The 70,038-nt window shown below is 43.9% G+C and overlaps 1 protein-coding gene across 2 annotated transcripts; it reads left to right on the top strand.

The window, feature by feature from the left end:
• The first annotated feature begins 20,008 nt into the window (after positions 1 to 20,008).
• Positions 20,009 to 66,787, top strand: TP53BP2 (tumor protein p53 binding protein 2). 2 transcript variants are annotated; one of them, XM_069484500.1, is made up of 18 exons: positions 20,009 to 20,261; positions 33,833 to 33,980; positions 39,350 to 39,463; positions 43,042 to 43,124; positions 45,406 to 45,507; positions 47,990 to 48,164; positions 48,872 to 49,053; positions 49,406 to 49,570; positions 49,959 to 50,187; positions 51,443 to 51,553; positions 52,227 to 52,375; positions 53,132 to 53,594; positions 54,763 to 55,538; positions 57,370 to 57,507; positions 58,221 to 58,354; positions 59,938 to 60,104; positions 62,872 to 63,071; positions 65,830 to 66,787. In XM_069484500.1, the coding sequence occupies exons 1-18, from the start codon at positions 20,235 to 20,237 to the stop codon at positions 65,869 to 65,871; spliced, it is 3,405 nt and encodes a 1,134-aa protein (XP_069340601.1). In that variant the 5' UTR covers positions 20,009 to 20,234; the 3' UTR covers positions 65,872 to 66,787. The 2 variants fall into 2 exon arrangements, with proteins under 2 accessions (XP_069340601.1, XP_069340602.1); XM_069484501.1 differs by having other exon boundaries at positions 20,043 to 20,142; positions 65,830 to 66,580.
• Positions 66,788 to 70,038: the final 3,251 nt, after the last annotated feature.

Genomic DNA, 70,038 nt, shown 5'->3' with positions numbered 1-70,038 from the left:
TAATCATAATTTTACCAAAAATAGATCTGAAATTAAATGCTGCTATTTTAATTACTGAAACTATCCCAAAGGATAATCATGAATTGACTGAATGATGGGAATAGTGTTCTGTAGTGAATGAACCACTAAGAAAAGGATAATGAAACATCATGTATATTTGTCTTTGTGAATCAGTTATTTATCATTGTTATTGTTTAATAATAAAATACATAAATTGCTGTGTTTCTGAGGAAGAATTAGAGAATATGCTGGAGCCACAGTATGGTTTTGTCTATCTTGTGCTGAATCTTCTTGTTTTTTTTTTTTTTTGTTTGTTTGTTTTTTTGGCCTGGACTGGAGAGCAGTGGCATCATCACAGTCCACTGCAACCTCAAACTCCTGGGCTCACGCTATCCTCTTGCCTCAGTTGGGACTACAGGCGTGCACCACCTCACCTGACTAATTTTTCCATTTTTTGTAGAGATAGGGTCTTGCTGTTTTGGTCAGGCTGGTCTCCAATTCCTGGCCTCAAGCAGTCCTCCTGCCTTGGCCTCCCAGAGTGCTGGGATTACAGCGTGAGCCACCATACCTGCCCCTGCTGAATCTCAATCATTCCCATGCAGTACTAGTACTAATGTATTCCGCACGAGGCATTTTCAGAGGAAAGAAGATAAAGAGAGCTACAGGTTGAGTATCCCTTATCTGAAATGCTTGAGACCAGAGTGTTTCAGATTTTGGATTTTCTCAGATTTTAGAATATTTGCATAATACATATCTTACACATAATAGGATATTTTGGGGATGGGACCCAAGCTTAAGCATGAAATTCATTTATATTTTATATGTACCTTATGTGCATAAATTTAAGGTAATTTTGCACAATATTTTAAATAATTTTGTGCATAAAACAAAGTTTTGACTGCATTTTGACCGTGTCCCTTTACCTGAAATTTTTCACTTGGGGCATCATGATGATGCTCAAAAAGTTTCAGAGTTCAGAGCATTTTGAATTTCGGATTTTCAGATTAGGAATGTTCAACCTGTATTATGCTGATTGAGGGCGAGAGAAGGAGGGACAAAGACGAAGAGGTAGTAACAGAATTTATAGAAAATAATCATGATTGGCTGGGATGGGAGCCAGTTAAGACACTTTGGTGTGCATGTGAAGCCGATTGATAAATTGTGGTCCGTCTGAATCATTTGAGCTGTAATTTTCTGATATAGCCACCAGGTGGCCTTTAGCTCCCTTGGGTACGCGCGGGACAAGTCTAGCTGGCCAGTTGGCCGGCCCTGGGTGCCAAGGGGGGGGGGGGGCACCAGTAATTAATCCTATCCTGGGTATTCTTTGCTCTGCCCGTACTGACCCAGTACCGTGCCCATCTGGTCCTCCTTGCTCTGTTGTAATGCCTGCCAGATGGGTAGGCTCTCTTCTGGGGATTTGAACACCCATTCACGCAAAACCTAAGGAACGCTTCGTTATAAACTATTTCCGCTTCTCCACACTTACTTTCTACCTTTGACATTGTCTCTGCATAGACTGAATACAATCGTTAACAAGTGTTTATCTAGTATGTGGTGTTCTGCCTATAATTCAATGTTACTTCACATGTTAGTAGAGCCTGCATAGTTGTCGTTTAGAAAGTAAAATAATGTTTTATTGTGCTTCCTATTTTTTCATTAGTATAAGTAGCGTTGATAGGAGCATGGGAGTTTTAGACCCAAAGTAGAATTAGAAGATCAAAGAATGATTTTGCAATTCTTGCTGTATATTCCCGAGTTGCTTTCCAGAAAGAAAATTCTTTTCAACTGCCTCTTTTCCCTAAAGCCTCTATCCCCCAGTAAACAAATACGTTGCCGGTGCTGGTGTCTGGATAAGTCGTAAAACGCCTCCCTCACCCTCTCCTCTTGTTGCATCACTTGTCTCCTTTTCTATTCATCTGGCATGTGGACCTGCTCCTTCTAAGAGAGCAGATAGGATGGGAGTGTTAACGCAGCCATGCAGATGTGTGGAGCACTGTTTGGGAAAAGTTCTGGTTTTATGGGTCTGAGAAAGGGCTGCCTGGGCTCTGCCGGGGGAGCAGCGAGTGGTAGCTCGGCTTGGGTGGCAGAGCTGCAAAGGGGAGCCAGGACACACAGCACGTGGGTGATAATTTGAGGTGAGACCGTGCAGGACTTGATATTAGGCAAAATGCTTTGGACATTTTTTTTTTTTTTTCCTGGTGGCAATAAGATTCCTTTACAGACACATCTGGTCTGTGCCGGGAAGACCATTCTGGCAGTTGTGTGATAAGGAATCTGATCTTCATGCCTTGGGCTGCTTTAGAAGGTCCCTGAGGCCAGAGATACTCACTGTAGCCACTGTGTATTACCGTCACCCTCGTAAGGACAGAACTCATGTTTGGTAGTTTCTCAATGTCTGCCAGGCTGAGAAAGAGGAAGGGGTGGGAGATTTTCTGGGAGCAGGGAAGGGGGCTTGAGCCAGTAGGGTACAGGCTACGTTATGGGATGAGCAGGCAGCCTCGTAGAGGAAGCAGAGCACACCTGGGAAGCTGACGGGTGTGTAACAGCTTCAGAGGGTGAGCTGGGGGTGGGCCTGGAGGCCCCAGATGCCAGAGGCCTGCGGTGTTCAGACTGAGGTGCACCTGGACCAGGGCTCACTTGGGCAGTCTGAGCCTTCATCGTCTGCAACCGTTTGCTCACACCGTGTGCGTAAGTTGTGGCAGAGACTGCGGTTGATATCCCGAGCACTCAAATTTGGGTCCTGACGCAGAGATACGTAAAAATGGTAAAGCAGGGGGAAGAGAGAAAATGTATGTGTGTACGTGCGTGTGTTATGTACTAAGTCCATCGTGGGTGAAAGGAAAAAATCAGATATTTTTGTGGGCAACGAAATACCTAAAAATTATTCCCAGGCAAGGCCTTTTCAAACAGTATCGTTATAACAGGTGGGACTTCTAAGCATCCTGATGTGTATGTAAGGGCTTCTTTTTATTGGGGGGGGGGTTGTCACTGATGGGAATCCAGTGGGTCACACACAGGACCCCAAGTAGTCTCTCTAAAGGGTCCTTGAGCTACGGGCTCAGCTCAGTCCTTGGGTTTTTAGGTCCAGGAGCTGGATGTTCTTCATCCAACCGGTGATAGACTCTGGCCTCCTAAGCTGACAGCAGACCGATGTGTTCATTAGAATTCCCGCCAGGCCAGGTGCAGGGAGTTCCCGTCCAGCGACCAGAATGCCTGGGTTGCCAATCTCTGCCCTTAGGAGGAGCACTGACGTCATTTCCAGTGGAAGGGCTCTCGGGTGACTGCACTGTTCATCAGAAAGCTCTTTCCTAAGCATAAAACCCAGGCAAGGCAAGCGTCACAGCTGTGGGATTTGCCTCACCCATGTTTCCATAAAGCCTGATGGAAAATCTCTCCTTCTCGGCCGAGGACACTTCTCCAGTGACAGGGCTGTTTGTCCAGTGACCCCAGATGCAGGGTCTTGGTCCGGGCTAGATGCTGTTGGTGACTTTTGTCTCCCTGCACCCGTTTTTTTCTTCCTAGCTCAGCTCCTCTCTGACGCTTTCTTTCTTAGATGGCTTCAGTGTCACTGATTAATGCTACAATCAAGAGCTATTTCTGTTGGCCTGGCAGAGGATGCAGAGTCAAATTTTTCCAGAATTTGAAGGGTGGATTCCTGTCTCTGCTAATACTGCTTATTACGTCAGCAGTGTGGGAAAGATTTCAGCTTCTCTGAATGTTTTCCAACTTGGCTAGTCTGCTGTTTGTGTTGGTAAATCAGCATGACCCCCTTTCTCGGCAGCCCTGACGACTGTCTTCTCTGCAGCTACAGGAAAGGAGGGCAAGTCACATCCATGAAACATTCCAGAGTCTACACAGACTCCTACAGCGCACCTTGTATTCCCCTCTTCTGATTTCTAATCGCTTCCATTCACAAAAGGTGTAGGTAGCTTTGCCACAAAGAGTGGGCCACGTTGCCCTTGACCATTGGTTCCATTGTGGATCTTTAGCTCACATCTTTCTGGTCCTTCTCAGGGCTCCTCATTAACTCCTAACTCTGATGCCACTTCCAAGCACTACAGTATGTTGCAAATGTGTGCATGTGTGTGTGTGTGTATGTGTGTGTTTTCCTTAAGAAAATCACACAGTGCAGGACCCCTGTCAGTCCCACTGCAAACCCCTCCCAGGCACCGGGGAGTGAACCTGCCCTGCTGCAATATTTGGACGCTGAGGATCTTCCAGGTGGAAATCCCGGAGGGCGGAAGTAGACACAGCTCAGAGTGAATGAATCCTTCAGGTTGTCGGCAGGGTGACACATGGTGAGGACCAGGTAGGGTGAGTCATGTCAGGAAACGTAACACATGGGTGGAGGTGGGAGGGAACGCCACACTGTGAGCACTCGTTGGAGAATGAGCATGTTAGTATCGATCCACAGTGATGGAAGCAAACCATCTGACTCTGCTCTTCTGGAAAATAAACACGGAAAACCCCACGGAATCATCACGCTGGGGTAAGAGGTTAAGGGCTGTTGACCCAAAGGAAACAGTGCTGACCTGTCTCCTCTGTGGCATGTCACTCTCCAGCCACCAAGCCCTCAGGTGGGTCAGGGTGACGTAGCAGAAAGGGTGGGATTTGCAGTCCGGCAAACCTCGGTTTTAATTACTGCTCCTCCACTTACTCGGCTCAGATTACTGTTTGAGCATTGGTTTTTTTATTTTTCCTCTGTAAAATGAAGATATAATAAACTACAGAGTTGTGAGAATTTAATAAAATGATATTTTAGATGTGTTCAATAAATTATAAGCACTTGATAAATGAAGCCCTTGTTATTTGGAAGACAGGACAATCACTTCTGGGGTTTTAGTCAGCTACGAGAAAAGGCATTTGACAAACCTTAGGGCTTCATCTTTGGTTCTGGCCATTAGAATCTTGGCTCCTAGATTTTGTTTTTATTTCCACATTACTGAGGCTAAATTATAACACTGTAATTTTGCTGGAGGCTCAGAAAATACACACGTTTTGTTTATGTTGTTTGTTTACAGGTAAGTATAAAATGAAACCTTACGTCTTTCTACGCAGAAAGTGAGCTCTGCGTGGGTCCTGGTAGGGTGTGAACTGGCGGGCGCTGGATGCATTGGCGCTGCAGGATCCCGCTGGCCACACTGCGGTGGGCGACTCTGGGCAAAGCCCTGTGCCATGATGTGACCACCAGGGGCAGCGCCACCAGCGGGGCCCATGCGGTAGCTGATATTTTAAGAGCTATTGATTACCACCTGGGACTTTTTTGTGTGTGTTCCTCACCCCTTTATATAACACAAATAACAATTGGCATCTATAACTTAGTATTTTATGACAAAGGACATCTATAACTTAATATTTTATGACAAAGGACGATGGCATATAGGACAAAGAATACGAGTGAATGATTATGGTCCATGGCTCTATGATTAGTCTGTCTAAGTCCTGCTGATATTGTAATAGTATAAATGTTGGTTCAAGGACCACACGAGTGACACGTGTGCCCTCCACACTGGTCTTTTCCTGCGAATGACCCTTGGGTTTGAAACCTTGGTGTCCTCTCGGGCTCTTCCCTCCTTGACTCCTTCACATCCAAAAGGCGCTGTCTACTGCCAAGTCTGTGTGTGCAGTTTCTGTCTCCTTCTCGCCTACACGACATGTGGTTTCCCCCAAAGCAGAGCCTGGTACGAGGACTTGGGGGCAGGGCACTACAGGACCAGCCCGGGTTGGGCCCTCTTGCCTGAATGTCGTCGCGTGGTTGTTATAAACAACAGAGATTTATTTCCCACAGTTCCGGAGTCTAGGAAGTCCAAGGTCAAGGCAGCGGCAGGGCCTGGTCTTTCTGCTTCCAAGGTGGTGCCTCATGGCTGCGTCCTCTGGGCGGGACGGACGCCGCGTCCCCACATGGCGCCAGGTGGGAGGGCGAAAGGGGCCGACGCTAGTCCCCTCAGCCTCTTTATAAGGTCACGAATCCTGTTCATGAAGGCTCTGTCTTCATGACTCAGTCACATCCTAAAGACCCCGTCTCTTCATACTGTCACATCGGTGACTAAGTTTCTTTGCTCGGAGAATGAAGGATCAGAAGAAGGTCGTGGGGATCTGGGCCTCTGAGCCAGGGGAGAGACTAGGACCCAGGACACAGAGAGCCGGACTTTCCCAGAGCGTTTGCTTTATCTAATCAACACCAGCGGTTCTGGGTGTGGGAAGGGCCTGGCTTTGGTGCTGTGTAAGAGTAACTGCAGCTACCCCTTCTGGAGGGCCGGGTTCTGGGCTACATGTTTCACACACACTGTCTCCCTTAATTCTCATGGTAACCTGACAGCTAAGTATTGATTTCCCATTTTACAGATGAGGAAACCGAGGCTTGCAGAGATTAAATACATTATCCAGTGCCGCACAGCTTTTAAGTGGCAGAACTGGCTTTCTGCATGGTTCTGTATGATTTTAGCCATTAGACTATACCTCTTTTCAGGGACTGCAGTTCTTGAACACCAAGTGGGCTTTATTTCAGGGGCATAGTTAGGTGAATTCAGTCTGTTCCTAAACAAACCAATTTTCCCCTGCTTGTGTTTGAGAAGCGTTATTAACAGAGATTCAGCAGGTCTTCGACCTCTTGACAGACCAACCCATTGCCGTCCTGCAGTTCTTGGTCCCCAGGGACTAACATTCTTGATAAAGGTTTTATTCCGGCCTGTTGAACAATCCTTCTGTTTTTAGCTCTGTACCTGCTTTGTCTTTGGAAACTTATTCTCAGACTCACTTAAAATCTATGATGTAGGTGGTAGAATAATCTGAAAGAGGCCACTTACTTTATCCACCAAGATCTACAAACACCTCCCACCATCTTTAGGTTCAGCCAGTTTGGAGCTCCCAGGCCCAACTTCACAGCTGGCTTCATGTTTAGCTTCAGCACCTCCTCAGCTCCCCGCTCCCAGGCTACGGTCAATAATGTCCTCTCCAAACCCACACACGCATCTCCGGAGATGATCGTACCAGCTTGCCTGCTGCTTCTGGATGTAGCTGTGGGGCCCCAGCTCATCTCAGCCTTGCCCTCTGGGAGCAGCCAGGCTGCCACCTGGTTCAGCAGGTTCTGTCAGTTAACATGAAGCTCAAGAAGATGCTACCTATTGGTTGCATGTGTGTCCTTGCTGGGGCGTTTGGATCCCCATGATGTATTTGGGGCCCTACCTCAGGATGTTGTGATTCATGACCCTCTTTAGGGTCACCTAAAACCGTTGGTAGCCTTGAATTTGGGGAAGAAATCTGCCAATTAGTGGAAACCTATCCATTTGTGTCCATAGAAAGAGCCAGATAAGCTGACCGAAAGAAACCTCTCCCAGTCCTCATGGAATTCTCAGAGATGTTGACATCTTTCTTGAGAATTTTTAAAGCACACTCCATCCCACTTCAATTTTGGCAGCCTGGGACATCCTGACAAAAGCCACACACTTCAGCACCTGCCGGGGAACCTGCAGAGTTGTAGCGGCTGCTCGGGAGTTTCCCCGAGGTTTCCTTCGGCCTTGGGAGGCGCCGTAACTTATGGTTAGGGGCTGAAGCTCTCACTTCTAATTCCGGTCAAGATGTAATGATTGGCACTAGACTGGCCTTCTTGCCATAAACAAGTATTAATATAAAGCTAGACAAAATACACGAGGCAACTGTTTTCAGGCATTTAACAACGGGCAGCACAGGACTGTGATCCTCGAGGAAAAGGAAACTTATGGGGTGAGCCCCATTTGTCCTGTGCTCTTTGCCTGGGAACAATTTCTAGAGGGTGGTATCGCTAGGCAGAGCCAAAGCAGCGCATGGGGGGAGTCCTTCTGAACTGAGAAGTCAGAGATCAGAGTTCGGGGCTGGTGATGAGTGTCTAATCTGTGGGGCAGGGCCCTGGAGAAGAAGGAGTGTTGTGCGGGGGTGGGTGCGTGGGCACTGTGAGATACAGAAATCAGAGAGGATGGGTTGGAGAGCCGAGGAATAAACCTGCGTCTGTATGGCCAGCTGATTTTTGACAAAGGTGCTAAGATAATTAAACAGAGGAAGGATAGTCTATTCTACAAATTGTCCTGTGAACACTGGATATCCACATAGAAAAAAGAAGAACTTTGACTCTTATTTTATAACGTATACATAAAGTAACTTAAAATGGATCATGGACCTAAAATTGTAAAAGTTCTAGAGGAAAACATGGGAGGAAATCTTTGAAACCCTGGGTTTAAGCAAGATTTCTTAGGACGCAAAAAGCACAAAACATAAAAGAAAAAATGATGACTTTAACTCCATCAGTATTAAAATTCCTCCTCTTTGAAAAACACTATTAAGAAAATGAAAAGACAGGGCACCCAAGGGAGGGAATATTCTCAGTATTCATGTCTGTCAAAGGACATTTTCCCAGAATCTATAAAAGATTCTTACAACTCAGTCATAAGATAAATAACCCAGTTAAAGATGGGATAAAGACTTGGACAGATACTTCATAAAAGGAAATATACAGGTAGCCCACTAACACATGAAATGATGCTTATCATGCGTCCTCAAACGACACCAACTGTTCTCAGATATGTGGAGCAACTGGAACTCTTTCAAACATTGCTGGTGGGAGTGTAAAGTGGTACAACCATTTTGGAAAACAGTCTGGCAATTTTGTATAAAAGTAAATATACAGTAACCAAATGACCCAGCAGCTGTATCACTATGTATTTATCAAAGATAAATGAAAACATGTGTTCACTAAAAGACATGTACATAAATGTTCAGAGCAGTTTTATTCATAATAGCCAGAAATAGGAAACAACCCAAATGTCTATCTGCAAGTGAATGGACAGAAAAATTGTGGTACGTGTAAACAGTGAAATGCTCCTTAGCAATAATAAGGGACGTGTTACTGATGTCTGCAATAACACGGATGGATCTCAAAAAATTATGCTGATTGTTGAAAATAATGAAATAGTGAAATTTGCTAAGAGAGTAATCTTAAATGTTCTTACCACACAGGTAAAAAGGGTAACTATATGAGGTAACTTGATTGTGGTAATCATTTCACCATATATGTATATCAAAGCATGCTGTACACCTTAAATACATACACTTTATTTATCAGTTATACTTCAATAAAGCTGGGGAAAACCCTCACTCATTTAAGAAGAAAAGATAACAACATAAGATGTAAACAGATGGAACTTCTTTGCATAATACAAGCGAGATTTCATCTTATTTGTATTACTTTGGAAAATTTTATATAAAAATGAGACTGAAAACTGAAATCTCTCTTTGAGAAAAGGACGCTTGATTTTGTATTCATTTAGGTTATCTGTGCAGGGTGCAAGTATTTCAAATTATAATCCCCCTAGAATGCAACAATAACACCATCAACAAGCTGAGCAAGAGAAATCAGACAGGAAAGAGTACATACTCTTTGATTTTATTCATGTGATATTCTGGAACAGGCAAAACTACAGAAATAAGACCACTGGTTGCCAGTGTGGGGAAGATTAATACAAAAGGGTATGAGGGTGAAGGCAATGTTAAATCGCTTGATTTGTTGGCATTCGCAAAAGTTTATACATTTGTCAAAACTCAAATAACTATCCACTTAAGATATGTGGCATTACCTTGTGCGTAAATTATACCTCAATGAAGTTGATTTAAAAAAGAAAGAATGCAGGCTCTTGCATTAGAGTGACCTGTTACTGCTTCTCACTAATAGGTGACCTTGTTCAAGCTACTTATCTAAGTTCCAATTTCTATACCTGTAAACTGGGACGATTAATACTGTCAAGTTCATAAGGTTGTTGTGAGGATTTAATAAGATACTATATAGGGTACATTTTCAGGATCTGCCATGGAACTTAAAACCAAAGGTAGTTTCTATTACTGCTGTTCATGGATTTTTCCTAACCACATCATGCAAGAATGTGGTTCATATTCAGCTCATTTTTTTAGAGGCGCTATCTCTACAGAACTCAGAGTAGACATGCACCTTTGCCCACCACCCACAGCTCATGCAGGCAGAGCACACAAATCACACTCTCGAAAATCATCTTCTTTTATGCCAACTCTCAGCAGGGCAATTGGGCTAAACTTCCTTCCCAGCTGAGCTGGAGTACAATCCCGTGTGTGCCCGGACACAGGGAGAGGCCCAGCCTTTTAAGACGAAATGAAATTTCTCTGGAGCAGGCTATCCAGTTAAATCCAGGTTGATTTTACTGGAAATGAGCTCATATGACCCAGCTAGGTGTCAGAACGACATGTTTGTCTTAGATTCATCTGCGGTGTTACATTTCGCGAAGGTTTCCTGCCCTACTTGTCCACGACAGCTTGCCTGGCAACGTGAGCCCGCCCCGCCCACAGTTGGATTCTCTGCCACTCAACTTATGATTACCATCTCGGTGACATCTGCTGTCTGAACTTACCACTCTCTCCCATACTCACACCAGTTTAATCACGGCCTGATAGCGGACTCTGCCCTGCCTCCTTTAGAACTTCTTGCCCAGCTGCGGCCGGCTGATGGCTTTTCCCTTGGAGCCACCTGAAATAATGGACCCTTCAGATTGAATAGTTGGCACCTGTGAGAAACTGGAAGAATGTTTGACATTAAGCTTATCCGAGCTTGTAATCTGAAGTATCAGGACTGCATTCCCTCAGCCCTCCCAGGGATTCCAACCTAAGATAAGAATGGAGGGTGCACAATGGAGTGAGGGTAAGACCAGGCTCAGACAAGGTTCCCGCAGTACAATGCTGTATTGTCTTTGTATCTCCTGTCTTAGAGGAAGCCCTTCTGCTTGCAAGACTTTTCTTTGCTTTGGCTTAAAAAAAAAAAAAAAAGACTTAGCGGGGTACAAGTGTGGATTTGTTAGGTGGCTGTACTGCGTAGTGATGAAGTCTGGGCTTTTTGTGTAACCAGCACCCAGTTAGTGTACGTGGTACTCATTAGGTAATTTCTCTTCCCACTCCATCCTCTCTTTTGACTTTTGATTCCGTATGTTCCCTAGTCTTTGGACGTTGCTCAAGTTAACTTAAAAACACACTCAGTGATAGCGTGCAGAACATTCTATTTGTTCCTTAAGGCTATATTGCATAGTAGTAGAATATGGGTTTTCACTGTGGGCTGATGTGGATTTGAATATCATCTCTGCTATTTGTTAGTTGTGTGGTTTGGGGCAGGGCCCTCTGCTCTAGCACACCAAGCTCACTTCTTTCAGGGTTTTTGCATTTGCTGTTCGCTCTGCCTAGGACCCTGTTCATCCAGGTCTTCTGAGGATAGCTGCTGCTTGTCATTCAGATCTCAGTTCAAACGTCGTCTCTTTGGATAGAGCTTTCCTGACCACTATTTCTAAAACACCCGACTCCGGTCACTATTGCACCGTCTTATTTTCAGTCTTCATAGCATTTGTCTTATTTACTTACCACGTGTCATCCTCAATTAGAATAAAAACTTCTGGAGAGCAGAGCAGGACCGTATCTGTCTTTTTCACCATGGTATCCCTGGAGCTTAGAATTGTACCCAGCACATACATAGTAAGTTTTCAGAAAGTGTTTATTGAGTGAATCGGTGAGCTAGCATTTCTAAGCTTTAGTTGCTCTATCTATAAAATAGGATAATATTATCTTCCTACCGGGTAAAGGAAGATTGTATGAGAAAGTGTTTGTAAAGGACTTAGAAGGTGAGTGGCATATAGTGATGACACTAAAAGTGGTAGATTATTTCTAGTTTCTAGTTACCTCTACCTGCATTTTCTCCCCCTGAGTATATAAGCTCTTCTGGGGCACAAATGGTATCTTATTTGTATATTTCATATTACTATACGTATGGTAGATGTTCAATAAAACTTACTTTAAGTGAAATAAAATTTCCTTCTAGTAAATCAAGGCTTCAAGTAAGTGAAACAGAAAACACACTGACTTCACGGTAAGCTCGTCTTTGAGACTCAGCTTGTAAGCCCTCCTCGCTGCGACTGTCGCATCCTGGGAGGCTCGGGGACAGGGTGACCATTCCCTGTGCCAACCTCAACCAGAGCACCTGAGCATTTGATTTCACTCGTGTGCCCCTAGGCAGGTTCTCTTCTACTAGACTGCATGTGCTTTGAATTGCTTATCTCTGTGTCCGCACTGGCTGGCCCGCACCTTCTGGCACTCGGTATGGATGTGTTGAAGAACAGAATAGTGGTACAAAGACAATGGCATCCTGGTTAAGTATGCACACATCTGGGTTCCAGTCCTAGCTTCTGCCACTCACCAACTGTGAGGCTTCAAACAAGTTACTTAATCTCTCTGTGCCTCGAGTTCCTCATTCATAAAATAAGGAGAACAAAAATACCAAACTCACAATTATTACAGCAATTAAAATGTTGCCTACACATAGAATTCTTAAAATAGTGCCTTCAATTTTATGTGCACTTCACTTCACATGGATGTGCGCCAGGCAGCGATTGAATCATAGTTGACATTCAGTAGCGAGTATTAAATTAAACTGAAAAGTTGTGTGTAAGTAGAAATTTTTTGGTAAATAAAATCATATTTAAATGGACAGGGAAAGCTTCTATAGTTAGTCCTTTGTAATATGTGTAAGCATGCTTTGATTTTTTTTTCAATTTCATATTTATTCTATTAAATATGGTAAATGTGAAGTATATTTAAGGATAGATTTATACTTTCCCCCAAATCAATTTATAAACACCTTCAGAAAACAAATTACTTTAAGAAAAAAAAAATCTTCAAGTGAAAGTTCTCTCCAGACAAAAACTATTTCCCTTTTTCAGTTCTGTAGTCTTGTAAGTTTACCTTCTCTGTAGATCTTTTTTTAAGTTCCCTCCGGGCCTTAACTGGAGCAATACAAACTGAGTTCAGCCCAGACATTTAGAAATGTTGCTCCTCCCCAATTAATCTACACTGGGCAACAATAGGGGGTGGGGTAGTCTATTCTCAACTGTCGATTAATAACTAACTTAAATATTACGCACAACATTTATTGGAAGTTATGGATTCCACATACATGAGGTTTAAATGATGATACAGAAAAGCATTTGATTAGTTTTTTCTTTTTTATTTGTTCATCTTTAGCAACAGAGAAAAACTTTTATAGCAACAACATGATTACATTCATTTAATAATTAATTGATAGTGAAACATTGTGTGCTAGGCTATAGGGAATACCAAGAGCTCTAAGAATTGTTCCTTTCCCCAAAAGGACTTTGGCCTGTATCTGTATTGGCATCTGCAAAACCAATGTGTTTTCATTGGTATTCTTGAAAAATGCTTGAATAAACCCCAAGCTGAATAATGATTTAAAAAATACCAGAACACAGTTCATTCTGATCTAACATAGTGTGTTTAAATAGAGACCAGGAAGAAATATATATACATTCCTCATAGTAGAATAAAAACCACTTTGCCCTGGGGAGAATAGAAGCTGTGGCAGACTCTGTTGGTAGCCAACGGGCCTTTGTGAGGACTTGGAACTTCAAAGTGTCTATTTTCAGCATTTTAGGCTAGACTTCTCCTGCTTGTCCATAGCAAAGCCTCAGTTTAACTTCTCTCTGTAATCTTATCAAATAGATTTTCTTTCTTTTCAAATGCTGCATAGCAATTATACATACAGTCCTTTATGAATGATGACACTGTTGGCCAGCCATCAGAAGGACAAGCACTTTAGTTTGTATTCCAGCGAGGGGTCCATAAATCCTTTCACCTTTGTTCACGGAGGACTTGCTGTAGGCATTTATGAGATGGCCATTTGGGGGTGACAAGTCTAATCTACAGCCATAGGATTGGGAAGCATACAAAACGCTGACCTGAGCCACATGAGCTACAGACAAATGAATAACTCATTCATTTATCCACTCTTTTGTTCATTAAGTATTCTATGCGTGGAGTCCTGTTTTAGGTACTGAAGAATCAATGCTAAACAGGGATGAGTAGAAGTCCCTACTCTGCGGTTTACAGTATGGTGGGAAAGACCAACGTTAATTAGGTAGCACTAGTAATACAAACCAGTGTAAAGATTCCATGGTGACACTTGGTGTGAAGGTGAGGTCCTTGGAGCGATGCTGCAGCATGTGCTAGAGGAAGCACGGAGGGCAAAAGGGACTGAAAAAAGATGGTGTGGCCGAGTCTCAGGGAGGGAGAGGATGGTGTCACCTGGTAAGGCTGAAGGATGGGCAGGGACAGACATTCAAGGGCTTGGAGGCAGAGTTAAGGAAGGCCGTTAAGCCGGCTATCATATGATCAGATGGGTGACAGATGATGGTGGCTTGAATGGCACGGTTGTGATGGAAGAAAGGGAGTTTGGAGAGATATTTAGGAGACAGAATGGACAGAGCTTGGCGATTGAATGGATCTTAGAGATGAGGGAGAAATAAGGTCAAATATGATTTCCAGATTTGTGGCTTGCAACAATGGCGGATCAGTTATGCCATCCACTGAGACAGGAAATACTGGAAGAGGACCAGGATTGGGAAGGAAGACTATCATCTGGTTTTAGACATGCTGAATCGAGACATGTTGACATGTCTCAAGAAGACATGGTCAAGCGGGCAGTTGGATGAGACTGGATATGGATATCCAGCAGTATTCAGTAGAGCTCTCTCATGAGGGAAGTATTCTATATCTACACTGTCTAATATTTTAACCATTACCCACATGTGGCCATTTATTTTTTATTTTATTTTATTTTTTGAGACAGAGTCTCACTTTGTTGCCCGGGCTAGAGTGAGTGCCGTGGCGTCAGCCTAGCTCACAGCAACCTCAAACTCCTGGGCTTAAGCTATCCTACTGCCTCAGCCTCCCGGGTAGCTGGGACTACAGGCATGCACCACCATGCCTGGCTAATTTTTTCTGTATATATTTTAGTTGGCCAGATAATTTCTTTCTATTTTTAGTAGAGATGGGGGTCTCGCTCTTGCTCAGGCTGGTCTCGATCTCCTGACCATGAGCGATCCACCTGCCTCGGCCTCCCAGAGTGTTAGGATTACAGGCGTGAGCCACCTAGCCCAGCCCACGTGTGGCCATTTAAATGTAAACTAATTAAAATTAAAACATTTAGGTTCTCAGTTGCTCTACCCCCATTTCAAGTGCTCGGTAGCTGTACGTGACTAGTGACTTTTGCATCGGACAGTGCAGTTGTAGAGCCCAGAGGAGCAGTCTGGGTTGGAAACATAAAAGGTTGAGACATGCGTACATGAGATTTAAGATGGTAGATAACACCGTCTAGGGAATTAAGAAGGAACAGGATTGAGGTTCAAAACAAAACAACAACAACAACAACAAAAAGACTGTCCAGAGAAGAGAGGAGTCCGTGAAAAGAGGAAAATGGCAAGGACTGAGACTCAAGGACGTTCAACTTGTAAAGGCTGGTGAAGAAGAACGAGCCTTCAAAGGACACAGAGAAGAAGCAATATGAGAGGTAGGAGGAAAACCATAAAACCGTAAGAGCTTTGTCATAAAAGTCAAGGGAAAAGAGTGTTTTGAGAGGGAGGAATGAGCAACCGCTAAGTGCCGCTTGAAGGCCAAGGGAGACGAAGGCTGAAAATGCTTATTACGTCAGCGAAACAGAGGTCACCGGTGACTTTGGCAAGAGCTGTTTCGGAGGAGGGATGAGGCCGCCAGGCAGATGAGGTGAGTGCGAGGGAGGCGAGGTAACGGAGAGAGGACTGACAACACAAGATAAATCATGAGCTCCTTGTTCCAGGAGTTACCAATACAGCAGAGAATTGCTTAAACCAAATCAAGGTGGAGTCAGTATCATAGATACCTTCAAGGCACGAGTTTACCCTACGAAGTTACCAATTTTGAATGTTTTGTCATAAATACGAAGGAGTACACGTCTACTGAGCTCGCTTCCTACCCTAACTACCTTGGAGAGTGGGTATGAGCTAGACCAAGCAAGGGCCAGGAGGCCATGTCAATGAGTATTTTTTTATTCTAACAATAAAAAGCAATAGAAGGCTTTTCTTTTATTCTGTGTTTTAAAAAAGCGTTTTATTGTCTCAAATTAGAGCCTAGCATACACAAGAAGAGAGAAAAGTATACCTCATCACTTCCATATGTACTGTTCATCACCTGGCTCCAATCCCATTCGGCTTCTAGTCCTGCCCCTTCTATACCCTCATCCACTTACAATGAAAAGTTTTACTCATGGGAGCGACATGATTACACTTGTGTTAAAAAGATCATTTTTTGCTGCTGGGTAGAGCAAGAGACAGCAAACTTCCAGATAGTAAATATTTTAGGGTCTGCCAGCCAGCCAGGCTCTATGGCAACGACTCAGCTCTGCTGTCGCAGCTGAAAGCAGCCCTAGACAACATGTAAGTAAACAAGTAAGTGTGGCTGTGTCCCAATAAGACCTTATTTATGGACACTGAAATTTGAATTTCATACAATTTTCACGTGTCACAAAATATTCTTCTTTTGGTTTTTTTTTCCCCCCCTTATGATTTATAAATGTACTCTTTTTGCTCCTAGGCAATCCAGACACAGGCGGGAGAGCCAAATTTGGCCTGCAGTTTGCCAACCCCTGGGGTCAAGAATGAATTCATGGAGCAAGAGGAGAAGCAGGAAGACCTGCCTGAGGCCAGTGCAGGAGTCAGGAGCAAAACCTCATATTCCTATACCTAGCAACAAGGAAACAGAGCATGGTAAGCAGTTCCCAAGTTCTGTACCATCCATTCCGCATTTGTCGAGCAGCTACCGTGCCCTGGGCACAACGTTAGGGCTGAGGATGCACAAATCAATGAATGAGAAATAGTTTTTGCCGTTGAAACTAGTTGGGGAGACAGATGTGTTTTTTTTTTCTGTGTGATGTATCACAACATGGTATTATAGAATATAGATGAGGTATCGATTAGTTCTGCTTGAGAAACATCAAACATGACTTTAAGAATGACATTTAGGTAGGACTTGAAAGATGAGTAGAAGTTTGTCTTCTAGGGAAAGGGGGAAGGTTTTTAAGGCAAAGGGAAAAGCGTGTCTTGAAACACAAGCTTCTGCCCTGTGTCTTTCTTTTGGATCACTGCTAACTTGAGGGGAATCAAGGAGAAATCTGAATAAATTTGTAGGCTAGAAACCTGTAGAGGGTGGGTGGAGAGTTAAAAAAAAAAAAAAAAAAAAAAAAAAAAAAGGCCGGGCGTGGTGGCTCACGCCTGTAATCCTAGCACTCTGGGAGGCCGAGGTGGGTGGATCGTTTGAGCTCAGGAGTTCGAGACCAGCCTGAGCAAGAGTGAGACCCCATCTCTACTAAAAATAGAAAGAAATTATATGGACAGCTAAAAATATATATAGAAAAAATTAGCCGGGCATGGTGGTGCATGCCTGTAGTCCCAGCTACTCGGGAGGCTGAGACAGGAGGATCGCTTGAGCTCAGGAGTTTGAGGTTGCTGTGAGCTAGGCTGACGCCACGGCACTCACTCTAGCCTGGGCAACAGAGTGAGACTCTGTCTCAAAAAAAAAAAAAAAAAAAAAGAAACCTGTGAAAATGGAGTATGTCAGGTTTCAAGTGGTGGAACAGTAACTGGCCCTGCGTGATCCAGGCGCTGGCTAAGTCTTCCACCTCTCTCTCCACTTCTCTCCTGGTTCACCCACACGCCGGTCTTTTTGCTCTTCCTTTCAGATGCCAAGCACGAGACTGCCTCAGGCCCTCAGCCCTTGCTGTTCCCCCTGCCGACAGTCTCATTCCCTCCCTCCCTCCCTTCATTCCTTAGAGCCCTCCTCTGGCCCCCCTATCTAAAACAGACACTACTCTCTTAGGTCACCCTAGTTGCTTTTTCCCCCATAGCATTTATGATTATCTCTTTCATTTTGTTTGTTGCCTATACACCGCCCCCCTCTCCACCCCGTGAATATAAGTTTCATGAAAACAGGGCCTTTGCTTCGTTGCCTCTGAAGTCTAGAACAGTGCCTGGCAAAATAGCTGCACCAGAGTATTAATGTAACAGACCAACAAAGGGAGTGGGAGGAGGGGAGGGAAGCACAGTGATGGGTTGGAGGTGGAAGGAATGATAGTGCAGGAGTGCCAGGCCAGGAGCCTCCACGTCCCTGGCCAGGTAAGATGGGAGTTCATCTCCTGAGAGGAGAGAGGGATCGATGGAAGGTTTGGAACATCTGTGGGAAATGAGAGAGAGAACTTGGGAAGGAAGTTGGGAACATAAACATTTGAACTCAAGCCAAACAGATAATTAATTGTACTGTGCCTAGGGGTGGAGTTAGGTCCGAAAGAAAAGGCAGGACCTCCCTCCCCACTCAGGGTGTGGTAATGCGACTTATCTTTCTTGGAGGTGAATACAGAATTATAGGGTGGGGAGAACCAGGTAGAGGCTCTTGAAAGAATAAGCAGGTGAGAGTGGCAGCCATGGAAAAGTAAAAGGTGGAAGGGAGCAAACAGCCCATTTCAGAGCCACACTCGAGTGGTACAGAATTCGAGGGAATGAAAACAAAGCACAGACAAGGGCTCCTTTGGTTTCGTGCTTCTGTGCTTTAAAAAAAAAGGCTCTCACCATTGACATACCTGCTGTTTGGCAGCTGGGAATTCCCAGTTGGCTGGCAGTGAGTTTCAGGACAAATTGCCAACTGCTGTCCCCTTTCCCCCGCCCTTCCCTTGGGCAGGGCACTTGGGACAAAAGACAGTAAAGAAATAAAACTGGACCATTTATCCCAATTCTTCTCTCCTTGCTTCCATTTCCATGGTAATCATTAATAAGCCTGGGCTGCCAATGAAACGATCGGTTGTCATGTCCACTGAACTTTAGTTTTGTCCATTAATATAACCCCAGTACCTTGGAGAAACCGCAACCCATGGTAGATATTTGATAAATATCGCTGAACGAAGGGATGAATTTACTTAACTCAGGATGGTCCTCTTAAAATAATTAGAATTTAAACCAGATTTTTTTGGGGGAACGTTAAATTCTAATTGAATTAGCCATAATTGAATAGTTCCAGATGCAGAAGCTGGGACGGTGCCATAGGGAGCCCGATGGAGAGTCTCGCAGGGCTATGCTGGGCTAAGAAAGAATTGCCTATTCTTGAAGCTAGATTAAGCCAGGGGCTTCCCTCCACTTAACTTTCTAGAATCATGTGCAAAAAGAGGGGAAAAAAGGGATTCCGAGTGAGCTTGCACGGGCACCTTGCTAGGGATGAAGTTTCCCGGAGTCGGGGCTCCAGGAGCCTTTGTCTCCCCGGCGGGTGGAGGAGGGAGGCCGAACGCGCTCGGAGCCCTCCCTCGGCCTCGGTTTCCCCTGCAAGCGCGTCGCGTGTCACCGGCCGTCTGTGGCGGGTTCCGAGCCCTCCAGACGCGGGATCCAAGAGCCGGGAAGCGCCTCGGAATGCTGCGTTTTGGGGCCTCTTTTTGGGGGGTTTTATTTCTTGACTTTTATTGTGGTAAGACATTCATGCCATAAAGCCGCGTTATCCGGTTTGAAACGTACGTTTTGGAACGTCAGAGCAAGTAAGACGGAGTTTCAGATTAGAACGTGGACAACGGCGAACGAGACGACAGGCGAAGGAGTGAACTTCGGGAATGTGCCGCGGGCCGAGGCGGCTCGGGAATCTCCATTTTGTCGGGACGGGCCGGTCCTGCCGCCGCCAGGGAGTCGCGTCGCCGCGGCCCCGGCCTCCCCGAGCGCTCGCCGGCCGGGCGGCGCGGCCAGCGGGGCACCGGGCCGGGCGCCGAACCTCGGCCCGGCGGTTCCGACTGCCTCGCTCGGGCCGGAACCGCCGAGGAGGTGACGGCGGCAGCCCCGGGGCCCGCTCGGCGCCCTCCATTAGCTGTGTTTTCCGGAGGCGCCGCGCCCGCCTCGCCGGCCCCGCTAGGAGGCGCGCGCGCAAGTCGCCCCGCCGCGCGCCCCCGACCGCTCGCCCCGCCCCCGCCGCCCCTCCGCCCGGCCGCCGCGGGCCCGCGCAGGCGCGCGCAGCGCCCGTCCCCGCGGCCGCCCCTCCCCCAGGCCGCCGGGCGCGCCGCGGGCGGGGTCGGCGCGGGGGGCGGAGCCGGCGCGGGCTCGGCAGGGCCCGGGCCCCGGGATTAGTTGGTTTCGGAGCGGAGGAGGGAGCCCGGGCCGTCGCGAGCGCAGAAAAGACAAAGCCGCGTCCGGGGGCCCGGCCGAGGGGTGGACCCGGGGCTCGGGGGCGCCCGCGGACCCGCGTGCCGCCGCCTCGCAACAGGTCCGCCGCCCGCGCGCCGCTCCCCTCCCCCGCGCCTGCGACCCCCGGGGCGCCTCCGCTCGGCCGGGGCCGCGGTCCGGCCACCCGCTTCGATGCGGTTCGGGTCCAACATGATGCCGGTAAGGGGGCGGGCGGCCGGGGCGGCGGGCCCGGAAGTGTGCGGGGTCGCGGGCGGGGGCGGTCGGCGCCCTCGGGCGGGTCGGGAAAGGAAAGCCCGGCTGCAGCCCGCGGCGGGAGGGGCCGGTGCGCTCCGAGCCCGGGCGGGTTTCGGGAGGGCCGGGGCTGCGTCCTCGGGGCTCCCCGCGCGTCCCCGGCGAGGGGGCGCCGCCAGACCCTCGCCGCGAGGGGGGATCCCGCCGCCCCAACTTTCCCCTCGCTGCGTGAAGGTCAGGAGGAGGGAAACTGGGAACTTTGCTCTTGGCTTTGTCTTTTTTTTTTTTTTTTTTTTAAAAACAACTTTGTACTGGAGAGAAACATAACATACTTAAAAGGGCACCTTTGCTCTGGTTTTGATTGGGTTTTGATCTGGGTATCTGCAGCGGCAGCCGAATCTGTCTCTTTGTGAAAACTGCTTTTAGTAGACGCAGCCTGAGAAGTTTTCGATCGCGGGAAAACGCGCGTGCCTGGCTCGCTGCGTCCCCACGGCCGGCTTGACGACCTCTGCAGGGGACGAGGGAGCTCCCCGGGAGTCCGCAGGCTTTAGACGTGGCCACCAGGCCACAGGTGAAGAGCAGGTTGGAGACATTTCTGAAATGTCTCTGTCCCTCAGCGGTCGCAGACTCCGGAGCGATGCGGTGGCTTCTGCAGACTTGAGCAGGGAATGTCCTCGTGGAACTCGTTCTTGCACCTCTCCCACCGCAGCGGGATCCTCTTGCGGCCACCCAGTGTTTTCTCCTGCGACCTCACTTGTTCAGACAAAGAGACAAACGACCCTCTTTTTATTTTACAAAATCTGTGGGATGGAGTGATGGCAAAGTTGGTTTGCATTCACACATGCCAAGTATAATAACCCATCCCCTGGCCCCCCTACTTGTGTCAGGGAGGGCCTCCCCAACTTTCACATCCTGGGCAAAGTTGACAATTTACTAGAATTGGTAATTGGCTTTAGATGGTTCGGGATATCTTGTCCTGCCAGGATTGAAGACATTTGGAAGAGCTGATAGCATTATGCATCTCATTTTAGTTTAATACCAGGTTATGAAGTCAGGTTTGTGATGTGAACGCATTTAAAATGTGTACCATGGATAAGGGGGACGGATTCTGCTGTTAAGATTTTTATTGCTTGGATTTGCATTTCTTTGTGTTGAAATAACTTTTGCAGGTTGTCTGTGAATTTTTCCTAAAAAATAAGAGCAAGAGAACAGGTGTTGGTTGTTGCGAGGTGGTTTCTTCTTTAAAGATCAGTTTTATGTCAGGGAATCTTTTGGGGTTTCTTTCAAACGTAGGGAGGTTCCTTCTCCCAACTACATACCCGATCATCAGAATTCATAAAAAGTAATGTGGCTCTTGTGACTAAATTCAGTTTAGCAGTATGGTTTTTCTGATTGCCTTACTCATGTCAGGATGGAAAATTAACACACAAGACTGGTGCAGAATCTTAACACAAGACTGGTGTGGTGGCATGTACACCAGCTTTGTACTCAGACTGACGCTTCAGTGTTTGCTCAGCTGCTACCTTTAGTGATAGGGACTTTTTTTAAAAAAATGATTTGTCCCTCAGTTTCATCATTTTTAAAATGGGGATGATAGTGTTCAGCTCTCAGGGTGATTTTGAGGATTAGAGTTCCTGTTTATGAAGGAAACAGTACAGTATCTAGCTTGGAATAGGTGCTGTAGGTGTTTGAAATTGTAAGAATTTTGAGTATTGGTTAAACTGGAGATTCTTATGCTTGTGATACCTTAAAAACATAAAACAAATTTTCATGTAGTAGCTTCATGTTATATGTGTCTTTATACTGTAATAGTTGGGGCATTTGGATATAAAAACTTTTTCTTAAATATTTCTCATCTTTAGCTTTTCATATGCTTGGATTTTTATTCCAACATGAGTGAGGTTTTGTTATATTACTTTGAAAAATTCTATCCAATATATCAGGCAAAGCATTATGCTTAATATGAAAAAATGGGTAGGCTCAGAATGTGGACAATTACCTTAATATACTTTTTTATTGTGATAAAATATGTATCATGTAAAATAAACCATTTTAACCATTTTTAAGCCTACAGTTCTGTGGCATTAAGTACGTTCCTTGGTTTGCTTTTAAAGGCATTCTAAAGATAACGGTTTTGCTATTTCTACTGCATCATGTTAAAAATGTGCAAATAAATTGTGTTCATGTGTTTTCTCACCAAGTGGTACAGGATCAAGTGGTTTTCTTTCACAGGGGACATGAAGTGATAATTGGATCCAAAACCAGAAGTGGAAGATAACATTTTAGAAGGCTAACTAAAAATAAATAGGCAAACTCTGAGAATCACAGTAGAGGTAATGATAGGGTTCTGCAGAAATGGGGGTAATAATTACTCTCATTTTCAGATACCTGCCGTGCTGAGTATAGAGATACTATTCTCTGCTCCGATGGTATTTCTACAGTTGGTGAGGAGAAACTGATTATTCTTTCGTATTTGATACCTTCTTATTTTTCCTCATTAAAGAAGGGATACTTTGTACTTTGAGAGTGGCTTTTTAGTGATCCACTCATTATATTTGATCATCAAATAAAGGGAGGCAATTATCAAAAGCAAAAATGCTCAGCCATTTGAAAATGATATTAGATATCTTTTATTCGTTACTTTCATTTCATGAAATGTTACATTCAAACAAAAATGTATTTTTATGAAAGAACTTAGCTAACTCTAAAAGCATTCCCTGCTCTTTTCAGATAATAGTTTTATGAAAATTTTTGTTTGTACCTGCTGCTGAAATGGTAAATTTTTTTTTTTTTTTTTTTGAGACAGAGTCTCACTTTGTTGCCCAAGCTAGAATGAGTGCCATGGCGTCAGCCTAGCTCACAGCAACCTCAAACTCCTGGACTTAAGCGATCCTCCTGCCTCAGCCTCCCGAGTAGCTGGGACTACAGGCATGCGCCACCATGCCCGGCTAATTTTTTGTATATATATATTTTAGTTGGCCAGATGATTTCTTTCTATTTTTAGTAGAGACGAGGTCTCACTCTTGCTCAGGCTGGTCTCGAACTCCTGACCTCGAGAGATCCACCCGCCTCGGCCTCCCAGAGTGCTGGGATGACAGGCGTGAGCCACCGCGCCTGGCCTGAAATGGTAAATTAAAAAAAAATTACATACAAAACTGTACGTAGTATTCGGCATTGACACATGGGCTGGAGGCCAGAGGACTTGAATTTGCCTGTGTCACTTAGTAGCGGGAGATGCCATGTACGTGGCATGTGTGCCCAGCTGCAGTGAAGTGTTCTGTATCCGCGCTGTCCATTGTAGTAGTCACCAGCCGCGTGTGGCTGCTGCTCTTCAAATGTGGCCAATGACTGAGGAACTGAACTTCAATATATCTTTAATTTTAATTTTTTTAATATGTATTTATTTCAAGGTATTAAGGGGATACAAATGTTTTTGGTTACATGGATAGCTTTTGTAATGCTTGAGTCAGGGCTTTCGATGTGCCCATCACCCTAATAGTGTTCATTGTACCCATTAGGTAGGTTTTTGGTCCCCCCCCTTGATTTCCACTGAGTTTTACTTCCCTCTGTAGTTATATTTAAATGGCCATATGTGCCTGGTGGCTACTGTGTTGACAGTGCAGTCAAACCAAATGCCATCATATAGACGGTATTTTCAGGAATATAATAGCTTATTTTAAAAATCTCACTTGAGGCTGGGTATGGTGTCAGCACTCTGGGAGGCTGAGGTGGGAGGATGGCTTGAGGCCAGGAGTTTGAGACCAGGCTGGGCAATAGTGAGAGCCCTTCTCTACATACAAAATGTAAAAAAAAATTAGCCAGGTGTGGTGGCCTGCGCTTATAGTCCCGGCTACTTGGGAGGCTGAGGCAGGAGGATCGCTTGAGCCCAGGAGTTTGGGATTGCATTGAGCTATGATGATGCCACTGCACTCTAGCCTGGGCAACAGGGGGAGACCCTGTCTCAGAAATAAAATAAAATATAAAATACAGAAAGCTCAATTGAACTGATCATGGTTAATTTAAAAATTTATGGCATTTTATCTTTCAGTGCTGCAGAGGCATTTTAATTATTTGTAGTTATTTTGTGATACTGTAAAATAAAATCTGGTTAGTTGAACTTCTAATTTGGGGAGTCTAGACCAAAAAAATGGGATGTTGCTGTATCCCCTTTGGCAGTTTGACCACCTGGTTAGTAGAGCGACATTTCTGAACATGACTGCAACTCATGCAGCTTCACAGACCAGTAGCTTAGTTTCTGCTTAAATGTGTATTGTTTTCAAAAGTCTGGCTTTATTTGCACGTGCTTTCCAAACTAAAATTGTGGTTTGAAACAGATTTGGAACATTGTGTTTGTTTGATTATAGCATGTTCTGAAAGAATACCTTTTTGTTGAGTAATAATGTACGTAGCAAGTTAGCTCACATCAGGTTTTATTCCAGAATAAAGTTTAGATTAGGTCCCTAGAGATAGATTCCTATCTTTATAGAATTGTAATTCTCAAAGGCTTTTAAACAAATCGTCTATTTTTAAAAATGTGCAAAATATCTCACATTTCAAGTGTTGTAGTTAGTTTTCTTGCCTTGTGATTTTAGCTATATTAATTAAAAGCTGAAAGATATTTAAAAATTTCTATATTTCTACCTGTCTCAGAGAAACCAGATTTAGACGTTGTAAAGAAACTTAAGCATACACCTGCCTATATTTAAAAAATTAGCTTATGGAGGATTTATCTGGAAGGGACACAGAGGGTCATTTGTTAATACACTGCTTCTAGGAAGAATTGTTTTTCCTCTCTCTTCACGGTCCCCTCTCCCTAGCAGACAGTAAAAACAATAAAACAAAACTTTCTTTTCTGGAGCTTTTAAGGAATACTGTAGACCTTTGTCTCTTTTTGGGAATCTACCATAGTGTGTGGCACTCCTTAAAAAGTCTTTCTGGGCCGGGCGTGGTGGCTCACGCCTGTAATCCTAGTACTCTGGGAGGCTGAGGTGGGAGGATCACTTGAGGTCAGGAGTTCGAGACCAGTCTCAGCAAGAGCAAGACCCCCGTCTCTACTAAAAATAGAAAGAAATTAGCTGGACAACTAAAAATAAGAAAAATTAGCCGGGCATGGTGGCGCATACCTGTAGTCCCAGCTACTCAGGAGGCTGAGGCAGGAGGATCGCTTGAGCCTACTGTGAGCTAGGCTGACACCTCTGCACTCTAGCCTGGACAACAGAGCAAGACTCTCTCTCAAAAAAAAAAAAAGTCTTTGTAAAGCTAATTTAACACTGAGTGTTCTTGAAGCTCATGTTCTTCAGCGTCTTTTCAGGCCAGGTAGGATCACTGCATACTTGTGCGTGCTGTTATGATTTGTCATGCGTTATAAGCCTCTCACCAGCGTTCTCTACTAACAAGTATCTGAAAGAATAAGAAGAATGAGATATAAGAGTTTAGGAATCCAGAGTGTTCTTTTTAGCTCATGCCATCAAGCTGAACATTATTAACACGTCGACTGCCACACCAGAAAAAAAAATTTTTTTTCTTGGGACCATGGCGTTGTGTTATGAAAATAGAATTAAGAACTTTGAAAACAAAATGATCCTTTTTAACTTAATGAGAAATTTATCATTTTTATTGTTTTTTCAATAAAAATATTATAAAAACTTGTAATTAGTAAAAAATTAGTAATATAAAAAATAATGTGAAAACTTGAAAAATAGTTCATAAGGGTAAAGCGTTTTTCTTGTCAGGCTTAAGTGTAATTTAAAGGTAAACATAAGTAGAAAAACGAAATTTATCGGCTTTTATTCATTTAATCCATGTTTTTAGAATTAAATTGTCAATATTAATTGTAACAATAAGAACATCAACAAGTAAGAGTTTCATAACCAACTGCAGGGTTTTGCCCAGGGGGCCACTCATCACGTAGGCCACAGTGTGGCAGCGTGAGTTGCCTGTGCACCACGCGGCTCCCAGGGTAAAGAGACGTGTGAGTTATATATGCTTCACGAGGCCCAAGGGTCAAAACTAGCATGAGTTAAATACAACTCACACAGCAGTCAGTGTGTTGTTAAATACTTGTTTTTTTGATGGTGTGCTAAGTACTGAGCAGAACATTTTTCTTTAATCAGATGTAATTGAGAAAAGAAAACATAGATGATGTGAATGGGTATGAAGTGTATACTTATGTTGGAGTGGCAGGTGAGGCATTAAAGTTCTACATCTTATTGGGGCGAGCCAAAAAAATTTTTTATTAAGAGATCCTTGAAGAGCACTAAGTATTAAGGAGGCGGTGATTCTTAAAACACTTTGCATATTCTCTTATCAAAAGAATTCTTATCGAAGAAATGCAAATTTTAAACATTATTAGGTGATGGGCAGAAAAAGTAGTTTTACAGAGTTAGCAGCTATGGTCATTTTAATTTTTTTCCTACATAAAATGTATTCAAAAGCAGATTACTTATTTGGATGATTTTCAATGAAAATATTCATTTGACTGGTAAGTACTGAACTTTCACTTTTGAAATGCATACTTCAATTGTTTTTCTAGAAACAGATTTATAACTTAGTAAAACTTTGTTTAAATTTCAAACATTTCAACCAAAAATCCCTTAAGACACAAGCATAGACAAGTAGTAGAAAACCATAATGAATAACCTATTATAGAATAACAGTTTAAACTACTGGTGGTAGTAATAATGAAAAATGGTTGGGCAATTTACTGTTCTTCCCAAATGGAACAGACAATTTATATGTAAATGGGGGTGGATTGGAAGTCTCACTGTCTAACTTCCCTCCCAGGGAGGGGGGGGCCCTTTGTGTGCCTGACACTGTGTGGGATGATTTAGGCTGGTCATCCTGTCTAGTCCCCTTATGTCACTGGGAAGTCGATCTTCCCATTCTCATTCAGCAGATAAAGAATTTGAAACTCAAAAGGGTTTAAGTAGTTTACTCCTGGTCACTGGCAGAAATGAGATTTGAACTAGGTCTTCCTGCAAACCTATGCTGTGTTCAAGATTGCAATGATTATGGATGTATTTTTTTTTTTATTCTTTTTTTTTTTTTTTTTTTTTTTTTTGAGACAGAGTCTCTCTCTGTTGCCCAGGCTAGAGTGAGTGCCGTGGCATCAGCCTAGCTCACAGCAACCTCAAACTCCTGGGCTCAAGCGATCCTCCTGTCTCAGCCTCCCGAGTAGCTGGGACTACAGGCATGCACCACCATGCCCGGCTAATTTTTCTATATATATATTTTTAGTTGTCCATATAATTTCTATTTTTAGTAGAGACGGGGTCTCGCTCTTGCTCAGGCTGGTCTCGAACTCCTGAGCTCAAACGATCCGCCCACCTCGGCCTCCCAGAGTGCTAGGATTACAGGCGTGAGCCACCGCGCCCGGCCTGTGGACGTATTTTTGAATTTCTTTGTGAGGGTAGTTCTTTCCCGCACTTCCATAGCAAAGTGGGCGGCGGAAGGGAAAGAACTAGAAACAATGCATTGGTTGTACTCTTGGCATCATGAATGGAGCTTAAAAATGTGCTTAGTGAATAAAAGTAAAAAACAGAATGGAATATATAACAGTACCTTTATGTAAAATAAGATGTATGTGCTGCAAAGCAGCTGTGCTCAGCTTACAAGGAAGCGTACCAACACTAACTTATAAATAGTTGAGGCAGGGGAGGAATTAACTAAATATGTTTGTTTAGTTCTCTTACTTTATTTGTCCATTGTTTATGACTGATATTGAAAGCAGAGAAGCCTAAGGTGAGTTGCTTTGGAGGATATATTCAGAATTTCAAATCTATCTAAATTCAGCTTCAGGCATAGTTGGGAGAGAGAGAAAAGTTTTCTTAATTTATCCCAAAACAAGCAGAATGCCTTGTTGAGATATTGTCTGGTTTTGGAAAAGCTCACTTAGAGATAATACCATTTATGGACACACATTTCTTGATGCCTCATGATGTGAACATACTCTCGGTCATGTTCTCATCAGAACATTAACTTTCCCATCTTCCATGGAACTTGGAATTCATGAATCACAGTATCAGTTAGTTGAACAAACACGTGTTGCAGATATGCTGAGTGTAATATTTGAGATAGTGTTTTGGGGGACTGCGGTGTAATGGAGGGGGAGAAAAACTGGAAGCGTTTAGGAACCAAAACCTTTGTCCTAAGGACATGTGTAGATCAGTAAGATAAGACGGAGACACAGCTACAGTGTGAGTGGTGGTCAGAGGGGCAGAGAGAAAGTTTACTTCTGGCTGGAGGTCGGGGTGTGTAGGGTGGGTGGGAGGAAGTCTGTGGTCTTTGCGTCGTGAGGATGACATCAGCACTGTGGGACAGGGCGCAGGGATCCCGGTGAGCGACTCCGCGGAGAGAAGTGAGGAAAATGCGGGTGTTTTTAGATTTCTCATTTGGTGATTTGAGGGTATAACTGTGGAGTAGATAATTTAAAATAAGTTTTAGGTCTTAATATTTCTTATAGTTGAATTGAAATTCCCTGAAATTCAAAATATGCAAAGATAAATACCAATGCATATAGATTGTGATAGTTTCGATACTGTTATTGGGTTAACTATTGGCGTTATAATAGTTGATATATACTATACAGATGAATATACACCGCTGTTGTCTGCTAGTGTAACTGACACTGTACATTATTTATGGCAATTTACTCAGAAACTTAGCTTCATGTTACTTCCCTGCTCAAAACCCTCTAATGCAGTGGTCCTTAAACTTCTGTGCTGTTGCTGGGCCCCGCCTCTCCGTTTTTTGATTCAGAAGGTCTGGGGCATGGCCTGAGACTTGGTATTTCTTTCTTTCCTTTTTTTAGAGATAGGGTCTCACTCTGTCACCCAACTGGGGTACAGCAGTGTAATCATAGCTCACTGCAGCCTCGAACTGCTGGGGTCAAGCGATCCTCCCATTTCAGTCTCTGGAGTAGCTAGGACTTACAGGCACATGCCTGTAAAATTAAAAATTTTTAATTAAAAAAAATTTTTATAAGGTAGGGTCTTGCTGTGTTGCCCAGGCTGGTCTTGAACACCTTCTGCCTCAGCCTCCCAAAGTGCTGGGATTACAGGTGTGAGCCACTGTGCCCTGCTGGGATTTTGTGTTTCTGACAAGTCCCCAGGTGATGCCGATGCTGTTTGTCTGGGGACCACACTCTGAAAACCACCACTGCAGTGACTTTTGCTTTGCCATGAACCCTCCCTCCTCCTCCTTGCCCTGCAAGGCCCTGTGGGAGGCGGTGCTTGGTTCCCCCTCTGCCCTCGTTGGCATGTGTCTGTATTCCGGATCCGCTGGCCTTTCTGGTCACGGAACCATCCAAGCTTATTCCCACCCCGGAGGCTTTTCATGGACTCTCTTCCCCGAGATGTTTCCAGGGCCTGGCTTCGTCAGGCTCTGCTCACATGCCCCCCTTCCCTTTAGGTGCCTCTCCTAATCCTGATCAGCCGTCCTCCCTTCATCCCTTCTGTACGTCCCTCTGTCATATCACTGTGTGCACCACACTCATTTGTGTCTCACCAGTCTCTTCTCTCGGCCCAAAAGCATGCAAGCTTTCTCATCACTGTATTCCCGTTGCTTAAACTGAGCTTGTGCAGCAGGTGCTCAGTAAATCCTAACAGATGAATGCATGAAAGATGTTGGAGTCAGCAAGGAGTTAGGACTGAGAAGCAGGCATAGAACCAGGAGCTGCCTTAGGGAGGCTGACTTTGATAGGATATCGCTCCTGTAACTCTCAGTGTTGCCTGTTTGTATGTGAAGCAGTTATCTTACCAGACATCTACGACTAGCGGGCTGCTTTCTGATAGAATACTCATTTTCATTTTTCATCCCTAGAATGTTGATTATTTCAGAAAATGATTATGTACTCTAGATGATATTGAGCGAATGGCCAGGATATTCCATGTGTGATTAACTTTTTTTTTAATCAGAATATTGTTCAAATTGTTATTGAGACTTCCTGTGTTATTGATTTCCATATTATGCTAACTTGCTATAAATGACCAGAGGAATAGTTTATGATGTAAAAAAAAAAAAATCCTTTGACTATGACTTTATGACTTTGCTTTGAAAAACTCAAATTTGGTTGATAGAAACCGATGGGTGATGTTGAAAATATGCCGTGGTAGAAAGCGGTGCACTTGGTGTAGGTTTGATGTCATCGAGCCTTGATGGAACGTGGGTAGACGAAAGTCATGGTCCTTGATGAAGATTTTAAAAAGCAGTTTAGTGGCCCCGAGAGTAAACTCCAGGTTGGGGAAACAGCTGAGAAATCGTGATAGGCCTTTGTAAGCCGTGTTCCTACGATGATTGTAATAAGGTCGGAACCCATCGTTAGGGAAGTAGAGGGTGTCTCTTTGAGGGAAAGGACTCAAAGATGCGGTGTCCCTGCGGCCCCTGAGGGAGGCCCCACCGAGACCCCTGTGGGCTGCCTCTCAGACACTGGGGAGGTGGAGGGGACCGGCCAGGCTGAGGTGCCCGGGCAGTACCTTCCTGCAGGAGGCTGGAAGCCTCACCCGCAGCGAGGGTGGCGCTCGTCTGAATTAGGGAGCCAGATGGCCACCAGCGCCCCTGGTGTGCAGTCCCTGCCAGCTGTGGCCCCTGGAGCAGACGGCCGGGTCTTTGAGGAGCAGGAGGCGGGGCACCCCAGGAGACCGGAATGGTCCGCACCTCGTCGCTAAACCTCTGCCAGTGCTGTGAGCCACGGCCGGGCTACGCGGCTGTGTGTGAGTTAGGGGGTGAAGGAAGCTTTGCTTATGTCTTAATTAAATCCCTTTCCTCTGTCGTCGTGTTGAGAGAGGTGTTTTTGCTTGACCAGGTTTTAGTAAGCCTGGTGGAGTCCTCCTCTTACAGAAAGTGATCTGGGCCTTCCTTTATGAGGGGTACAACAAGACATAAAAATAAGTAATACTTTACATTTGCCTCCCCACGGAGGAATTAACCCAGGAACCATTCAGGCCTTTCTCCAACCTCACTGCTGGCATAATTTCCTGGCTGTTCCCGTGGGGAGTTTCCTGCGAGTTGCAAAGTTGGCGGGGGATTGATGTCACTCTTTTTACAGATTGTTCATTTTTCTTTAAAGCACAATTTTCTCTTCTTTTCTCTTAGGTAAACCTGAGGGATTTGAATTTTTATATATCAAAACTCCAAAGGTGTTACTGCAAAGCTTAATTTCCTTCCTGTGCTAGGGAACATCTTATGCTCTTGGTTCCTTTTTTCTTTTCGTGGAACTTCATGTGATTTTGTAAATCAAATGACTACACTTTAGCGTCTGACTCAAAGTAAATGTCTTGTAAATGCTCTAGCCAGTTTTTTTCTTTGTATCTCCTCTTGGAAAAGTCTTTCAAGTTTTAATCTGAAATAATTCCTCTTTGAAAATGAGTCATTCTTATATCAATAGCATGACATTATAGTTACAGTGAGTACATGTTCTATAAAAACAGGACTCTTAAATCTATGACCCATTCTTTTTTAAAATGAAAATTATGTGTGACCTTGAATTTTTGGAAGGGCAAGTCTTCATTCGGATGTGACGTTGGCGTGAGTTACTGCGCAGTGTGTCTGGAGGTGCCTGGTGCAGCTTAGTGTGGCGATTTTACCTTTCCCTGCGTTTTCTTTCTCTTTAAATTGATGCCGATAAGAGGTAGAAACAAGTAGTAATCACATTTACCACTTTTCATGAAATATTCTCGAATTCCTTTATCACAGTTTATATTTTATCAAGTATACTTTTATTTTTTATTTATTTTTTTTTTTTGTTGAGACAGAGTCTCACTTTGTTGCCCAGGCTAGAGTGAGTGCCGTGGCGTCAGCTTAGCTCACAGCAACCTCAGACTCCTCGGCTTAAGCGATCCTACTGCCTCAGCCTCCCGAGTAGCTGGGACTACAGGCATGCGCCACCATGCCCGGCTAATTTTTTTTCTATATAGATTTTTAGTTGACCATATAATGTCTTTCTATTTTTAGTAGAGACGGGGTCTCGCTCAGGCTGGTCTCGAACTCCTGACCTTGAGCGATCCACCCGCCTCGGCCTCCCAGAGTGCTAGGATTACAGGCGTGAGCCACCGCGCCCGGCCAAGTATACTTTTAAATTGTAAATTATTGTAAAAATATTTTATCATTGAGATTTAAAAAATTTAAAAGTGGTGTCTATACCTGCCTCTCAATGTCACTGATTTTATTTCTGTGTATTCCATACAAGTCATTTCATGTGTACATATATTTTAGATGGTACATATAATTTTAAAGTTATAAAACAACTGAGTATTATTCTGTTTTATAACTTTATCTTAACATTTTCCTAACACTGTGTACTTACAGTAGTAGGTAGCTGGGTCGTAGTCCTGCTAGCAAATGATTTTACCTTAAGTTTTCCCTGTTTGAAAGCTTTTCCATGTTGCTGGATATTTCGTTTTCCATCTTACTGTGTATAGATCCAACGTTGTAGTGAAAATCTTCAGGCATTTACAGTTTTTATTTTTTTATTCCAAATATTAAGGGAGGTACAAGCATTTTTGTTATATGGGTACCTTATATAATGCTTAAGTCAGGGCTTTTGGTGTGCCCGTCACCAGAATAGTGTTCACTGTACCCAGTAGGCAAGTTTTTATCCTATACTCTGCCCCCACTCCCACCCTCCCTCTTCTTGGTTCCTTATGTCCTTTATATCCCTTTGTGCCCATGTGCACCCATCTATTAGCTCCCACTTATTAGTGAGAACATGTGGTATTTGTTTTTCCTTTCCTGAGATACTTCATTTAGGATAATGGTCTCCAGTTCCATCCAAATTACTGCAAGTGACATTATTTCGTTCTTTTTTAAGACTGAGTAGGACTCCATGGTACATACATACCACATTTTCTGTGTCTACTCATGAATTGATGGGCACTTAGATTGATTCCACATCTTTGCACTTGTGAATTGTGCTGCAGTAAACATTCAAGTGCAGGTGTCTTTCTGATAAAATGACTTCATTTCCTTTGGCAAGATACCCAGCAGTGGGATTGCTGGATCAAATGGTGGGTCTACATTTGTTTCTTTGAAGAATCTCTATCCTGTGTTCCATAAAGGTTGTACTGCATTTCAATTATTTCTTTAGGATAAATTCCAAGGAGTAAGGTAATGAGGCATACACAATTCTATGGCTTTTGATAGGTCGTTTTATTTTACTTTCCAAATGTGATTTTTAACAATTTATAGTACTCTCATCATATTTTTGAGTGAATACCTTTCCTACAGCCTCATCTATGTTGGATCTTATCTTTTAATTGAAGACAATTTAATACAGATCGAGCATCCCTAATCCCAAAATCCGAAATGCTCCAGAATTTGAAACTTTTTGAGTGCTTACATGGTGCTCAAAGGAAATGTTCACTGGGCCATTTCGGATTTTGGCTTTTTGGATTAGGGATGCTCAACTGGTTATCTACAAATATTCCAGAATCTGAAGTGCATACATTTGCACTTCCAAATGAGATTTTGTTGGGAGAAAGGAATCTAAGGTGAATACCATCAGCGCAGACAGTGCTGGTAACTGTTTCTCTCTTAATTTTTAGATGTTTCTCACCGTGTACCTCAGCAACAACGAGCAGCACTTCACGGAAGTCCCAGTTACTCCCGAAACCATATGCAGAGACGTGGTAGATCTGTGCAAGGAGCCCGGCGAGAGCGACTGCCATTTGGCGGAAGTGTGGTGTGGCTCCGGTAAGACCACGCAGCCTGTGCTTTGTTCCGCTTTGATTCATTTCGGTTTATAAACGTGGCCCTAACAGTGCTCATGTTTCTCCACGGAGAAACTGTAGAGCAGCGTGTCCTTCAGAACATAGTGTTCTCAGTCCAGCTTTGTTGTGACATACAAAGTCTTTTTGCTCTTTTCTTTTTCTGCAGTAAAATGAAAACACCGTAGTTTAAAATATAAAAGGTCATCTGGGATTTTTGTGGTCAAATCTATGGTGCTCAAAAGTATCTTTTGTATGTTCAGGGTTTACTAATTCACCCGAGGCATCCCGATTGGCTTGCCCTCCCAAAGTTTTTGTAGGTTTTTAGGGAAAGCTACCAGTGTTGAGGAGCTGCCGTGGTGGCAGGTGGCAGCGGGGGACTCGTGGGCGTCATTGTAAGCCTCGAAATCAGTCCCTCGGCGGGGTTCTTTGGCGCTCCAAAGTGGGGCAGCCTGGGGTTTTTTGGCCCCATAGGAGTTGGTGGATCTGGGAGTAATTTTTCATCATTTCTGCCTCGTTTCTACACAGCCTGGGTGAACTCCCACTGTGTCCTTTTTCTCCTCTGGCGGTGCCACCTGTCCCCAGAGCAAGTTACACACTGTGTTAATTGAGCTCACACCATTCATGGTGGCTAACGTCAGCTGAGCCCTACTTCTTTTCAGGGAAGTCCTTTCATTCATCTTTGGTTGACTTTCCTACAGTTGGATGTTCTAGAAGCTCTTCTGCACTCCATGAATTACTTTCTTCTCCTTCTCTTTCCATAGAAGCCAGATTAGAACAACCATGTAGAGAAGCCCAAGTGATCTTTTTAAAATAAAATTGGATGATTTCACTTTCCTGCTGAAAATTGTGTAGTGTCTTCTCTTCCTCTTAGAATAAAATCCAAATCCTTTGTCTGAGATTGTGAAGGCCTGTGGATTCGTTGTCCTTGCTGTCACCTGGTACCATTTTCCTCTTTGTCCCCTCCTGCAGCTTTTTAAATGTTCCTTGACCATACAGGCTAAGCTCTTGTACCCTGCCTTAGCGTCATTTGCAGGAGCTATTTCCATGGCTTGTATGGCCCTCCCTCCAGATTTTGTCATTTCTGGTGCCTTCTGGTCATTTGGATTTCAGCTAAAACATTACCTCCTCAGAGAGATGTTTCTTGAGGTCCCTGCTAAAAGTAGCTGTGAAGTTAGTTCTCGGTTACGTCACCCTGATTTAATTCTTTGCAGCATGCATGCCACTCTCTGATTTTGTGTGTATATATTAGTTTATCACCTCTTTAATACCTATAGCCCCAAACGAATGCACTAGAGTGTAAACTACCTATGAGTAGAGACCTTTTTTGTCTTGTTCATTGCCGTATCCACAGCTCGAGGGAGTGCCTGGCACCTAGTAGGTGCTCAGTAAATATTTACCGAATGAGTAACCGAACTTTCGAGCTGCTTGTGGTAACCTCCTTCAGCAAATTACCTTGCTTTGTACTTTACTGTGATAATCGACTCTATGCACTGTATGCTTCTGCAGTTTCTCTTCCCTGTAGCTCAGATTCTCTCTTGCCGCCCACCCTCTCGTCTCATTTTCTTAGAGCAAGGAGTGTTCTTTCTTTGCGAAGGCTTTAATCTCTTCCTTGAAACTCTTTTTTTTTTTTTTTTTTTTTTTTTTGAGACAGAGTCTCGCTTTGTTGCCCGGGCTAGAGTGAGTGCCGTGGCGTCAGTCTAGCTCACAGCAACCTCAAACTCCTGGGCTCAAGCGATCCTCCTGCCTCAGCCTCCCGAGTAGCTGGGACTACAGGCATGCGCCACCATGCCCGGCTAATTGTTTGTATATATATATTTTAGTTGTCCATATAATTTCTTTCTATTTTTAGAAGAGATGGGGTCTCGCTCTTGCTCAGAGCTGGTCTCGAACTCCTGACCTCAAGCGATCCACCCGCCTCGGCCTCCCAGAGTGCTAGGATTACAGGCGTGAGCCACCGCGCCCGGCCACCTTGAAACTCTTGATTCTTCCTGTTGCTTTTCCTCTCTAGCATCTTGCTCATTGAGTTTAATAACCCTTACTATGTGATGACGATGTGTGAAGGGTTTCCTTTCTTTTTTTTTTTTTTTTTTTTTTTTGAGACAGAATCTCACTCTGTTGCCCAGGCTAGATTGAGTGCCGTGGCATCAGCCTAGCTCACAGCAACCTCAAACTCCTGAGCTCAAGCGATCCTCCTGTCTCAGCCTCCCGAGTAGCTGGGACTACAGGCATGCGCCACCATGGCCGGCTAATTTTTTCTATATATATTTTTCGCTGTCCATATAATTTCTTTCTATTTTTAGTAGAGACAGGGTCTCGCTCTTGCTCAGGCTGGTCTTGAACTCCTGAGCTCGAGCAATCCTTCCGCTTCAGCTTCCCAGAGTGCTAGGATTACAGGCGTGAGCCGCGCCGGCCTAATCGCTTATGATTTTAACAGATAGCTTTTCAGACCATTTCTCTTCGTTTATAAGTAACTATGGAAATAGTTTTGTGCTTTGTTTCTCTCTTTATGTAAGTAGTAGCATATACGTCAGTGTCCTGCGGTTTACAATTTTACTTTACACTGTAGCTTGGAGGTCTGTTCAGATTAGTATGTGTAAGTCTACATCATTATGTGTTGTAATTGTCACATAATTTTCCACAGTATGCACAAAGTTGATCTAATGATTTCTTTATTAACAAACATTTAAGTTAATTCTCTTGTTTCTGTAGGTGCTGCAGTAAAAATCCTTTTAGGAACCTCTTTTGATCATGTGCGAGTATTTCTCTAGGGGATGGATGCCAGGAAGTGGAATTCCTTGGTTAAAAGTTCTCATATTTTTTTCTTAAATAAATTTTTTATTGTATATATTTGAGGTATGCAACATGATGTGATGGGATACATAATAGCAAAAAGGTACCGTAATGAAGCAAATTAACATAAGATTTTACGTGTTTTAAAATGTATATATATCTATTGCCAGATTTTCCTACACAAAGATTATATCACTTCACACCCCTTCCAGTTATTTCTCAAAGTATCCCTCATCAACAATTATAATAATATTTTAACTTTTTCTAAACTGATAGCTAAAAACTTGTCTTTTCTTTAAGTTTGCATTTTTCTGATTGCCCGTGAGGCTGCCTGTTTTTTCATTTGTTTACTGGTCATTGAGTTTCTATTTTTTTTAATTGTCGCTTTATATCCTTTGCTCAAGTTTCCTTTGGCTTTTGCCTTTCCCTCTTGATCTGTACGTATTTTTAAAAAAACTCTATTCTGGATCTCAGACCTATTTGTGCATTATTTTAAAAAAATCATTCCTTATTTCGGAGCTATAAATGTGTTCTTCTGTTATTTCATTCCGTAGGTGTCGAAGCCTTACCTTTTCTTGCCCTTCCCCTTCTTTCCTTATCCGTTTCCGTGTCCTCCCTGCCCGCTCATGTATTTGCTTCGTGGACATTTCCTGGATACCTGCTAAGAGCTGGGGACTGTGCTTGACCGAGAGGGTTACGGAGGTGCAGGTTACCTGCCATCAGGTGTCCTGCAGGCGCACAGGGAGAAGCAGGTGTCCACAGACACTTGTGATTCAGTGCAATGATGTGCTCCATCTGCAGGAGAACTGGGTGCTGGGGAGGGTGACGAGCGCTAGGAGTGGCACGTTCCAGTTCACAGAGCAGGAGTGCCGTGGCAGGGAGCTACAGTCATGCGTCACTTCACCGTGGGGGCGCATTCCGAGAAATGTGTCGTCACACGGTGTCGTTGTCGTGTGACCTTCGTAAGAGTGTACTTTCACACACCGAGGTGGTAGACAGTCTGTCGCACCCCTGGGCTATATGGTAGATACCCTGTTGCCCTGTTACTGTACCGCATGCTGTAGGCACGTGTAACACAGTGGTAAGTGTGTGTGTCTAAACATACCTAAACATAGAAAAGGTACAGTAAAAACACGGTGTCATGATCTTATGGGACCACTGTCATACGTGTGGTCTGTCCTTGGCGGAGACGTCTGTGGGTGTGGCTGGAGCACAGGGTGTTGGGAGGGAGCTTTGAGAGCCTTTGAAGTTTCTGTTTCAGCTGCCGACCTTCTGCTGTCAGAGGGCCATCGGGCTCTTAGCGCCTAGAGCTCGTGGGAAGGTCCACACCCTTCTGGGAGCCAGCATGGACTGGAAGTTGCTTCTCTTCCTTTGAGTTCTCTCTGCTCCTGGAACCTGGAGATTGTACTTCTTTTGAGTGCAGCTTGTGGTGTGTGTGTGTGTGTGTGTGTGTGTGTGTGTGTTTGTGGGGGTGGATGAAGGGTCTACTCAGAATTTCTCTTGGCAGATATCTCTTCAGCTATGGGTGTTTCCTTTCGGAGGGTCTTAGTTCGAATTTGTGTGGTGTGGAAAAGGAGGGTCTCTGTGTCAACACAGCACGTTATGTTACTACAAGCAGAACCAGAACGGTGCTTTGTCTGTGGCAGCCAAGCAGATTAAGCTCAGGGTCAGTTCACGAAGTGGGCTGTGCTTGGCTGTTCCCTTCTCTGGCCACGTCGTTGATTGAAGGTGCTGAGATAGTGTCTTTGATCACTGGTAAGTGTGTTGAGCTTTCTTAGGCTTCTTCAACATTCTTGTATTTAAAAATGATGTTGACGTTACTGGAGCTTCTTTGGTTTTAAGCAGTTGCCTCCTCAAACAGTCTGTTTAGTTTCATATCCAGTTCCCTTGAGATTGGAGATTTTTTGAGGAGAGCTTGACATATGTTGTTTCTCCTGAAGCTGCCGTTTTTATTAGCTGTGCCCTTTTTGTCTTCAGAAAGTTCTGGCACTGGCATTCTTGCTGGAAGAGGGGCCGAATAGATATGTTTTCACTGCAGTAAATAGCCTTTTATTTGGAAATGGATGTCTGATTTTTTTTTTTAACATTGTTTGTAAAATTATAATTTCAAAATAGCCTATATTAGAAAATATAATTAAAAACACTAGGCTGTTTAGAAAGTTGCTTTTTAATTTTTTCTTTGTATATTTAGAGAATCATAGTATATTAGTGTTAGAAGGGACCATCTAATCTAATAGGTTTTCTGGAAACTTCTGGAACCCACAGATGTTAAATGGCGTGCCGGTGACTGGTAAGGAGCTGCCAGGTTAGACTCTTGACCTCCTGACAGCGAGCTGAGATCCATTCCTCTTTCTAGTACTCTACACTGGCCCGACACTGATTTTGTGTGTGGAGATCTGTGATACTGTGTTTTCTAAGAGTTCTTACTGCAAAAAAAAGTATCTAAGATGCTAGATATTTCCTACATCCCTGATGCACACTTTGCCTGAAGGATGGATGGTAGACGACATGTTTGTCATCCTTTTACCTGAAGATAATGTGATTTCTACGCATTTGTTCTAGAACGTCCAGTTGCTGATAATGAGCGAATGTTTGATGTTCTTCAACGATTTGGAAGTCAGAGGAATGAAGTTCGTTTCTTCCTTCGTCATGAACGACCCCCGGGCAGGGACATTGGTAGGTGGCATATCAGGAGAGATGTGTGAGCTTTCATTTTGTGCACTGGACTAGCCGGGAACGGTAGCTGGCGCGCGATGAGGGCCCGGGTGATCTGAGGGGTGAAGGAGAGGTCGGGAGGTTGCAACGGTGGGGGTGCACCACTATCATGAGACCTGAATGTTGGGGTGAGAAGAGGGAGTGGCTTGTTTGGAGACGGGAGAAGTTTGACTCTAGTTTTTTAATGCAGGTGGGAAGGGGTCAACAGGGCAGGAAGTTGAACTCTAAGAAAGAGGGAATACTTGAGAGGCCAGGGTTGTTGAGGACGTGCTTCCACGGCCCTGATGGAGAGATTGGGTCCCTCTTCTGTCGTGACAGGACAGAAAGAAAACTGTGGCAGATGCAGTTAAATTTGTGCATTTTGTGGGAGTCGGTTGAGGGAAACATTTGTTGTCTCTGCGGTGGGAGGCAGGGTCATCGGAAAGCGATGGTGGAGGTGGGTGGGAGCTGGAGCTGTGTTCAGAAGAGGAGCGGTCCTTCCTGGGGAAGCCAGGCTGCTGGGGGCCACGAGGCCTGTTGAGATTGGAGACCAGGACATCCTACGGGATTCTTCTCCAGTGGTGCTCTGCAGCCCAGGCGGGTCGTAAGAGGAGAGGGAAACAGCTGGATTGACCCGACTATCCAGACAAATTCCATGGAAGGTCATGGGACGGGGAGAGGAGACAAGGTGACGAGTGAGCTGGGTGGGGAAGAAGTGGAGATGGCGGCTGTGGGGAAAGGAGCACAGGGCTAGAGACTGCAGGTCTCAGCTCCACGAATGAACAGGTCAGTGAGAGGTGAGTGAGACGGGCAGATGGAAAGGAAATTATGGTCAAAAGTAGAATGTTTGAATTGGAAATTTCAGAGGTAGAGCGCATCTGGGTGATGTGGTCCCAGGCTGGGCCTTGGAAAGAGCTGGGAGGCCAGCATTTGAGTGGTAAAGTCATCCAGGACAAAGGCAGGCCTTGGAGGTGGAGGGAGCAAGGGAGTTAGCTGGTCGCGTCTTTGGTGAGCGGGGCTTGTGACCAGAGCTCGTAGATGACAATAAGGAGAGTGGAGAGAGAGTGCTGGAAGCAGCACTAGACCCTGGGGACACAGCTGTCCCTGTGGCCTTGAGGTCTCGTAGGATGGGGGGGACGAGCAGCTTCAGATCTGAGATCCACAGGGAAGCTGTGTTCTCAGTGGGGAGCCAGGGGTTGAGGTAGGGTTACTATGTATTTCTAAAAACGATGACATTGTTAAAGTGGAAAGTTGAGGGTAATTTGTGACTTCCGTATATATAATTCTTGGGAGTAAGAATGTAGGTAGCGGGCGTTAAATATGAATGTCATAAAATCTCAGCTTTGTTACTAACTGTTGTGTTAATACAAAGTGTCCATACGGTGTCTGACCATTAGAAGTGATTAAATTTAGAGTGGGGGGTGGGGGTGGGGGGCAGAGTTGACTTAGTCTGGTCCCTTCTACCCTGCAGATGAGAAGTGCTGATACCTAGGGGTTAAGTGACTTGTCAGAGGCCACACACCCAGAGACAGGGCCAGAGTGGAACCCGAATCACCTCAGCCAGGCTACCTGCTTGCCTTTCAGTATCACTGGTGTCTGTAATTTGTTTTAAGTAAGCGTGTATTTTTTTTTCCTGAGGCCTTCTTTTTTGTAGTTTTAAATTGCCATGTGCATCTTACTTTTATTTTGTTCTTTATTTACATTGCATACATCCTTTTCTAATGAATGAGTTGAATTTTACCTATTCATCTGCCAGTTCAGATATCTTGCAGTATAGTACTAAGTAAATTATTAAATAGTCTCCGAGTAGTGCAATGTGCAGTTTCAGTGTGTTTGTAACGTGAGAAATAAAATCTGAAGATAAAGGAGCTGTTTTCACGGTGCTGCACAACGCCAGTGCCACACAGTGTTGAAACTGGGGTAAAACAGCATTGCTTTCCAGTCTCCTTTAGTAAGGAATTAATTTGCTTATTTTGGTTTAGACTTGTAGGTTAAGGATTAGGAGACTGTTAGTATAGTCTTTTTTAAATTTAACTAGGACCTGTGACCCAGGATGTGTATGAAATTATTTCTAAAGCTCTTGCTTTTTGCTCTAATTATGTAACTGACTATACAAAAGAGAAGTTAGTTAAATTGCTCTCTTTGAGGCAACAAAGAAAGCAACTATGCTTAAATTATAGAAGTTTTCTTTTCTTACAGAAATATTGTGACAGATTACCTGAGCTATTTTGTCAGAGAATTGAGCAGTATTTAAAAAATAAAGCTAACATGTTACAGTTAGGTATAAGTGTGATCCCTGGCTCTGAGGAGAGACACGTGTATTTGTTGGCATGGGAATTTGTGCTGGCTGGTACAATAGATGTTTGATTCAAAAGAAATTTTAATCTAAAATTTCTTAAGAGGTAATTTGATGATTGTTTTAATATCTGAGAAGTACAGGTATGAGCTTAATTTATTTTTAAAACTTTCTTTGTTGATGTTATTTATTTCTTATATTAGTTTAAATTAAGACTTTTCTTTCTTTTTTTTTTTTTTTTTTGAGACAGAGTCTTGCTTTGTTGCCCGGGCTAGAGTGAGTGCCATGGCGTCAGCCTAGCTCACAGCAACCTCAAACTCCTGGGCTTAAGCGATCCTACTGCCTCAGCCTCCCGAGTAGCTGGGACTACAGGCATGCACCACCATGCCCGGCTAATTTTTTCTATATATATTTTTAGCTGTCCATATAATTTCTTTCTATTTTTAGTAGAGATGGGGTCTCGCTCTTGCTCAGGCTGGTCTCGAACTCCTGAGCTCAAACGATCCGCCCACCTCGGCCTCCCAGAGTGCTAGGATTACAGGCGTGAGCCACCGCGCCCGGCCAAGACTTTTCTTTTTATGATGCATTAAGTAATACTGAGAGACCCATATAGTTTAGCTCGAAAAATTCTTTTTAGCCAAAAAAGCAGAATACACAGTATTTTCCGGTCTTTCCCAAACTAAGAAAACAGAGATTTTTTTCTTAAAAATGGAGAGATACTTCACAATACTTAGAAATTACCACAAAATGTTCTTAATAAACCAAATAATCAAAATACTACTTGTTCTATTTTCAAGTGCTTCCTTCCCATAATAAATTAAAAACACTGTTAATGAATACAAGGATGGATTGATTTAATGTTTAGTTATTTTCTTTAGTGAAGCTCTTCTTGATTTTGCTACTGAGTAGCTAAATAGAGAACTAGGAGGAGCAACTATAAGCAAATGCTGTGAATTACCTGTGGTCAGAAGTGCATTAGTTTTGTTAATATTTCCTCCTGTGATGTGTGAATCAGGCAGCTTTCCGAATGAGTAAGTGGCGTGTGATATTTCTTAGTGCTGACTATTCACTGTTCCAATTGATTTTCCAAAACAGGCCGAATTAGGAGATCTTAACTCCATTGACATTAGAGAATATTTTATTTGAAGTATACATTCAACTTTAAAGTATCAAGCAGCAATAACAGAATTCAGAAATGAACTGGTACTTATAATATATCTTTCAACTCCAGTGTTAACGCATAGTTTTTGAATTTTGTGCTTAGTAAGTGGACCAAGATCTCAGGATCCAAGTTTAAAAAGAAATGGTGTAAAAGTTCCTGGTGAACATCGAAGAAAGGAGAATGGCGTAAGTGATCGTTTTTAATCCATGCTATGTATAACACAATGATGTTGCTTTCTTAGCCTTTAAATCTCATTCTTCATTACTTTGTTGTTCAACTGGTTAAGGATGGCCCTATTTGAAAGATTATTTTAAATTTATTTCGTAGGAAATATTAATTTTAGTGATCTCTACATGGCTGTTTATCATATGCTGAATATGTACAACTTGAGAACAAAATAAATGTTCACAACTTGAGAACAAAACAAATGTTGAACAAGTTTGGGGAATTATTTGTTTTTGGTGATTTTATTTGTTGCTTTTAGAAAAATGGAAAATTATATATTTATACTCCTGTTGCATATAAATCATGTACATGTGTATGTATATGAGCATGTATCTTTGGTATGCTTTGATGACATTTCAGAGCTCAGAATTTTAATTAATAGCTAAATTACCTTTCTCTGATCTCCAGTAAATTTACATTAAAATCCAGAAGTACCATTTGCTCCTACTGTGCCTTTCCTCAGATTTTTCCTTTTTCTATTCTTTGATCTTGTAGTTATCTTACAATGATGAAAGGATGATATAAGGAAGATTTTATAAGTCATAAAATGATTTTAGCCATAAACAGGATTTTTTTTAGTGCATCTGGACACATTATATCCCCCTCTACCTGGGGCTTAGTTTTGTTTTTTTTTTTCTTTCCAAAAAAACAGCTTTATGGAAATATAATTGATGTACAGTAAACGGTACAAATTTAAAGTATACAATTAGACAGAAGTATACATGTGTGAAACTGTCACCATCATCAAGGTGATGAAAACATCCATCACCTCCAAAAGTTTCCTCGTGTCCTTTTGTAATCCTTCCTTCTTACCTCCCTTCCCATTCCCAGGGAATTGTTACTGGGTTTACTTTCTGCCACTATACATTATTTCTAAGTATTTCATATTTTCAATACTATTGTAAATGCCATTTTTTAAAAATTTAATTTCTTATTGTTGCTAATATATAGAAATACAATTCATTTTTGCATATTGATCTTTAGTCCACAATCTTGGTACATAACGTATTAGTTCTGGTAGCTTTTGTTTTTCTTTTTTTGGTTTCTTGCTTCCCGAGCTCTAGAATACAAGTTCTGGTAGCATTTTCTTCATAGATGATTTTGTTGTCTATGAATAGAGGCATTTTAACTTTTTTCTTACCAATCCAGATGCTGTTAATTCCTCTTTCTTATTTTGTTGCACTGGCTAGAACCTCTAGGACGTTGTTGAATAGATGTTTTGAGAGTAGATGTCCTTGCTTTATTCCTAAGGACTCATTATATCTTGAATTTTTTTTTTCTTTTTTCTTTTTTTTTTTTTGAGACAGAGTCTCACTCTGTTGCTCTGGCTAGAGTGCTGTGGCGTCATCATAGCTCACAGCAACCTCAAGCTCCTGGGCTCAAGCGATCCTCCTGCCTCAGCCTCGCAAGTAGCTGGGACTACAGGTGTGTGCCATTGTACCTGGCTAAATTTTTCTATTTTTTGGTAGAGATGGGGTTTTGCTCTTGCCCAGGCTGGTCTCGAACTCCTCATCTCAAGCAGTCCTCCCGCCTTGGCCTCCCAGAGTGCTAGGATTATAGGCGTGAGCCACCACACCCGGCCTATATCTTGAATTTTTTAGTGCTATAGTATTTTTTTTTTTTTTTTTTTTTTGGAGACAGAGTCTCGCTCTGTTGCCCGAGCTAGAGTGAGTGCCGTGGCGTCAGCCTAGCTCACAGCAACCTCAAACTCCTGGGCTTAAGCGATCCTCCTGTCTCAGCCTCCCAGGTAGCTGGGACTACAGGCATGTGCCGCCATGCCCGGCTAATTTTTTCTGTATATATTTTAGTTGGCCAGATAATTTCTTTCTATTTTTAGTAGAGACGGGGGTCTTGTTCTTGCTCAGGCTGGTCTCGAACTCCTGACCTCGAGCTATCCACCTGCCTCGGCCTCCCAGAGTGCTAGGATTACAGGCGTGAGCCACCGCGCCCGGCCAGTGCTATAGTATTTTTAAATGATGTTCTGGCGACTGCATTCTGGATTTGCTGCCAATTCCTCAGTACCATGTTTCATATGATCAAATGCTGTCCTGATAGAAATGAACTACAGAACAAAATAATTCTAAATTGCTCCATTTATGTCCCTAACTGTTGAAACTATTTAATTTTAAATTTACCACTTGAAAGATCGCTGGTCTGTATAAACCAACCTTTGAGGGAGGCATCTCTGGGATCATTTTAGAGTAAGCTGGACCGCGTGTGTGTTTGCGTTTTCACTTGCAGGTTAATAGTCCTCGGATGGATCTGACTCTTGCTGAACTTCAGGAAATGGCATCTCGCCAGCAGCAACAGATCGAGGCCCAGCAACAAATGCTGGCCACCAAGGTAGTGTCTTGTCTTAAAGGACGTAACCGGCCACTGTTGTCAATGTATGTGTGAGGTTGTTTACATTCTACCCTCATTATTAAGCCAGTAACCTCACAGGTATGAGTTGATGCTATCAACTTAAAAGTCACCTGCTGTTGGTGCTTTCTGTGAACCCTCACGACAGTTTGCTGGGATCCCTTATCGTCCTGGTTGTGGAGATCCTCTGACCCTTGGTTCTGATCAAAGTTGCCTGCGCTGTGTTGGGCGTCAGTCACACGGGAAAGGCACAGAGAGCCCTGCGTCTTTGCTGCTGGGGACTACTCTGGGCTACGAAGAGGAGTTTTAGAGTTTACTGGTGCTGATACTGTCCCCTCTGCCGCTGGGCACTGCAGACAGCCCGCTTGCCTCTCTCTGGGGACATTCTGACCTGCACATTGATCCTGGGTCTGGTCTTCAACAGGAAAAACTATGAGAAGGCTCTCCATAACCATCCGAATCAGTCTCACTGGTGCTTCTCCTGTCGGCCAGAAGCTTCCAAGCTAAACCTGTTGCCATCAGACATTTCTCTGTAAAGGGCTACACGCGTGTGTTTTAGGCTTTGCGAGCTGTGCTGCCTGTGTTGCAGCTACTCAACTCAGCTGTTGGAAGCAGCCGTAGATAATACAGAAACAAATAGGTGTGGCCATGTTCCAATAAAACTTTGTGTACAGAAGCAGATAGCAAGCTGGATTTGGCCTGTAGGCTGTAGTTTCTCAATCCCTAGGCTAAGCACCCAGTGTCCTCTGCAACTGACCGTTCCTCTGGTGACTATAAGTTCACTGTAGCTGGGGTAGACAGTTGGTGGTTTGACGTGGCAGGTGACCCAGTAGGGCTTTGAACTAATGGCCAGGGGTTTTTTTTTTTTTTTTTTTTAAAGACAGAGTCTCACTCTGGCACCTGGGCTAGAGTGCCATGGCATCAGCCTAGCTCACAGCAACCTCAAATTCCTGGGTTCAAGTGATCCTCCTGCCTCAGCCTCCTGAGCAGCTGGGACTATAGGTGGGCACCACCACACCTGGCTCTTTTTTTTTCTATTTTTAGTAGAGCCAGGGTCTTGTTCTTTCTCAGGCTGGTCTCAAACTCCTGACCTCAAGTGATCCTCCCATCTTGGCCTCCCAGAGTGCTAGGTTACAGGCGTGAGCACTGCACCCGGTCCCCGTGGTTCTTGAAGGCAGTTCTCCACACACACTGTGGACTTCCATGTAATACTTCCTAGTGTTCCTGTGTGTCCATTTCTATTTGTAATATACCATCTTTTTCAAAATCATGTGTATCCTCGCTTCTCAAACTGTAACGTGCATGTGACTCACCCAGGGATCTTGTTGCAAATGCATATTCTGATTCAGTAAGTACGGGATAGGGCTTGAGATTCTGCATCTCTAACAAGCTCCCAGGTGATGCTGATGCGCTGTGACATTGAATAGCGAGGTTCTGTATTCAAATACAAAGATTGTTATAGAATAAATCTCTAACGTCAGGGTCCTTATTTTGAAATTATTTCCATGTTATTTATATGTTTTAGGCATTTTGATCTAAGAAGTAGTTTACTGCTGATTTATAAATTGTTTCTGTTATTCAGTTTTAGTTTGGAAAAAAATTTCAAATTTCACAGTTGCAGTTTTCTAAAGGTGTTAAGCAAGCTCTTTCAGTTACTATTTATTGAGTGTGTGCTATACTATGTAAGATACTGTTCAGAGATTGACATTTCGCATTCCATTTAATCCTCACGACAGTAACAGGCAGTTACTATTGATCAGCCTTGTGTTACAGATGAGGAAACATAGACTTGTATACTGGGTGGGGTTACATGAATTTGTTCAAGGTCTCATAGCTCATAAGTAGCAGAGCTTGGGTTTGACTCTAAATTTACTTCAGATCCTACTTTCTTGCACTGCTGCTCATTTCTATATGAACAACTTCTTAAAATTCTTGCAGCAGTTTATGAAAACCGGCCAGGCATGGTGGCTCACGTCTATAATTTCAGCACTTTGGGAGGTAAAGGTGGGAGGATCACTTCAGGTCAGGAGTTCAGGAAGAGGGAGACCCAGTCTCTACCAAAAATAGAAAAACTTAGCTGGGTGTGGTGGCCCACGGCTGCAGTCCCAGCTGCTCAGGAGGCTGAGGCAGGAGGATCACTTGAGCCTGGGAGTTTGGGGTTGCTGTGAGCTATGATCATGCCACTGCACTCTAGCCTGGGCAACAGAGCAAGATTGTCTCAAAAAAAAAAAAACCAATTCCTGGATCTTACCTCTGAGGATTCTAGGGTGGGCTCAGGAGTGTTTATTTTGAACAGATTTCCAGTGTGATTCTGATGGCCGTGTGCAGGACAGGTGCTGAGACCAGAGCAGTGTGACAGGTGCGCCGCAGTCTCAGCACCTACAGCTTGTGGTCAGGTAGATGGTTTCAGGTTAGTGGTAGACCTGCTTAAAGTGATACACCTAAGGATTGCTTCTGTCCTTAGGAACAACGCTTGAAGTTTTTGAAACAACAAGATCAGCGTCAACAGCAACAGGCTGCTGAGCAGGAGAAGCTTAAGAGACTAAAAGAAATAGCTGAGAATCAGGAAGCTAAGCTAAAAAAAGTGAGAGCACTTAAAGGCCACGTGGAACAGAAGAGGCTAAGCAACGGGAAGCTTGGTGAGTTGCTCCTAATAGAGTTACTGCAATACCAAAGGCTACGTGTTAAATTGTTTTGGTGTAAAAGATCACCTTGGTGTAGTAAGTTTACATAAATTGTTGTAAGTAGGAGGAATAAGGTGAGTCTTCATAGGTAACTTTAAATTCTTACAAAAATATAATTCACTGCAGTTGTGATACTTCTGGTTCTTCTGAATTGAATTCAGCTGTTAAAAGTTTTAGACAAGGTTTCTAAGATACCTTTGGAATATGTCGTTTTTTCCCCTCTCTAAATATTTTTTGACTGAAAATTTGATAAAGGCAAAGATTTTTATCCATATGACTCCATCTATTACAATGCCATTTTAAGCAAAATTTTAGTGAATTAATAGTTCTACCTGCCATTATAAAATTAAGAGGAAAGTTCTAAAGAAATTTCATTCTTTCTAAAATTTAGAGTTTGATATTTAATATTCATAATACAAAGTCTGGATAAAGAATTACATTGAAACAGAAGCACAGACATTTAGAGATGTCTGTGTTGATTTCAGTTTCTTCTAAAAGAAATAGATTGTTCTAGGACATTCTGAAAAATTTTTCTACTTTTTATTAGAAAGTTTATTGTAAAGCCCGGTTGCCTGGGAAGTAGCCCGTTTTTTTTTTTGTTTGTTTGTTTTTTGTTTTTTTTTTCCAACTGTTGTTGCTGTTCTCTCTCGCTCTCATTCTAGTGGAGGAAATCGAGCAGATGAACAGCCTGTTCCAGCAGAAGCAGAGGGAGCTCGTTCTGGCTGTGTCAAAAGTGGAGGAACTTTCCAGACAGCTGGAGATGCTCAAGAACGGCAGGATCGACGGCCACCACGACGGCCAGTCCGCCGTGGCCGAGCTCGACCGCCTGTACAGGGAGCTGCAGGTGAACCAGGCCGTCCCGGGGCGCGGAGCTGTAGCAGGCAGTGCTGGGTTTCAGCCGCTTTCCCTGCACGGGGGCGGGGCGTGTGGGGAACCTGCACACCAGAGAATCTAGAATAAACTTTCTTGTGCCCGAGACAGGAAACTGGACGCATTCCTCATGACCACAGCTGGTGGTCTAGCACAGACGCAACTTAATTTTAAACCATGGGATGAGAAGTACGGATGGGGAGGAGGGACCGTACATTTTTAGAAATTGTATAATAGTTAGCCACGTGGTTCTCTGTTGGAGAGATTTTTCTTCCTACTTCTTGACTATGTTTTTTTTTTTTTCCCCCCCTCCCTGTTTTATTCAGTTAAGAAACAAATTGAATCAGGAGCAGAATGCCAAGCTACAGCAACAGAGAGAGTGTTTGAATAAGCGTAATTCAGAAGTGGCAGTCATGGACAAGCGTGTTAATGAGCTGAGGGACCGGCTCTGGAAGAAGAAGGCAGCCCTGCAGCAAAAAGAAAATCTGCCAGTAAGTGGGCTGCTTGGTGACGGCGGGGGAGGAGGGAGGGGATGACCAGCCAGGGAGGTGGGTGGTTCCTAGGCAGCTTCCTCAGTCACCACTCGGTGAGCCCGCAGAGAACAGAGATGGGGTTTCTGCACCCTCAGAAGATAACCCACTGCTTTTTCACTATTTGATGTTATTGCCTACGTAGCTCCGTCTTTCTTTCTGATACTTGTAATAAAGTGTGGGTGAGAGTTCACGGAGGAGTGTGTTTATTTTGGAGTAGTTCTTACAGACTCTGTGGCTAGATACTGAAAGTGCTTGTTTTAAAAATTATGAAAATTTCACAACTTTTTCTGAGTTTCATCATCCACTGTGACTTTTAATGCTGAAGGACCTGTGCTTTTTCCTGAAGGTTTCGTCTGATGGGAATCTTCCCCAGCCAGCGGTGTCAGCCCCAAGCCGCGTGGCCGCGGTGGGTCCCTACATCCAGTCCTCCACTATGCCACGGATGCCCTCCAGGCCCGAGCTGCTGGTGAAGCCGGCCCTGCCAGACGGTCCCCTGGTCACGCCGGCGTCAGAGGGGCCGATGAAAACGCAGACCCTGCCCAACATGAGATCCGGAGCCGCCTCACAGACTAAAGGTAAAAACAGGTCGTTTGTAAGTCCTTACACAGCATAATTCTTTCCCATCCTCGTGTTCTTTTTCCCAAGTTAGAGTTTAAAAAAAATTTGTCCTTGTATTGATTGTTCATGGTTAAATTCTAAAAATGCCTTTGTATTCTCCACTAGTGCAAGGGTAAGTTTTTATTTTTCTAATTTTTTATGGATATATCGTAGTTGTACAATGATAAGGTTTTTTTTTAACCCTAAATAATAAAATTCTGTTCAGGAAATGAAATAACATTTTTGCAAATCTGAAAATTGATTTAAAAAGTTCCTTCTTGTTCCTAAGGACATTTTGATCGGATGTGAATAACTTGAGAACTTTCCTTTTTGTGTGAAAACACCATATATGCAGGTATTAGTGGTGTCATCTTTACAAAACGTGAGGTTGTGGATCTGTTCTGTTGATGAATGGTGTTAAGTATTCATATGTGCTTATCCATGAGAATTTGCTGACAATTTTTAGAATAAAGGTAAACATTGGGAGATTAAAAGTGAAAATAGCAGAGGCTGTTTGTGTGAGTCATCTTTGCCTTCTGTGTGATCTTCAGGACATGGGGAGGTGCAAGGCAGTTTCGTAGTGGGAGGAGAAAATAAAAAGAGACTTGTAGGAAAAGCAGAGTAAAAGATCCGTTAATGACCTTATCTATCCTTCAGACCCTTGGAAGGAAAAAGGAACAGTATTGTCTGTTACTGTGGAGTAATAGTGCCGTGTAGTCTGGATTTTATTGTAGAAAGTTACGTTTGTTTTGCTTCTATAAGGAAAAATAAAAAGCACAGCTTTTAAAATTAGTTAAAACCTGGAATATACTGATTTGCGAAAGACGGTGGTTGAAGTCATGGCTTAAAAGTCCACAGTTTTGCCTTTTTGTTGTGCGTGCGTCACTGAAGTTACCCTTTATAGGGTACACCTCAGACCTTTAGGTCTGCCGCGTTGGAACTCGTTTTCTGGCTGTGATGGTGATGTTTTCTAACACTGAGGAATAACGTCTTTACTGGTTCTAGCAGACTTTCTGTTTGCTATGATTAATTTTAAATTGCTTGAGTCAGATGGGAGAATCTGAAATTAGCAATGTAAAATCTAATACAGTATTTTCTAAGTGACTTTATTAGGATGTTGTGAGTCTGGAATTTAAAGTCGTTTTTAGAGATTAAAAGCCTCAGCGGTAAAATGCACCATTAAGAATCTCTTCAGAGTGCTGAGTTATGTGCACCTGCTTTTCTGCGTTCTAGGCTCCAAAATGCACGCGGCCGGCCCTGACTGGAGTCCGGCAAGTGCAGATCTTTTCCCGAGCCCGGGCTCCGCGTCTGCGCCTCACGGGGCTGGCAGCGCTCTGGACCCAGGTGAGGTTTGACCTGTGCTACCCCTGACCGTTGTGTTTTCCTCAGCTAAAAGGGGCTGTGTGTTCTTCTCAGAGAGTTCATTTTCTAGTGTGTTCAAGCCAGTATTTAATTTATTTCCAGAACATCTTAGTATAGCCGGGCAATTATAATACTGTCATTGTAGCGTTTGGGTTATCCTTTTATCAGTTTAATTTAAAAATGGGAAAGCACTGAGTAGGTACAGAGTTTCAGAGAGACTTAGGAGAGAGAAACTTTTGAGTGGATAAGAAATTTTATTCCAGGCCAGGCGCGGTGGCTCACGCCTGTAATCCTAGCACTCTGGGAGGCCGAGGCGGGTGGATCGCTCGAGGTCAGGAGTTCGAGACCAGCCTGAGCAAGAGCGAGACCCCGTCTCTACTAAAAATAGAAAGAAATTATATGGACAACTAAAATATATATATACAAAAAATTAGCCGGGCATGGTGGCACATGCCTGTAGTCCCAGCTACTCGGGAGGCTGAGACAGGAGGATCGCTTAAGCCCAGGAGTTTGAGGTTGCTGTGAGCTAGACTGACGCCACGGCACTCACTCCAGCCTGGGCAACAGAGTGAGACTCTGTCTCAAAAAAAAAAAAAAAAAAAAATTTTTATTCCAAACCGTTGGAATATCATTGTGATTTTTTTTCTGCCTTCAGTTGAAGATGGAGAGGTTCCGCTGAGGGAGAAGGAGAAGAAGGTGCGTCCCTTCTCCATGTTCGACACCGTGGACCAGGCTGCTGCCCCGCCCCCCTTCGGCACGCTGAGGAAAAACCAGAGCAGTGAGGATATCTTGCGGGATGCTCAGGTACTGAAGCATGTCCTGGTTCCTGAAATCTAGCAGTCAGTCCGTTGTGCTGTTTTTAGGAGGGATTAACTATTATCTGAGGGAGAGTAGAGGAAACAAGATGCATCAGGAAGACTGCAAACCAGAGCAGCACTGTGTTGTTTTACTTTCCCTTGCTTGAGTCCGTTTGTGCTTTCACCCCCTGTGGGGAGGGGCCCGCATACCTGCTCCTGGGTCACTTTGTGTCTCTCTCTAAACAGTGTAAGTGCGCTAAAGAACATCCTATGTGTGCTGTTCAAATATCTTTATTTCTTCAAAACTTGGAGCTTAGGTTGTATCAAACAGTTTGATGGTGAATCTTCTATAACTGCTAGGAATTTAATCTTTGCTAACCAGGTCCTGGGTAAGTGCTCCAAGTTAGGTGTTTTCTACCACAGTGGTCTAGATTGCATGAAGTTCCAATGCACAAGAATGGTTTTTGTTTATCGGTGCCATCTGTGGCTGTCAAAGACGGCTGGCAGGTACAAGTTTTCAAGCGGGCACTTACAGTTGCCCAGTAGGAAGTGGCAATGAAAAAGTCATATAGGGGAGGAATTATATTGCATTAATGAAGTCCTGTATTAAATGGGATTAAATACAGAGATTTTAATAATTTAAAAATGTAGAGCTAATATTTTTATGGTGTATACTTAGATTTGTGAAATTGGGTTATCTAGACCGTCCTGTGTACCTGGTTATACTGTGTTTTAACTGGCTTTGTATATGTGTGTGTTACAGGCTTCAAATAAAAATGTAGCTAAGGTACCACCTCCTGTTCCTACAAAACCAAAACAGATTAATTTGCCTTATTTTGGACAAACTAATCAGCCACCTTCAGACATTAAGCCCGACGGAAATCCTCAGCCATTGTCAACAACTGCCGCATCCGTGGGGAGTAAACCCAAGCCCGCAGGGCAGCCGCCCAGGGTGCTGCTGTCTCCTGGTGTGCCTTCCGCTGGCCAAGACCAAACCCCTTCTCCAGGCTCAAAGCAAGAAAGTCCACCTGCTGCTGCTGTCCGGCCCTTCACCCCCCAGCCCTCCAAAGACACCCTGCTTCCCCCGTTCAGAAAACCCCAGACCGTGGCAGCGAGCTCGATATATTCCATGTACACGCAGCATCAGGCTCCAGGGAAGAACTTCCAACAGGCCGTGCAGAGTGTGTTGACCAAGACACATACCCGAGGGCCACACTTTCCCAGTGGTAAGTCTCTTCACCGTCACAGGGGATGTGCTTAAGTCCTGTGCCAAAGCTGCCATCTTTCAGCAGACAGCAAAATAACTAGTCCCCATTTTGACTGATGTTCTGGGAGTTGTGTTTAATTCTGGTTTCTGTTCTCTATTGGGAGTTTAAAGAGCTGCTTAATGTCAGCTCCTGCCGTGGGCTCTGAAGATGGTAGGAGAATGAAGTGTGGTCTCGGGTCTGCAGGGGCTCGTTGGTGAGCAGGAGGCAAACGCACAGGGCATGACGCTTTGGCAGGCTGCGCCTTCGCTGTCGGTTTGACCAGCTGGCTTGGCACATGGAGGGTTGGACAGCTGCCCCTGTCTGTATATTTTCTAAAAAATAACACTCTCTACTGTATTTTAAGTCATTCTAATGAGGGCAGAGCCACTAGTTAAATGTAAAAACATAATAAAATTCGCTTGCATTAAACATATACAATCTGGAAATTTGTTGGGTTCTTTCTAAATTACTAGTTTATAGGACTGGAATAAAATTGACCGTGTTTTATTTAATTGAATGAAAATGGTTTTTTTTAGTCGTGAAATAAGCATGTAATTGGAACCTAAGATGTCATAACAGGAATTAGCAAAGAATCAGTATATGTGCTGCCTCTCCTTTCTTTTCACGGGTCTTTGGTGAAAACTGAATAATTGGGGAATTAGATAATTTTGATGTAATCAGAATGTTGGGAGTGGTAAATATAAGTGGTTCGTAATAATTTTATGAGCCAAATATGATTTCTCACATTAATTTGCTTTTGAAAAGTATGCCTGTTCAGTTGTAATCTGGACACATGGGCAGATGACCAATTTTCACTGGTTCTAAACGTTTTTCACACTGTGATGTTCTAAATTCGGATGCTACAGTCGGTGATTTCTTATAATTGGCAACATTTCTTATTGTTCATGAGATAATGGTGCATGTTACAATCAATGGGGGTTTGATTCTGTAATAAGTTTATTATGTAAAGATGGGACCCTTGCTTTGTCATTTGTTATTTTCAAAAATTAGTTATATTTGAAGGGTATTGTGTAGTAATAGCTCTGAAATTCAAAGAGCCTTTAGTTATTATTAGCTATTTCTATTACTTGGCCAGTTATGTTTAATTAATGCTAATCAGGGCTTTCCCCCTGCCTTTTCCAATTAGTATATGGCAAGCCTGTGATTGCCACTGCCCAAAATCAGCAGCAGCACCCAGAGAACATTTATTCCAGCGGCCAGGGCAAGCCTGGCAGTCCAGAACCTGACACGGAGCCTGTTTCCTCGGTTCAGGAGAACCATGAAAATGAGAGAATTCCTCGACCACTCAGCCCAACCAAGTTACTGCCTTTCTTGTCGAATCCTTACCGAAACCAGAGCGATGCTGACTTAGAAGCCCTGCGGAAGAAACTGTCTAACGCACCAAGGCCACTAAAGAAACGTAGTTCTATCACAGAGCCCGAAGGTCCTAATGGGCCAAACATTCAGAAACTTTTGTATCAGAGGACCACCATTGCCGCCATGGAGACCATCTCTGTCCCGTCATACCCATCTAAGTCGACTTCAGTGCCTGCCAGCTCAGAAAGCCCAACAGAAATCCAGAATCCATATTTACCAGTGGAGCCCGAGAAGGAGGTGGTCTCCCTGGCTCCTGAACCCTTGTCCCCCGAGGCTGTGGGGAGTGCCAGTCCAGAGAACAGTGACACGCCGGCTCCTTCTCCGGGCCTTGACTATGTGCCCGAAGGAGTCCCAGACAGCAGCCCAGACCTCCAGCAGGACGCGGAAGAACCGAATCCAGAGGCTCCCCGTCTCCTCGACGTGTACCTGGAGGAGTACCCCCCGTACCCGCCCCCGCCGTACCCTTCCGGGGAGCCCGAGGGGCCGGGAGAAGACGCGGTGAGCATGCGCCCGCCCGAGGTCACCGGGCAGGTCTCCCTGCCTCCCGTAAGTAACGTGCCGCTCGGGCCATCTCGGTCTTCTGGGTGGTCACAGTCTCCTCCTCCAGTTTGCCTGTCTGTTTTACAGTTCCCTTGGCACAGAGTGGATCTTACAAATGTCATCAAAATATAATATATTCACTATAGAGAACATCTTTGTACTTTAGAAAGAACCCATTTCTTGTGGAGGAAACAGAGTCTTGTTCTCGGCCTCATGCACACCACGGTTGCCGTGTCCTCTCTAGCTGGCGTCACCCGGTAGGGAGGCGTCGCTGACCGGGACAAAAGGGCCCTGGATGTGAAACTTCTGATTACTGGCTTAGCTGTGTGAAGCCAGGCACATGGTGTAGCTGCTCACTGGCGATGTCTGTCTTTCTCAAAGTTTTTCTGTCAGTGAAAATGTTTTTTTAATGTAACAGGTGAAACCTCAGACTTACAACAGTGTTAAAATTGGCAGGATTCTGGATAACGTGGGACCAAGGAGGGGTCTCAGGGCAGAGGGTGTGATGGGCGCCCCTCTGAAGATCTCTGCTCACAGGACGGCCCCTAAGATTTCTTTGTAGTTTAACAGCAAGTTCTAAATAACTTGGCCTGTTTCGACTTGAGCAGGGTTTTCACGCTCCTTCCCGATACTAAGCCTTCGTTTGAAAGTTTATCGTGTCGTTTTGAAATAGGTGAGAGAAAATAAAAATCCCAAAATATCTAAATGGAGTTTGCTTTTTCGCAGTTTAGTTTGAAGTCATTTTATTTCAGTAAGCACAGCAGGAAGGAGGATGCCGAGCTGTGAATTTAAAACCTGGTCAAAAGCAAAGTAACACTTTTTGAAGGATTTTTAAAAATGTACTTTATACGTTTGATCCCTTATTATATCTTTTAGGTGATGATAGTGTTCAAAGATAACGATTGTCCAGAGTTATTTTAACTGTTGGTTACAGTAAACACTTCCTTACAATTTTTATGTAGTAAACATTTGAAACTAGGAAAAAGTTTTTAAATAGAGGTCAACAGTTCTTAAACAACTCTGTGCCTCCTAAGTTTGCAGGCTTGATTCTCTTCATTTGAGTTTTAAACATGCAAATGGAAGGAAATTGGCCAAAGCCAGTCCACACTACAGCTGTTTGTTACTTCTCCGTTTTTGTTGCGTATCTGTCTCACACCTCAGGAAATGTTTCCACTTTGCTGGATGTATTTAAGAAACCTATTTTATAGGATGTTAAAATTTTGCTCCCCCCCGCTTTTTTTTTCTTGACTCATTAAAACAGTTTAAGACTGGTAAGATTCTTCCATGGTATATCTCAGACAGACTAATAATCTGTGTTATTTCCCTTAATTAGATGCTCTCCCCTGAGGAGGCATGACAGTGTGAATTGGTTAAGAGGAAGTACCTGGATTTGAACTTGAGCTCTGCTGGTTTCTTGGCTGTGTGCCTTAGTTCCTTATCTGTAAAGCAGGGATCATGGGGTCTCTGTGAGGACTGAATGAATAATCATTCAGTGTATGTTAGCTGTTGTCATTCTGGGCTGTGCTGTTGCCCAGCTGGAGAGTGTGGGTTTGGCTCGGTTGATGCTGTGATGTGTCACCCACATGGGATTTCATTCGGTTTCATAAAGTCCCTCCCACTTTGCTACATGGCTCTTTGCTTTGTGAAAATTCATTAACCTGCGTATTTGATTGGTATGCTTTTCTGAATAACGTGATACTTGAATAAAATGTGCTAAAAATATATTTTTAAAGTTCCTTTCACTGACTTAGCTGAGAAGTTGTTCCTTTGCGTTTGTTGTTGGTGGTGTCTTTTGCTTAGACCAGGATCCTTAATTTTCCACCCATTTCCTTTGCAGGGCAAAAGGACAAACCTGCGTAAAACCGGCTCGGAGCGCATTGCTCATGGAATGAGGGTGAAATTCAACCCCCTGGCTTTACTGTTAGATTCGTCTTTGGAGGGAGAATTTGACCTTGTACAGAGAATTATTTATGAGGTATGATTATAATTAGTAAATTTGTTAAATATGACCTTGTATTTTGTTTTAGAGCTGTAATCAGAAAGCCGCCGCCGTAGAGAAATTGTATTTTTAAATCATTTTCTTTTTTTGGATTGCGGGTTTTTTTGGGTTTTTGAGCATGCTCCAAAATAGGCTGTGCTGTTTGAAAGGTGTGATTGTAGCATTTTGGTGACACAGAAGCTCGGCTTTCACTTGGAGTCCTCAGAGTACGTTTCTTTCTTAAGGAGATCATCTGTCTCCTTTAAACATTGTTCATGTATAGATTTGTGCCGTACAGTATTAAGTTGGAGGCGCAGTCCCTTCTTTTCAGAAGCTACTATTTAAAATATTTTTAGTTGACCTTTTCTCCCCTCCCATAGCAAATGTAACTTCTACTTAGAAACTAATTTGTGGTGGAAAGTTGGGAGGATACATAAACAAAAATGACTACAAGGATATAGTTTCTGGTACTTCTTCAGTTTTTTTTTAAACTTTTTTATAGTGGCTGCCTACTTAATGTGGTTATTCCGTCTGTCTTATTTCTAGAATTGTTCTTGGTGTAGTTTTCTTGGCTCCTATAGGTTTTAATTATGATTTTTAAAAATGCCACAAGAGCCTATTTCTGTTCTCTTGACCCTAACGACCCAGTTAGCTGTGATAGTTCAGGTGACCAGAAATTGGAGTAACGTTCACGCTTCTTACTGCGGCAGGTCGATGACCCAAGCCTCCCCAATGACGAAGGCATCACCGCGCTTCACAATGCTGTGTGCGCCGGCCACACGGAAATCGTGAAGTTCCTGGTACAGTTTGGGGTCAATGTAAATGCTGCTGATAGTGACGGATGGTAAGATTTCCCTTTAAGCTCCAAACTTTAGTTTTAAATTATAATGTTTTATTTTTGTGGAAGAATACACAAAATGGACTTTTTCCTATGTAGGATTAAAAAAAGCTATAATCACACTATATTTATTTATTTAGTATTTTAATTTTATAGCCTGTTTCTTAATCTTGAAAACAGTTATAACACCACATTCTCTTGTATGCATATATGAATTGCATACACAATATACGTACATTTAAATGAGCCTCATTATTCTGTCAGCTGACTGTATACTCATGACTGTCTCCCTCTTGTTAGACATTAAGGTTGTTTTCCAATTTCTTTGTCATAAATAATGCTTGGAGAAGCATTTTGATTGCAATTTTTCAAAATTTATATTTATAAAAGTAATGTGTGTACACTGTGGAAAAATGTACAAAATAGAGAAACAAGAGGAAAACAAGCCATCTGTGTCCCCACAGTCTAGAGGTAAACACCATTATTACTATTTTCATGTATTTCTTTCAAGCTCTTTTTTATACGCTTATACAAATATAGTTAAGCTGCTCATATATGTGCAATTTTTTGATTTAACATTACAACTTACACAGCAAATTCTTCATGTGTCCTGATACCCTTGTGTCCCTGATATCGGGAGTTTATGTTGTATATAATTGTTTATTATTAAAAACCATGCAGTGAAAAATCTGTAGTAATAGTCACCAGACCATTAATAATAGTGTTCTGAAATGGGAGATGAGGAATAAAAAAAATTTTTTTTTAAAGACTGTACCCAAGGGGAATAAAATAAAGGGGAAAGGAAAGAGTAAAGGAACTAAATCTTAAGTATTTCAGAGCCTGATTGACGTTCTCGAACTCACCTTCTGAGTTTGGGTGGTGCTGCCGGCTCTTATACCTTTACTGTTGGTCTGGGTCTCTTGTAAATAATGCAGTATGAGACCTTTCAGATGCTGGAGAAGATTCTCTTTAATAGCATTAATAGGTTCCTGCTAACCAGCAACCTAAAATAGATTGAAATGGGTGTATTTTATCGTCACTTTTCTGGTCTCAATTGATTTGACATATTTTTTCAATTATAATTTAATTAGGGATTTTAAACATACAATGATAGTTCTTATGTACGAGTTAATTCCTGCAACACGGGTGATGATAAAGGGGTATTTAAAGGTACATGTTTTGAGCGAAGTCATACAACTTAAGGACTCTTAGGTCCTCCACTCTGGCAGAAATAATGAGGCTAGGTGCTCCAGAACATGGGACTAAATAGACTTTATCCTGTTTTTCTTAAATTATTATACAAATTTCTTTTTATTCATTTCCTTGATTCTTTTCACCCTTCACCAAGCTCCTAGCCCCAGTGTGGTCCGTTCCTCTGTGACATTTTCATTTGTGGCCGTAAAATTCTTTGCTGGGTTCAGTCACCCATGTTGAGCTGGTTTCAAAAAACCGTTTAAGAGGTTTTCGTAAGAAAGGGTTTAGTATTAATAGGTGAGAGACTCAGGAACTTTCTCCAGAGATACCTTCTCGCAGCAGGTGTCGTGCGATTAGGGAAACCATGTCAGCCCTTGCTGTGTCGCCCCTCCCAGGACCCCGCTGCACTGCGCTGCCTCCTGCAACAACGTCCAGGTGTGCAAGTTTCTGGTGGAGTCGGGGGCCGCGGTGTTTGCCATGACCTACAGCGACATGCAGACGGCGGCAGACAAGTGTGAGGAGATGGAGGAGGGCTACACTCAGTGCTCGCAGTTTCTTTACGGTACGTGACAAGTAGAAGCAAATGTGTTAGTCGCTGCATCCATTTATCCTGCATCTTTAGCACATAATTTGGTAAGTATCTTTATTATTTGGAAAAAATCTTTTGTGTTATACACAGTCCTGGGCATTGAAAATAGTACAGCCTCAGTTACAGATAATAATATGGCTTCTGTTTATGTGTCTAGAAACAGCTATTGTCAGGGCCGCCTTCAGCTGCAAAAGACAGTTGCGGCCGCTGCCTCACTGGGGTTAATGGCTTCTGACCATCAAAAGAGGCTCTGTTAAGGCTTTAGCTCTTACCCGGGGATGGTGTATCTTTGCAGATAACCAAGCAGAATCCCCTCCTTCCAAGATGATCAAGAGAAATGCAGAATCAGTATAGTAATCCAAATGGTCCAAGCTTTCCTGGACATCAAACTTGTCATAAAGTAAATAAAAGTGGCACGTATTTTGGAGCTAATTTATTTTGCTCTTTTGTTTTCCTGATGTTGAGTTTAAGATTCTGATTGCTAATGTCAGATCTGTACCTAGAGAAAAATGGACTTGAAGTTTTAGGTGGATGTATGTTTGGCTGGCGTTTTTACTTGCAAGGCTTAGAAGTTGAGGTTAATTTTTCTCTTCAGTTTGGCCTGAGAGGAATTGGGGGAGGAGGGAAGACAGATAGTTGAGGACGTCCCAGAACCCCATACTGCTCAAGCTCTCAGAGACTCCTTTACCAGTTGGTTGAAAGACCCCTAAAGTTAGAGTCACCCCCCCCCCCGCCTCTGTGTCTGACGGTTTCCCCCCTCCCCAGTTCCCTCCCTCCCCGTCTCTGTGCCTGTTTGCAAGCACCAGGCGAGAAGGGAAGGGGTCAGAGTGAGAACCACAAACCTCAAGTTCCCTCTTCATCTCTGTCAACTGTTAGTTTTTATTGTTGATATTTTTGATTACTTTTTTGTTTTGAACTCCATAGGATATTTCGGTATAGTAACATAATATTTTAAAGTTAATATGATATCTTAATATACATTAATATATGGCCTGCTTTTTTCATTTAGCGTTGTTTTTGAGATTCACTTGTGTTGCCTGTAGCTGTAGTTTATTTTCACTGTGCTATACTGTTCCATTTGATGACTATACTACAATTTTTTTTTTATTCTACTTTTGAAGGACATGTGAACTGTTTCCTTTCTTTCTTTCCTCCTCCTTTTCCTCCTTCCCTCCTTCCCTCCCTGCCTGCCTTCCCACCTTCCCTCCGTGCTCCTGTGAACATTTTTGTACTTGTCGTCAGGTGTGTGTCTACAAGTAGAATTGCCAGGTCACAGCGATACACATTTAGCAGAGAGTTTCTGTGCCTCTGTGGATTTGGAATGACACCTCACTGTGGCTTTAGTTTGCATTTCCCAAATTACCAGTAACATTGAGCATATTTTTAGGCCCCTCAAAAAACTTTTAAAAGAGTAATTTGTAGCTCTTAATTTAGTAAATAGCAAAGTAGTGCGAAATTTTCTTCCATTCCTAACGCTTTCTTGGAAACTGGGACTTGAACTGTTGCTTTGAGGGTACTGGAATGTCCAGAATCTCTCTCCTGTCCCCTTCTCTGTTCCCATCTCAGACAGACAGTGCGTCTGGCCGCTTTAAAACTTTGTGGAATTATAGTTTCATCAGGTAGTGTTGTCCTTGTGAATCTGTCCATGCTTTGCATGTCTTATTTAAACAGGACATTTACCTGACCCTTTAGCTTGGTAGAGCTTTCTTCTGGAAAAGGCAGTTTCAGTTTTGCCCAGAGTGAGAGAGATGTGCTGCGTGCCATACCATATTAATTAGTACAGGAATAATAAGCTCATAATTAATAGTTTAGTGCTCACATAAGTTGAAAAATCTGATTATTCAAAAGCAAGCAGATATTTTCCTGGCTTTTGTAAAACCATAAAGGTGAAAACGATAATTAACTCTGAATTTCTGAGAACTTTATTGTCTAATTCCTTTCCTTCTCTGCTTTCTTCCTTTTACCTGCCAGGTGATGACTGTTATTTCTTACTAGCATTGCCCTTTAGGATAGGAAGGTATGAATGGAGAAACGTAAAATTTAAAGTAGTTAATTTGAAAATCTGTTATTAACTCTGGTGAAAAGTGGACTTTTGAGGATTTTCCCCTCCTCAGGTTATGGATTTCAACATCTTTGAGAATTCTCATTCTCCTTATTTTAGAGTTGACTGTGTATAGACTTTTATATAATGTCTAAGATGCCAATTTTTTGCATTCTAACATACTTCATAATTTTTTCTTTTATCTTTCCCCATTTGGAAATTGGTATAAACCACTTTAATAGATACAATATTTCTGATCTTTTTCCCCATCTGCTCTGAGTTTTAGGTAAAGAATGAAGTAATGTGTTTAGAGTTCCGTAGTCATTACACTTACGAGTAGGGTGAAATCTGATAGGCATGTCAGTCACTTTTTTAATATCCTAGGCTCAGACAGTTCTGTTTTTAGTTCCTGGGCCTGCAAAAGTTTTCTACTCTGAATAGGACCGGTTTTGAGGGATGCTGATACGGTGCTAGATTGTGGAGCGGCATTGGAGATGGTAGCAAAGCTCAGTTGTCTTGCGTGTGTTCCCTGTACACTCACTGTTGGCCTCCACCACCCCTGCCCCACCTGGGAAACTGAGTTATGGGAGGTTTAGTGTCGTCGTTCCCACGTTCCATCCTGTACCCGTTGCTTCCCATTGCGTTTCCTGTAGCTAAAAGTTACATGTTCTGCGCTGTGTCTTCCTGTCACGATTTTAGGAGTTCAGGAGAAAATGGGCATAATGAATAAAGGAGTCATCTACGCACTTTGGGATTACGAACCTCAGAATGACGATGAGCTGCCCATGAAGGAAGGAGACTGCATGACCATCGTCCGCCGGGAAGACGAGGATGAAATCGAGTGGTGGTGGGCGCGCCTCGGCGACAGGGAGGGATACGTTCCCCGCAACTTGCTGGGGGTGAGTTACGCCGGTGCTCACGATGTTTCTGTGCGTCGGGAGGGGCTTCGCAAGGGCTGCCGTGTGTGACGGATGCGTGCACCTTGCTGCCCTTTGTTGGTAAGACACAGAATTTAAAAGTTTTGGTAGTCTTGGATTTAGACTTGAAGCCACACTTTCAGTGATTCCGTAGCACATTTGTATGTTTGCCAGCTCCCAGAGGTCAGGGGCCCTGCCTGGTCCTGGCCGCATTTGTAAACAGACTGGACAATAGGATCAGGGTTTGCAAATCTAGGCGAGAGCTTGAACAGGGCCCGAAGGACAAGATTCATTGTTTTTTTTTCTCTACTATTTGATTTAAATTTCATAAAAACCAAGAAAATAAAATCTGACCTGCGGCCTCAAGGCCACATGTGGCCCTCCACGTCCCCAAGTGTGGCCCCTGGACCGAAACCAAACTTCACAGAACAGATCTCTTTATTAAAAGGATTTGTTCCGGGTAAAGTTTGGATTCAGTCAAAAGGCCGCACTCAAGGATCCAGAAGGTCACATGTGGCCCCAGGGACTCAGCTCTTGGGCTGGAGCGTGGCCGGACAGGAGGGAGCGCGAGAGTAGCCCCAAGTCCCGAGGCCTTGTGTGAGCTCTTCCACAGACTGGGCTGTTCCCTTGCGCACCTGTACGTGCACGGGGGTGGGTGGGTGTGTGGAAGGGAGCGAGGGGAATTACAAGGATAACTGAGAGATTGAGATAAAAGTGTAAAACTGCTCGCAAAATCCGCTTTTGGTTAGGAAGTGAGGAAGGGCTTGAGGGAAGGCTGGGCCCGGAGTGGTACGGGGTGCCCGGTGTCTAGGTGGCTTCCATGTCGCCTCAGAGCTGCCTGCAGCGCTTCTGGCCCGGGCGGCAGAGGGACGGCGGGGGGCTGGAGCGTGCTGAGATTGTCGCCAGGGCAGCGCAGGGGGCTGAACGGCAGGCGCCATTCTTGGCATTCTCGTCAAGGGTCGGGCGGAAAGCGGAGGGGAGCTCTGCTCTGGGCCTGGGCCTGGGCCGCGAGCAGGGCCCTGCGTGCGGGAGCCGCCGCCTGGGCGCCGCCTTCGGGGCCTCCCTGACCGACCGCCCTGCGGGACGCGGCCGTCTGCTTCCCACCGGCGCGGTATCGTGACTTCCTGCGTCGTGACTCCTGCCTTCCTGGTGGCAAAGCTTGCCGTGGGACAGACGTTCGGCGTTGGGGCGGTGTTCACCTGTGTGATCATAATTGCCTTATAAAGAATAATGAAAGTGAAAGAAATTAGTGTACGGAAACCCTCTTTGACAGAAACGCTTGCAGGTACCAGAGGAAAGTAGACACGTGGCGGTGGTTCCCTTCCAAGCCACCCCGTCGCTTCTGCAGCGTCACTGGCGCAGACAGGCACCTTCTCGCGCGGCCGCTGCGCACGTCCCCCGCTGGAGTCTCATCTGGGAAGGGCTCGACCTCCTTAGAGCTGATTGCTTATTTGAGCCTTTTATTCTAATTTTCTTTTTTTTTTTCATTGACAAAAACTGCATATATTTGTGGTATAAAACATGGTGTTTTGCAATGTGTGTGCCTGTGGAATGGCCGACGCAAGCTAATTAAGACATGTTACCTCGCATAGTTATGTTTCTGTGGTGAGAACATTAAAATGATATTTTCTTAGCAACTTTCAAGTATACATAACTATAGTCACCATGTTGTGTAGCAGATCTCTAGAATTATTTAAATTTCAAAGAGGTCCTGTGGTTAATGGGACGGCGAGAATTATTTGTTCCCAAGCGTAGAAGCAGTTGGTCAGAGACTCTGAGTTCTGTCTTGTGTGTATGGCTCTCAACAGACTGGCCTGAAAATTTCCATTTTGGCCCTAAATTTAGATATTCTTAGTCCTTTGGAAATCTTTTCTGGTTAGAAGTCTCCCCTAAGCAACTTTTTTTTGTTTTTTTTTTTCAATGTTTTTCCCCCAAAACAGGAAAATGCATAAATGTTGAATTTTTTAGTCTGGGCTCAAATACGAGTCTAAAAAATTGCACTGGCTGAATATCTTTTCTCAGATAGAAAAATAATCTTTTATTTGATCCACCAGTAGTTTTTCAGTTTTGGCTGGAAGTCTGACTCTACTTACTTTCAGTAAATCTTTTTTTCTCTTTTGTCAAAGGGAGGCGGGAAGGGAGGTTTTTGTTCCCTTTGGCAGTTGAATTACTGGTTTGACTTGCCCTGGCTTCGAGAGCGGAGACCTCCACGCCTTCGCTGACACTCTCCCCTCCAGCTCTGGTCAGGGAGAACAGAACCACTGAGCAAAAGCTCCACCTGTCCTTCCTTAAATTTGTGGACTGACAGTCTCAGGCCCCATGACACAGTGTTACATCCACTGTGAGTGGAGTTAAGACACTTCCGTCTTCTTCTTCCCTCGTAATAGAAGCTCCAAATGCTGGGGCATGTGGCACCTTGCAGGTCCCCTTTGTCTTCCTTGTTAGATGTGAGTGACAGTTCAGTAAGCTATACAATGGATTTAATGCCTAGAACTGTCTTGCGTTTTTATATCATTGCTCCGTGGTACTGTCACAGGTGATGGCCACTTGTGACCTTTGTCTTTTGCAGCTGGCTGATAACTTGGGCAGCTGTGGGGGCTTCACACGCCGGAAACAGCACTTTTCTTAGTTTGATTTCCTTGATGTGACGTCCGTCCCCAACCCCTCCATTAGTTCTTGAAAATTTGTTATACTCCCACACATCTGTATAACGTGTAAATATTTTTTAACTGTCTTACAGCTATACCCAAGAATTAAACCACGACAGAGGAGCTTGGCCTGAAACTTCATGGAATTTTCGTTAATGAAGAATTAATTTCTGTTATCACTGAGAAGAAGTAATACACTTGTTTTTGGCAAAAATTTTAGAAGACTTATTTTAATGACAGTGTAGCTTCAAAGCGATGAAGACTGTCTCTGGAAAAAAATGAAGGATGGAAAAATTCACTGTCGGAGAACATTCAGCACGATGGGGTGGAGCTGGTCGGTGAGCACGCCGCGCCGCGCCGGTGCGGAGGTGCCCGCGTAGCGCTCGGAAAACACAGTACGATCCTGCTCTCCACGAGAAACAGGACCACGTATCGGACTGTTGGGAAGTCAGATTCCTGTCCTGCTCAGTGGGCATTTCAGCACCTGCTTCTGTGCCAGTCCGCCTGCCAGGAAGGACAGGTGCCATCGTGGCTCCGTTTCCGACTGTCCCCCAGCACCAGCAGGCCCCCGGGGGCCGCCGTGAAGGCCGGACGGTGCCACACGCGGGTGTATGATCAGTGAGGAGCTCTCAGCTGGTCGTCAGTGAGCAGTGACGTCATTGTCTGAGTTCTTGTAGCATCTTAAGAATCATACATATATTTGGAATATTGAAACTAAGCTACACTACCAGTAATTAGATTTAGAATCTTGTTTTTAGTCTGAATTTGAATCTATATTTATTGTCTTTTGTATCTCAGAAATTAGAGATTTGCTATAGACTTACCCATAACATTTGTCAAGATCATAGCTGACTTTAGAAACAATTGTAATAAATTGAACTTTTTGACTCTAAGCTGTTTACTGGTTTTCATTTTTGATGTTATAAACAGCCCTTGTTTAAAGGTCACGAGCTATTTGGGATGTCTTACCCAGCTGAAAAATGACAAACTGCCTAATGCAACTGTATGGACTATAACAAGATTTCTTGAGCAGCCAAGTGATCAAATGTAGAAAGTATTTCTTTGCTTACAGAAAACTGTTTTGCAATTCATGAGCTTGGTTGGTTTTTTCTTATGTTTTGTTTTGGGTTTTTTGGTTGTTGAAATGGGGTCTTGCTATGTTGCCCAGGCTGGTCATGAAGTCCTGGCCTCAAGTGATCCTCCTGCCTCAGCCTCCCAAAGTGCTGGGATTACAGGCATGCACCACCGAGGAGCCCAGCTGAGTGTTTTTTGATATAAAACTAAGGTTTGTTTTTTTTTTAAAAAAAGATCTTAGAAATCATGGTGACAGAAGCCTGCTTACACCTTTTACCTGGAACCTCTAATGGACTGTTGTAGTTTCCTCATTTTATTTCAAGTTCTTCACAGAGTGGTGTACTTTGATTTGTGGAGTGAAAAATTAGGTAGGCAGAATCTCCACACTGTTTTATTAATGTGTTACTGAGTTTGTGAATTGCTTTGGAACCCATTTGCTCAGTGGAACTATTGTATTTAATAGAAGATACAAATGAAGAACCAGTGAGCACCCATTTTTACCAGGTAGGTGAAAGACAGAACATACCAACCTTTCAGAGCAGTGAAGGAGGGGTGACCGCATGAACTCAGGGTTCAGAGACGTGTGGCAGGCAGAGCCCTGAAGATGCCCCTCCCACCTCCGCTCCCTGGTGACTCAGTCCAGCACTAATCTCCGTGCAGCAAGCCCTCACTTACTGTTGGGACAGGGAACCAGCAGGCCCTGCCCAATAAGGCGTCATAAGACCTGAACTAAACCAAGGTCTCGGATAAAACCGGAGGCCTCGTTGGCCAAGGCCAGCTAGAACCAAGACGGTGATGAAAGTGACCTCTGGCTACCCTCACTGCTCCTTTTATGCCAGTGACAATTCACTAACATGCTGAAAGAAACTCCCACCGGTGCCATGACAGCTTACAAATGCCCTGGCAACTCCCAGAAGTTACCCTATAGGGTCTGGAAAGGTGGGGGGACCCTCGGTTCTGTGGGTTCCCCATCCCTTTCCCAGACATCTTATGAGTAATCCTTGTTTAACATAAAATTTTTAAAAAAGTATAAAATAAGACCCCAGAAATCTACGGTAGGCTACTCTCTGCCTATGGAGTACCCTTCCTTCTGTTCGTTACTTCGATAAACTTGGTTTTGCTTTACTCCGTCAGCTCACTCCTGAATTCTTTCCTGCGGGAATCCAGGAACCCACTTGGCCTTCAGGCCAGACCCCAGTTTTGAGGTCCCCGATAAGTTCTTGGAAACTGATTTTAAGTGGCATGACATATAAGGAAACCATTTTTTTTCTCATCGTTATAATGAAACAATGTTGAACAAAACGATGTTATTTGAGGGCCTACTGTTTTGTTGGTTTTGTTATACATTTTTGCACTTAAAAGTCGCAGTTTCCAAGAACCTGTCTGTGACGTTAAGTGATGACTTTCTCTATGCTGCTTCGAGGGATGTTTCAGATTTAATTTAACTAATCACCTGCCCTTCAGATAGGGTGGTCAGCAGGTGGGCCCAGTGTCATCAGATCCCTTCAAAGCAAAGAGGATGCCGAGCGCGGAGGCCGAGGGGAGGGAGGACGGCGTGGGAACAGCTCCGCCTGCCGCTGCTGGCTCTGAAGACGAAGGGGGCCGTGCGCCAGGGACTGCGGGAGCTGAGACACCCCAGCTGAAAGCCAGCGAGGACACCACGTCCTCGCTCCTGCAGCCACGTGGAACTGCACGCTGCCAACCTGAACGGGCCTGCCTGGAAAGGAGTCGTCCCCGCTTTCCAGAAGGAACTCGCGAGCCCAGTGAGAGCAGCGTTGCACTTCTGATCTGTGAGCTCCGAGATTTGTGTTACTGTTTCAGCAGCAAAGGAGACATGCTACGCGGGTTCCGGTCCTGGGCTGCTGGATGTCCTAATCCATCCTGTGAGCTTGCCGGGGAACCCTGCCTTCCTGACCCATTGCCCCTGCGCGCTTCCGAGTGCTGGAGGACGATCATACTCAGTGCTGTGCACGAAGGTGCTTGGTAAATAAAGAATTATGCAAATGTACGAAAAAGGAAGATGCGAACATTGGAAAACTGCGATGATCTCAGTTTTATATTCCTTAGTCTCAGAACACCATTTGTTTTTATTCTCCCCCCCTTTTTTTTTACTTATTTTGTTATTAAAGTTTCCTTATATCAAACCTCCTTATAGAAATATTTAAAAGCACAGAGAAAGTTATAAAGGAGAGGGGGAGGACCACTCTGGAGGCCTTATTCACACCTGGGCATGTTTCTCTGTTGTCTCACTATGATTTTTTTCTCTTTACGTGCATAGTCGAGGGTGTACTGTTTAAGCAGTTCTGTGTTCTCTTGCTTTGTGCTTGACCTTGTGTCATGACTGTGAGCATGATTTTTAATGGCGTCATAATATTTCCAACATGTAATTTACCCAATCGTGTGTCTAATGTTGAACGTTAGCCTACTGATGACTCACTGTTTTCCAGTTGTTGTGTATTACAATTGATGCCGTAGACATGTTTTTAGGGTAGCAGAATTTTTAGAATTTTTAAAAAATCAAGGACTGAAGCAGCTGGAGGATGGGCTGCGCTACAAGGGGCAGGGTGCGAACTTCAGCTGCGCCCAGATTGCAAAGGCAGCGGAGCCACCGGGGAACTTTCACTAGGGCAGGCGGGAGTCCCAGGAAAGGGGTCAGAGTTCGCAAGAGGAGCAGACCAGAGGGAAACCCGGGGGCTCCCAGAGGAGGGGGACTAGCAAGTGGCGGTGAAGACGACAGAAAGGTCCCGGAGATGACGGCTGCCGGGTCTGTAGGATTTGGCATTGGGAACTGGTGATCGTAAAGAGCGGCAGGTTGACAAGAGTCGCGAGCGCTGAGCCAGACTGCAGTAGGGGAGGAGTCAGTGGGAAGTGAGGACTTGAGATCTCGTGCGTGTGTGTGTGTGTGTGTGTGTGTGCGCGCGTGTATGTGTGTGTGCGCGCGTGTGTGTGTGTGTGCGTGTGTGTGTGCGTGTGTGTGTGCGCGTGTGTGTGCGCGTGTGTGTGTGTGTGTATGTGTGTGTGCGCGTGTGTGTGTGCGCGTGTGTGCGTGTGTGTGTGTGTGTGTGTGTGTGTGAAGCTGGGCCCCGGAGGAAGGAGAGGCCAGGCTGTGAGTGCTAAGTACTCCAGTGTGGGGCCACTTAGGAATGTTTAAATGCTGGGGGGAAGGAGCCGTGAAGACAAACACTGAAGATAGGAGACAGGAACCCACTGGCGGCCTAACCCATAGG

The sequence above is a fragment of the Eulemur rufifrons genome, chromosome 11 (genome assembly GCF_041146395.1).
Source record: "Eulemur rufifrons isolate Redbay chromosome 11, OSU_ERuf_1, whole genome shotgun sequence".
NCBI classification, from domain to species: Eukaryota; Metazoa; Chordata; class Mammalia; order Primates; family Lemuridae; genus Eulemur; species Eulemur rufifrons.
The sequence above is the reverse complement of the archived record's forward strand: the minus strand, read 5'-3'. Positions and strand labels throughout refer to the sequence as shown.

Bases quoted from the DNA above. Each gene is read 5' to 3' on its own strand.
- TP53BP2 (XM_069484500.1), top strand. From the start codon at position 20,235: ATGCGGTTCGGGTCCAACATGATGCCG. The intron at 43,125-45,405 runs GTAAGTGATCGT...TTTCACTTGCAG, and splicing joins ATCGAAGAAAGGAGAATGGC to GTTAATAGTCCTCGGATGGA. The intron at 60,105-62,871 runs GTACGTGACAAG...TCACGATTTTAG, and splicing joins GTGCTCGCAGTTTCTTTACG to GAGTTCAGGAGAAAATGGGC.